At 38.3% G+C, this 72,089-nt stretch overlaps 3 protein-coding genes across 3 annotated transcripts; 1 reads left to right on the top strand and 2 right to left on the bottom strand.

Annotated features, from left to right (window-relative positions):
• Positions 1-29,932: 29,932 nt before the first annotated feature.
• On the top strand, positions 29,933-33,897 carry LOC145097649 (phosphate transporter PHO1 homolog 3-like). Its single transcript, XM_079035263.1, has 11 exons — positions 29,933-30,747; positions 30,830-31,130; positions 31,220-31,268; positions 31,350-31,421; positions 31,501-31,630; positions 32,067-32,446; positions 32,548-32,697; positions 32,784-32,936; positions 33,045-33,338; positions 33,429-33,568; positions 33,654-33,897. The coding sequence occupies exons 1-11, from the start codon at positions 30,204-30,206 to the stop codon at positions 33,748-33,750; spliced, it is 2,310 nt and encodes a 769-aa protein (XP_078891389.1). The 5' UTR covers positions 29,933-30,203; the 3' UTR covers positions 33,751-33,897.
• A 2,515-nt stretch (positions 33,898-36,412) lies between these two features.
• SPX4 (SPX domain-containing protein 4) lies at positions 36,413-38,848 on the bottom strand. The gene is made up of 3 exons (XM_079035262.1): positions 38,365-38,848; positions 37,782-37,947; positions 36,413-37,022 (listed from the first exon to the last, which is right to left on the bottom strand). Exons 1-3 carry the CDS (start codon positions 38,671-38,673, stop codon positions 36,583-36,585), a joined length of 915 nt encoding a protein of 304 aa, XP_078891388.1. The 5' UTR covers positions 38,674-38,848; the 3' UTR covers positions 36,413-36,582.
• Positions 38,849-41,710: 2,862 nt separating this feature from the next.
• Positions 41,711-46,106, bottom strand: MTO1 (Pyridoxal phosphate (PLP)-dependent transferases superfamily protein). The gene is made up of 10 exons (XM_079035261.1): positions 45,515-46,106; positions 45,096-45,199; positions 44,854-44,927; positions 44,595-44,763; positions 44,347-44,406; positions 43,330-43,533; positions 43,157-43,243; positions 42,950-43,057; positions 42,587-42,801; positions 41,711-42,003 (listed from the first exon to the last, which is right to left on the bottom strand). Exons 1-10 carry the CDS (start codon positions 45,990-45,992, stop codon positions 41,880-41,882), a joined length of 1,623 nt encoding a protein of 540 aa, XP_078891387.1. The 5' UTR covers positions 45,993-46,106; the 3' UTR covers positions 41,711-41,879.
• Between the last annotated feature and the right edge of the window lie 25,983 nt (positions 46,107-72,089).

Raw genomic sequence — 72,089 nt, 5'->3', positions numbered from 1 at the left:
ACATCAAGTTCTACTAAGTAAGGAACAAACAGGTTGGATCATATCAGAAGTAGGGTATGTTTGGTAGATAGAGTATACTGTTCGGAAATCCCACTTTAAACACCTCACTAAATCCAGCCTCTACGTCATCCCTGTAAGTAGATCAGTCAGTATAATGACTTGGAATTATTGATAAATCTTATTTATAAGTTCATAATAACAAATTGTGAATATAACTATAAATTACACTAAAATAATGTTGAGTGTAATTTAACTTACAATTATTTCCTAGACAAAAGTCCATAAATTGTGCTAGCAGGATTTCGACCAGATAGTTGATAGTTGTTGGGCTCCTATGGTCCTCAGGGCTTTGCCAAATATTAAAACTACGGGAATTATGGTCATATTATAGAGAATTTTAAGAGAGAGAGAGAGAGAGAGAGAGGTGAACTAAACTTTGAAGGCTGTTTATATGCAAAAAAGCATATGTGCGCTGCACTCCCTTTCTGGGAGCGGTTGTGCAAGTTTTCGGGTGATGATGTGGCCTCATCCTGACTTGACACGTGTCACTATCATGTGGGTTGTCAGAGGTGCATTGTGCCCTCTATTTCTGCGCATGGCTGCATGTAAATTTTATAAAACCTTTAAAAAATCATATCTTCTTCATACAAGGTCCGTTTTTTATGCGTTTTATATTTGCACGTGGCTTTGATAAGATCTACAACTTTCATTTAGACTTCGTTATCTAATTTTGAATTTATTTTTAAAGTTATACTTTTAACGGGCTTAGATTGTTAAAGTCCATTAAAAACTCATAACTCACTCGTCCATCGTCCGTTCTCGAATATGTTTATATTGTTGGGTTGCTATTAACGAGATATTTGATTCCTGTTTAGATTGTTTCGGCTAACAATCAACCAATCTAAAAGATTATACCAGTGTTGAACACTGCTACGCTAAAACTTAGAAAAATTATAACTTCCTCTCACGAAGTCAGATTTGAACATTTTCTGTATGCACGAGTTTGGTTTTTCATTTACTATGAGTTTTGTTTAGATTACCTAGGCTAATAAACGACCTATCTCCGATTCATTATGTACGACATACCGACTGAACACGAAACTTCGGAAGATCATATCTTCTTCACTCAAAGTCGGATTTCATAGTTCTTTATATATACGAGATCCCTATCACATACAATATAACTTTGGTTAAGATTATTTATCCTAAATAATATTCTATCAAAACGTCATTTTATCGCTTATTTGACTAGACTGTATCTATAAGACTTACATTTATCTCCCCCTTAGGATGATTACATCCTGAAATCATCAGCAACATAGGGCTTGTATAATGAATCTACACATTACTTTTCCATCCTAGGTAATAAACGTAACTCTTATTTCCTTTCCAATGAGTTTATACCTCTTGAACTTATCGATTGCTGGTGTTCAACCTTCCATCTACTATTCATTCTAAATTTAATCTAAATATGAGATTCCTTATCCTATAAGAATAAACTTTACCTAAGATGAGGTCTTTACTTTGACTACCGTAACAGACCGAATGGTTGTGCTCTAATGACCTTCCATCTCATAATGGCTAGAACAAGGTCTTCTTGAGTTAGATTCCAGTGTAAAAGATAACTTCCTTCATGTTCTAATGTGATGTGATCAAATTCTAGCATGTAGCACTTCTAGTTACATACTTCTTAATTTTAATGACGACCGCGATACTTCTATGTATCGCTTCTATTTTTCCTTTAATCTAACGTTGGATGTTACATCAAAATTTCTTCATTGATTATTCGGACTTGTGTAACACCCTATTTTGGGTTGTTTCATAATTTGGGGTTGTGGCCCGAGGATCAAGTATCACAAGGATTTGGGCCTTGGGAGAAAGAGAGGTTTAGACCCTCTTGGTAATGGATAATGTAGGTGGTTGGTACTGAGTGTTCAGCTTGTGTTTTGGATCCCAAGGGTATAATGGTAAAGTGATGGTGTGGGACTTTCATGAATTTTGGATCAAATTTTGGAAAGTTGTAAAGGAAAGGAGAGTTCATAGGATTGTAGAGCTTCTCACTACCTTTATGTTGATATATGGATCATTGGAATCGGAGCTAGAACGAAGAAGTTATGGCCTTTGGAAGTTTGGAGGTTTATGGGCTAGGTCTATTATGCTAGGTGTACAAGGAGTACGTCGGGTGTACTAGGTTGGGTGATCGCGGATGCAACATGGAGTACACTGGGTGTACCAGGAGTATGTTGGGCGTACTCCAGTCAGGTGTAAACAATAATTTAGGGTCTTGGACCCTATTTAATGGCTATAACTCATCTTCAAACCCTTTTATCTTCAGCCTCCATCCCATTAAACCCTAAATACGAAACCCTAGCTTGTTCTTGAGTGTTCTTGAGCTTTGGTGGTTAACCTTTGGTGTTTTTGCTCACTTTTAAGAAGTAGGAGCTTGGTGTTCAAGCATTGGTAGGTGTAGAGTTCATAGATCCAGAGTCTTCTTCCAGTTTTCTAGCATTTGAAGGTATAAAGTTTCTAAATTTATGACTCTTTTTGTTAGATTTAGTCTAGGGCCTGATTTTGGTTTATTGTGGTCCCTAGAGTCATCCTTGTGAGTATGAACTACTCCAGTAGCTTAGAATGTTGGATCTTAACATATCCGAAGTTTTTAGTGCATAAAAATGTCATCTTCATGGGTTTGGATGAACCATGTGAGAGTTGGTGCTCATATTATGGACTTAGTTGGATGAAAACGAGTTTAGGGTCCCATTAAGGCATATAAAGGTGTAAAGTCACCAACTTTACGTGTTAAGAACTTAAAATGAAGTTAGATCTGAATTTTGGACGATTGATATTAAGAATTAAGTGCTTAATGAGAGATTTCGGTCACCTGGTGAGTACGTTAAGTGTATATAGGAGTACGCTCAAAGTAATGTCTGATGCATGGCGTACGCTGCATAAACTTTCTTAATTTTGGGCAACTCTTTGGATTCTATGGTTTTGGGATTTTGATGGGCCATAGGTATTGCTGAGTTGGGCCCTTATTGGTACTTAAGTGTCTTGTAGATTTGGGCCATTATTGGGTTTAAGTGCCATTGAGTTTGGGCCTCAATTAATTAGGCCAATTGCGGGGAAGGGTAAAATAGTCTTTTACCATAGGAGCCGAGATTGGTGAGTAAAGTACCGATTATAGTTATGACCTGATTATTGATTATTATGGTATTTGATTAAAGTGTGCGGGATTCTTCGGTCCAATTGCCCAAGAATCGTTCGGGTTGTTAGCTGTCACACCCTGCTAAAGCGGAAACATGGGAGATAGAGTTCGAGTGAGGCATCAACCATAGATTGCGGAACTTTCGAGATGCTTCCTTGCGAAAGCCAACGGAGTTTGTACTGTAACTCAACCTTCTCATCCATGGAAGGATTCCTTATTCGACGATAAATGTCTATCGAGGGCACCCTCATTTCCAGAGAGAGAATCAGGCTGCACAGAAGGGGTTTGATTTAAATAATCGGTTCATTTTACAACGAGTCTCATAACAAAAGTTAAAACACAACAACTATAGTATTAAAAAGAATTACAATTTACAATGACTTTGAACAACTTTTTAAAATAAAGTACAATGTATTTGAAAGACAATGCATGAAAATGTTCCTAAAGCGGAAACATGGGAGATAGAGTTCGAGTGAGGCATCAACCATAGATTGCGGAACTTTCGAGATGCTTCCTTGCGAAATCCAACGGAGTCTGTACTGTAACTCAACCTTCTCATCCATGGAAGGATTCCTTATTCGATGATAAATGTCTATCGAGGGCACTCTCATTTCCAGAGAGAGAATCAGGCTGCACAAAAGGGGGAGCCCAATTTGATTTAAATAATGGGTTCATTTTACAACGAGTCTCATAACAAAAGTTAAAACACAACAACTATAGTATTAAAAAGAATTACAATTTACAATGACTTTGAACAACTTTTTAAAATAAAGTACAATGTATTTGAAAGACAACGCATGAAAATGTTCCTACAAGTGTTGTGTCTCTAGGTGCCTCTTACTAGGTGATTCTTGAAAAAGCATGTAAAATGAGCGCCAACAATAAAAATAGTTGGTGAGTTCAAAGGTTAAAAATAATATTGGTTTCATGAATCGTAATCGAAGTTTTGATAGAAGTTTCTATAAATAAAAGTATATTGCTAAAATGAGTAAATAAGTTTGCATAAACAAGTTCGTTGTCATCAGGAGAAATAAAGTATGTTGCCCAAATGAGATGTAACGTTCATATTCTCATGGGAAATAAATTTTGTTGCTAAAAAGAGTAATCAAGTTTCATAGCTATAATGAGCAAAAAAATTCGTTGCTACAAGGAGTAAACAAGTTCATTTCTAAGACAAGTAAATAAGTTTCCAATAATAAAAGTGTGTTGCTATAATAAGTAAGCTAGTTTGTATGTATATGAGCAAACAATGAGTTCATTTCTAATAATAAAAGTGTGTTGCTATAATAAGTAAGCTAGTTTGTATGTATATGAGCAAACAAGGAGTAAACAAGTTCATTTCTAAGACAAGTAAATAAGTTTCCAATAATAAAAGTGTGTTGCTATAATAAGTAAGCTAGTTTGTATGTATATGAGCAAACAATGAGTTCACAACCAAGCTTATAACTGATGCCCTATCAATATGTATACTTATCTTTCCATAGATTAATATGGTATTATGCACTCAAGCAATCACGCGAGTGAGGAAACCTTGTTTATCATACATGCATTTATGAACAAAATTTTGTTTCTCAGAAACTCTTAACTTGAGTTTGATGTTTTAATCCTTAAATCAATTTTTGCACTAAGTTCATGAACATGAAACCTTGTATATCATACATGCATGGTGTTAAAACACTTCCATGATGTTATAAAAATAATTTTAACCATAGGAAAACAATTTTGAAGAAGATGGAGTAGAAGTCGATTTTTCATGTTATTTGCACATGCATGGCTTAAATCAAGATCTTAACATAGGTTTGATCATGGATTTTCACCATATAAGCAACAAGCAAGATGTTCTTGGTAAAAATATAAAAACATCATCATAAAATCCGAAAATGGTGATGATATTATAAAAAGAAGAGATGAAGATAAACATTTAGCACATAAAATCATAAGAAAATAATAGAAACTTGCATGCATGATTTAGTTAGGTGTTTTTACCTTGATGAGTCCTTATGGATGATGGATATTTTTATGTAGCATGTTGGGTTTTGCTAGAAATTTTTGTGGGTGAATGGAAGAGAAGGAGTGGGGGGTTTTAGAGAGAAAAAAAGAGAGAAAAGAAAGATTTCATCTCTCTGGATACCCAAACTCTCTCGTCGTATCTTTGGGTTTTCTCTCCACCAAAATTGGCCACGAAAATACAGAGATGTATAAAAACTTATGAAAAATCTAATGTAAAAATTTCTCCCAGTTATTCTACTTCTAACATCAAATTTCCTTTAGATAGAAGGAAGAGAGAAAATTTGGAGTGAAGAATAAGCGTGAATGAGTGGTGTGTGACTTTTGAGGGAGAGATGAAGAGAGAGAGAGAGAGAGAGAGAGAGGTCTGACTTTTTATGAATGGAGAGAGGGGCTCCCTCTTTTAAATTTTATAAAATACAAATCTTTTATAAAAATATAAATTTTTTATAAAATATGCTTCTTATCCTAGTTTTTTATTCATAAAACCTTGATTTTTGACTTATAACTTAAGGGTAAATGTTATTGACTTAATTTTTATTTTCCTTGATTATATTTTCCTGAATTTAATTATTTTAATTTGATATTATAAAGTCCATACCAAATTTTATGGATTTTTAGGTGTTAAAGTTTATTAATTTGAATTTGTAGCCTTTTTAGGGTCTTGAGATTTAATAAATCTTTGGATATCGAAATAAATTGAATCTTTGGGACTTCGAATTATTTTTGGGTTTCCTAACTCTTATTAAAGTAAGAAATAATGTTTTTATTTTATTTTTATCGGTTTATTGGCATTTCTATGTAGTGATTCCGAGATTCAAGCGAAATTGAAGAATCAAGCATACTAGTCCTAGTTTCAACTATGACTTAAGTTCCTACAAGACTCGGACTTAATTTCTACAGTTAAGTAGTCGTAAAATTCACATATCAATGTGAAATCTAAGTACACTATCCATTGTTTCTAATTGTTTCCAAGTTTCTAGTAGGTTATAACTTAGCTTCTAGTTACTAAGTCTAGTATTCGTTCCTATACGTGCAACTAAGTTTATCTAAATCTAGAACTGTATCAAATTTTGACGGTTGTCACAGTCTCCCCCAGTTGATAGAATTTCGTCCCAAAATTCAATTCGTGACGTATTCTATAAGAACCTAGCCAAATAAAAGTGTATAGTCGGAGAGTTGGTGACTTGAATAACCTTTGATTAACTTCTCAAGGGAGAGTCAAGTGCTTTATCTATAATCACGTTAGGGTTTCCCTAATTCGAGTTCTACAATCTAGATTGTGAGAAATTAGGATCATGGAAATCATGATCCAACCATGGAGACCTAGTTGAAAAGATTATCTATTTAGATATTATCTAACTTAAGAGTATGTTATATGTTTTTCTAAAGCACCAACTACATTGAGTGCTAAGTACGCATTGATCTTTGAGTCGCATTCTAAATCGGCACTAACTGTAAATTCGTCGCCTAATAAAGAAAAGATTATAGACTATTTAGTTACTTCCGGGTTGGCAACTAGATATGGAAAAGATATATTCTGAAACGGGAAGATGTAGCATGAATGAAAGAGAAACAATCGAGGGTAAGTTCCTAAGGATACGTACTATGGATAGGCAACGATGTTTTAGTACATCTCAAATGTAAAGGCTATTTAAGTGTCGTCTACAAAATAAATTACGAAATGGTTGACGATTTCCGAAGCTATAATTTCTATAACAGGTACTCTTACTATAATAGAACCATAATTAAAGAATATAGTTAGAGAGTCGTTGTTTCTAATGAAGGCGGTGAAAGTTTATGATATTTTAAATCACATTATATAGGTAGCATCTTGAGCGTTTAGAAATGATAAGTAATCTCACTTTTATTAAAATGTGTGGTAATTCCAAGAGAACGAAGATAAACGCGTGGCAATCAAAAGAAGTAGTAAGATAATAAAGATATTAATTAAGGTTAAAGGTTTAAGTCATAAATAAGGGAATTTATACATAAATATTTTGATTACTCTTCTGGAAAAAAATGTCTAATTGTCTAAGTCAAGACAAATACATGTTTAAGAGGAGTCAGGGTATTTATGAAAACAAGTTTGAGAGTTTAGGAATTCACTAGAGATTGCAAAGTAGAATGCTATTTTAGAAAGGAGTAAAAATACCGATCATTGAAAATAGTGCATTCTTAATTTAGTGATTCTACCAAAAACAATCATTTTAAGGATAGATAATTGTAATATTAAAAAAAATTATGTTTAAGAAGAAGAAACATAAGAAAATATATCCTTCACATTTACTTTCTAGTTTTAGAAAAATGATAATCACAAGGGTTTTAGTCTTGTGTATTAATTATAAAAAAATACAATGAAAATTACATTTTAAGTCAAATTTCTAAATTCAGAACAAAAGAACAAATGTAAATAATCATTACTCGTTTACAGTAGATTTTATTAGACAAAAAAGTATGTGATAAAAGGCGTAATGGAATATATCAATGTTAACCAAGTCAAAATTATGCGTGATGACTATACACGTATTAATCACTCATAATGAAAAGGTAGAATTCTAGTCTGTATGGATATGAATATGATACTAAGGGAAGAAAAATAGACAAAACAAATTTAGACTGTGTATTGTTTTATTATTAGGAGTGTGCAAGATCTAAAATCGGATAGAGAGCAATAAATAAAGTGCGAGGAAAGATATGGAAGGTAGCACCAAAAACGATTGCTATTGTTTAAATTTTAAGGACAATATCCATATGTAGATTTAAAACTTAGGTTGAGATATATTTCAAACTTCAATCCTTGATTTATGCTAGTGATTAAATCGACATGTGGAGGTTTTAAAGCGTTTGTTAGATATTCACGAGCTATCTATTAAGTTAAACTCCATTTGTGAATAAGAAGAAACACTACCACTAGTAATTGAAAATATGACAGCTTTGACCTTTTAGACTGGAGTCCAAGTATGGTTAAAATGCATAAGGTAAAGACTCAACATATTTAGATGAATAATTATGCATTGCCAAAAGTGCTTCACTGGAAGTTTAAAAGTGAACACTAAGTTTTGCAATGTTGTAAGTTTTAGAAACTTTACAGTTTATAAACCTAATTTTAAATAAAACAAAAAATGAGGTGCGTAATGCCCGTGTTTCTAGGCTAGGAATTAATATTGAAATAATGGTCTAGGTTAACCTTTGTAACTCATTTAGAAGAAATGAAAAGGAATTATATGAATTTTATGTGAATTATGTGTTTTATGCTTAATTATTAGGGTTTAATTAATTAAAAATAAAAATAACCGTCAAAATTAAAGTGTGATATAAGTCCGATGTCTTTACATAAAGTTGTAATGGTCGAAACAAGGATTTCGGGGATATAAAGAATGTCGAAATCCGAGTTATAACGAAGAAGTTATGACCTGTCGAAGTTTCGCGACAAAACCGACACGGTGCCGAGTGTCGTAAAAAGTGAGTTTTTGATAAGCTACTTTTTATCCTTAGCAATCTAAACGAAATTCGTAGTATTCATTAAACCGAGAAGTTCGATAAAAAGAACGCCCAAATCTGACTTCGTATGAGGAAGTTATGATTTTTCGAAGTTTCAGCTTAGCAGTAGACAGCTAAAAACTCGAATTTTAGATCGAGCGATTTTTAACCGACACAACCTAAATGAGAATTGAAGGTATCCTCATTAGGAGCACAACGGTAAAAAGTCTGACGAAAACGGACGTCGGATGAAGAAGTTATGAATTTTTAACGGATTTCCTGTCCCGGTCTGTTAAAAATAATAATATAAAATTTAAAGTAAAAATTAGCCGACAAAGTCTAAACGGAAGTTGTAGAGCGTAATTTTAGCTACGTGTGCATATAAAGAACGTCAAAATCGGAGCTCGTATGCGAAAGTTATGGATTTTAGAAGTTTTGGCGCGAAAATCGAGAAAATTCGCATAGTCACGAGTTGCCATGTCATCCTCGCTGAAAAAGTGTCACGTGTCCTGCTGAGTCACCCTCGCATAAACAATAGCCACGTGATCCTCGCATGCAACCCACGTGATCCGACCCGCATGTAGGCTTCTGATTCGACCAAGAAGGAGACCCAATCCAAACCGAGCATCTGTCCAAACCAAGGATGCTGACCAATCCGAAGCTCGCACCTAGCTCCAAGCCTCGCACATGTAAGACGACTCCGCAGTCCAATCAGCGAGTGACACCGAGACCCTCGCACATGCTGACCACCTGCGCATCGGACACACGCCTCGGACCAATCACAGACTGCCAGCAGCCCTTCGCACGCGCAGCCCTCGTGCGAGCCTTCGCCTGCGAACCCTCGAATCTGCGAGACGTGGTTCCTTCTCAGCCGTCCGATCAGAAGCTCTTCCCTATAAATAGAAGGGTGCGAGACCTCCCGGGGGTATTTTGAAAACTTGTCATTTTTAGCCCCTTTCTCCATATTTCTTTCATATTATCACCCCCCGAAGCCCCGGTATCGATTATAAGCCGCGGAATACGCCACGAAGTGCCCGTGAAGCCTGGAAAATTTATCTTTTCGGTTTCGAAGCCCGACCTTTCGCAGAGCCTGGTTTCTCAATAAAACTCTCGGTTTTATTAGAAACGATCGTTTTAGGAAACGAATTGCTGCCCGGTTTTCATTAAATCATGTGAGTGTGTAGTTACTTTCAATTTATACATAGATATGAAGTATTTACCTTGAAATACGTGTTATGTGTAAATATATTAATTGTTTAATTGAGGTGACTGTTGAATTGATGTTTTATACTAGTTTTAAACCGTATATGCTTTTTATCTACAAAATATGTTGGGTAGAACATGGGTAGATGAAATAGTTGATGTGTGTCAGAAAGGTGAGAGGCCTCGAAGTTGTTGTTGTTGTTGTTGTTGTAGTCATTCAGCAGAGTATGGATGACAACCATGGACTATTCTAGACAATCTATGGAACACTAGCAGGCCCGCAACCTGTAGGTGTAATGAACTATATGTTCATTTGTTGTACTCTAAAACCCATTGACATGTATTGCAGGAGAGAACACCTATAAATAATATTGTCGATAAATGAGAGCTATGGACTTAGCACATGTTGAATAAACTTTGGCAACGATGGAATTAGTGCCCGTTGTATAAACCCCGGTCACGAGGTGACTTTGTGTCTATTCCTTAGGATGAATCCTTAGGAAGGAGTGATAGTTGATTCTTAGGGTAAACCCTTAAGAAATAAATAAAATAATGGGGTTTGGGGTAATTAGGTTGATTGATTGATGTTTAAACATAATAAATTTATGTATTGTGGGTTGAAAACCCTATATGCTCACCAGGCTTCTAAGCCTGACCCACTCAGCTGTTTATATTACAGGTAGAGGACCCCGAGCATAGTCGGATGATGATGATGAGTGAATTTTGGATTATAGGTCAGTAGTTACAATTAACTGTCGTAAGGCTTATAATGTCTTGTTTATGCTTTTGATCTGTATCGGAACATGACATCCCGAGGTTTTGATATAAAAGGAAATGATATATTTCTTAAAGAAAGGTTTTGACAAACTTTTATCATATTTTGTTTTGGGGACCAATTCCGCAACATCTTTTATAAAGATTTCTTTGATTTGATTTTAAAAAGCATAAATTAAATCGGTCTTTTCTGGCCGAGAAATTAGGGGATGTCACAGTTGGTATCAGAGCATTAGTTTAAGTGAACTAAGAAATTGTAGAATGTCTAGACTTAAACTTAGAATGATAAGTGATGATTGTGAGATGAGTGTCTACCATAATTTAGACACGAGCACTAGTTTATTTTAGGAAGGATGCCTAAAATGCTTTTATGTGCTAAATGTTTTGTGTTATAGCTATAATGATGCTATTATTTGTTCGGATCTATGGTCTGTTGCCGACCGGATCTGGAAACCTTATGTGTGTAGGATTCTAAACGTATGACTACGATATTGGAACTAACATATAAACGTTTCGAAGACTTAACATCTAACGAAAATGAAGATCTAAATTCACCTACGATTGGTGTATAGATCGAAATGGCGAGTACTCAAAGTGGGTTCAGAAGTGATAATCCATAGCCTGAGCCAATCACGATGACTGGAGTGCAGGCAATGGTACGTACGATGTTAGGTGAACAGATGGAAGAAACAAAATGTTTACTTCAACAAAGTAAGGATGAACTTATTGTGCCAATAGGTCAGACATATGTTCTTGAGGCAACTATTAGGGTTGCTAAGTCTATTGAAGAAATGATCAATGACACAACCGCTAACAAAGTTGAAGTTGGCAAGAAGAGGAAATTTGAGGGGTCTTCAAGGCCCAACAAGAGCAACATATCCTCAAAGTCTGGCAAAAGAAGAGATAAAGTAAAATGGTGTGGGAAGTGCAAAAATAAACACTCTGGGAATTGTGACAGGAAGGTGAAGTGCTTTAAGTGTGGAGAAATAGGGCATTACGCCAATAAGTGTACAATTCCCAAGGAGGTGTGCTACGGATGTAAAGAAGAAGGCCATATTTCTAAGAATTGTCAGAAGGACAATGAAGTAACAAGGCCAAGTGCACCATCAACGCCAAAGGAATTTCAGGATATCCTTGACGAAGCGATTAATAACACTAGGAAGTAGAAGTCAAGACTTGATACCCGAAGATCAAGTTACGAAGTAGTAATGTGAATAGTAACAAGTAGTTTAGCCTATGAGAGGCATAGTATAGGGTAAACTTGAACCTTTGTGTAATCGTTTCAAGGAAATAAAATAAACACTGGTTTTGTCGTCTGATGAATAGAATGGCTGGTGTAATTTTTGAAGTTGTCCCAATCATCTGGAATTTCCATCACCAACCAAGTTGAAGTAGAGTTGATCATTGAAGATACGCGTGAAAGAAGTCCTAGTAGAGTCTAGGAAAATTTTATGATTAATTGGACACATTTGTATGTGTTAAATTGTCTTGTGATTTTAGGACTTGGGGACTGCGAGACAGTACTTGGGACGAGTATGATTAGGTGTGAATAGTAGTAGAGATCTATACTACTGGAAGCACAGGACTCGCACTTGGATCAGGGAAAGTCACAAGGTTACCAAGAAGCTATTATTTGATTCCGTCTTGTTCTATTATGTCGTTACCATCGTTTCGGTAATGACTAAGAAGATGATTGTTATTCCGACCCTAGTGGTCATAACGAATTGAGTCCGACTACGATGAGTTTATTATGTGGTTCAGAGAACCAAGTTCGATGTAACATTTGACTTAAGCCAGAAGATTGAAATGAAAGATGATCAAAGCGATCAATAGAAGTATCGCACTCATTGTTAAAGAAGTTGGTAGTTAGAAATGATACATGTTGAATGGTGATTGTATCACATTAGAACATGAAGGAATGTATAATTTGTTATGAAATTTGTCCCTAGGAGATCTGAGTCTAAGTAGTGCAATATACAATGAGAGATCATTAGAACATGACCCATCGGTATGTTACAATAAATGAAGGAAAATACTTATTCCAAGAAGAAGGAGGAGTCCTCAATAAGGATTTATTTTGTAACTCCAAGGTTACAATTGAAAGTCCTATGGAGATCTGAAGCTTTTTAGGACTAGCTGGATATTATTACTGAATTATCCAAGGCTTTTCTTCGATCGCGACTCCATTGACAGCTTTGACCCACAAAGGAGCTGTCTATACTTGGAATGAGAAGCATATGAAGCTTTGAGAAGTCAAAGAAGAAGTTGTGTGAAGCACCAATTCTTTCGTTACCTAAAGGAGTTGATGACTTCACAGTTTATAGTGATGCCTCTGGAGTTGGGTTAGGATGTGTTCTGACCCAAAGGGATAAGGTGATAGCGTATGCATCGAGGCAATTGAAAGAGCATGAAAAGAACTACCCCACTTACGATGTGGAGTTGGCAGCGGTAGTATTCACCCTAAAGATATGGAGGCATTATCCTTATGGCACAAAGTGTAAACTTTTCACTGATCATAAGAGTCTTCAATATCTCTTTAATCAGAAGGAATTAAACATGAGGCAACGACGCGGCTAGAGTTACTCAAGGATTACGACTGCGAGATACTTTACCACCCTAGTAAAGCAAATGTTGTTGTTGATACTCTCAGTCGGAAGGTAACTCTTGAAAAGAAAAGGGCCAAGAGCGTTAAGAATTAAAGTTGTCTTGACAATTGTGAAAAGTATAAAGAAAGCTCAAGAGGAAGCTATAGAGAAAAAAATGACCGAAAGGAGGAACGTTTGAGTAAAACGTTGGTGTTTGATACAAAAAATCAATGACTGGAGGTATTCAAAGATAGGATTTGGGTACCTAGGATGGGAGGAACAAGAGGTCTTCTGATGGAAGAAGCTCACAAGACCATGTACTCGATTCATCCCGGCAGTACAAAAATGTATAGGGATCTAAAACCCTATTACTGGTAGCCGACGATGAAGCTCGAAGTTGCTAAAGTATGTGGCTAAGTGTGTAACTTGTGCCAGGGTTAAGGCACAACATCAGAAAATGTATGGGAGTTAGAACCTTTACCTGTACCCACGGGTAAATGGGAAGATATCACTATGGATTCTGTGACTAAACTGCCCAGAACAAGAAACGGTCACGATATGATTTGGGTGATCATTGATCGCTTCACTAAGAGTGCGCATTTCATAGCAGCCAACGAGAAATGGTCTATGGATAAACTTGCGAATTCTTATGTGAAGGAAAGTGTGAGGCTTCACGGTGTTTCGTTAACGATTGTATCTGATCGTGAAAGCCGTTTTACCTCAAGGTTTTTGGAGGAGTCTATAAGAGGAATTGGGTACTAAGTTGTGTTTGAATACAGCTTACCATCTGCAAACCGATGGTCAGAGCGAATGGACGATTCAAACGTTGGAGGATATGCTGAGAACATGTACCCTAGAATTTCAAGGTAACTTGGATAAACACTTACCTTTAGTAGAATTCACCTATAATAATAGTTTCCACTCAAGTGTCAAGATGGTACCTTATCACGCTTTGCATGGGAAAAAGTGTCGGATGCCATCATGCTGGCTGGAAGCTGAGGAAAAGCAATTTATGGGACTTGAAATAGTCCATTAGATTGCTGAAAAGTTGTAAGTGATTAGGGAAAAAGATGTTAGCTGCTCAAAAGAGCTATGCTGACAAGAAAAGGCAACCGATATCATTCGAAGTTGGAGATTCGGTTTCACTTAAAGTCTCGTCGTGGAAGGGACTTATAAGATTTGGTAGAAGGGGAAAGTTGAGTCCAAAGTTTATTGGACCATTTAAAGTTCTTCAGAGAATTCGGAATCAAGCTTACAAGCTAGAATTACCGGAAGAACTAGAGAGTATTCATAACACCTTTCATGTGTGTTATTTGAAAAAGTTCACGGGAGGTGTGCCCGACATAATTCCCATTTCTGAATTAAGGTTGGACGAGAACAAGAGGTTAATTGGAGAACCTGAGGTAATCGTTAACCGTAAGACTAAGAAGTTGTAACGTAAGATAGTCGATTTAGTGCCTGTACGTTGAAATCTTATAAATGGGCCAGATCCCACCTGGGAAACGGAGAGCGACATAGTGAGTCGCTACCCGTAGTTGTTTGTCGTTGTGTGATTTCGGGGACGGAATCATCCTAAGGGGGAAAGAGTTGTAACGCCCGTGTTTCTAGGCTAGGCATTAATATTGAAATAATGGTCTGGGTTAACCTTTGTAACTCATTTAGAAGAAATGACAAGGAATTATATGAATTTTATGTGAATTATGTGTTTTATGCTTAATTATTAGGGTTTAATTAATTAAAAATAAAAATAACCGTCAAAATTAAAGTGTGATATAAGTCTGATGTCTTTACATAAAGTTGTAATGGTCGAAACAAGGATTTCGGGGATATAAATAATGTTGAAATCCGAGTTATAACGAAGAAGTTATGACCTGTAGAAGTTTCGCGACAAAACCGACACGGTGCCGAGTGTCGTAAAAAGTGAGTTTTTGATAAGCTACTTTTTAGCCTTAGCAATCTAAACGAAAGTCGTAGTATTCATTAAACCGAGAAGTTCGATAAAAAGAACGCCCAAATCTGACTTCGTATGAGGAAGTTATGATTTTTCGAAGTTTCAGCTTAGCAGTAGACAGCTAAAAACTCGAATTTTAGATCGAGCGATTTTTAACTGACACAACCTAAATGAGAATTGAAGGTATCCTCATTAGGAGCACAACGGTAAAAAGTCTGACGAAAACGGACGTCGGATGAAGAAGTTATGAATTTTTAACGGATTTCCTGTCCCGGTCTGTTAAAAATAATAATATAAAATTTAAAGTAAAAATTAGCCGACAAAGTCTAAACGGAAGTTGTAGAGCGTAATTTTAGCTACGTGTGCATATAAAGAACGTCAAAATCGGAGCTCGTATGCGAAAGTTATGGATTTTAGAAGTTTTGGCGCGAAAATCGAGAAAATTCGCATAGTCACGAGTTGCCATGTCATCCTCGCTGAAAAAGTGTCACGTGTCCTGCTGAGTCACTGAAGTCTGCTGAGTCACCCTCGCATGAACAATAGCCACGTGATCCTCGCATGCAACCCACGTGATCCGACCCGCATGTAGGCTTCTGATTCGACCAAGAAGGAGACCCAATCCGAATCGAGCATCTGTCCAAACCGAGGCTGCTGACCAATCTGAAGCTCGCACCTAGCTCCGAGCCTCGCACATGTAAGACGACTTCGCGGTCCAATCAGCGAGTGCCACCGAGACCCTTGCACATGCTGACCACCTGCGCATCGGATACACGCCTCGGACCAATCACAGACTGCCAGCAGCCCTTCGCACGCGTAGCCCTCGTGCGAGCCTTCGCCTGCGAACCCTTGGATCTGCGAGACGTGGTTCCTTCTCAGCCGTCCGATCAGAAGCTCTTCCTTATAAATAGAAGGGTGCGAGACCTCCCGGGGGTATTTTGAAAACTTGTCATTTTTAGCCCCTTTCTCCATACTTCTTTCATATTATCACCCCCCGAAGCCTCGGCATCGATTATAAGCCCCAGAATACGCCACGAAGTGCCCGTGAAGCCCAGAAAATTTATCTTTTCGGTTTCGAAGCCCGACCTTTTGCAGAGCCCGGTTTCTCAATAAAACTCCTGGTTTTATTAGAAACGATCGTTTTAGGAAACGAATTGCTGCCCGGTTTTCATTAAATCATGTGAGTGTGTAGTTACTTTCAATTTACACATAGATATGAAGTATTTACCTTGAAATACATGTTATGTGTAAATATATTAATTGTTTAATTGAGGTGACTGTTGAATTGATGTTTTATACAAGTTTTAAACTGTATATGCTTTTTATCTACAAAATATGTTGGGTAGAACATGGGTAGATGAAATAGTTGATGTGTGTTTGAAAGGTGAGAGGCCTCGAAGTTTTTGTTGTTGTTGTTGTTGTTGTAGTCATTCAGCAGAGTATGGATGACAACCATGGACTATTCTAGACAATCTATGGAACACTAGCAGGCCCGCAACCTGTTGGTGTAATGAACTATATGTTCATTTGTTGTACTCTAAAACCCATTGACATGTATTGCAGGAGAGAACACCTGTAAATAATACTGTCGATAAATGAGAGCTATGGACTTAGCACATGTTGAATAAATTTTGGCAGCTATGGAATTAGTGCTCACCAGGCTTCTAAGCCTGACCCACTCAGCTGTTTATATTACAGGTAAAGGACCCCGAGCATAGTCGGATGATGATGATGCGTGAATTTTGGATTATAGACCAGTAGTTACAATTAACTGTCGTAAGGCTTATAATGTCTTGTTTATGCTTTTGATCTATATCGGAACATGACATCCCGAGGTTTTGATATAAAAGGAAATGATATATTTCTTAAAGAAAGGTTTTGACAAACTTTTATCATATTTTGTTTTGGGGACGAATTCCGCAACATCTTTTATAAAGATTTCTCTGATTTGATTTTAAAAAGCATAAATTAAATCGGTCTTTTCTGGCCCAGAAATTAGGGGATGTCACAAGGTGTGTTGAAAATTAAGGAATTAGAGATATCTTAGAAACATGTGTGAAGTAGAAAGTTGCAGAAATATCATATTGGATTTCAAGAAAACACATTTAAGTAAAGTATAATGCCTAGATGAGAAAGTGGTCAAAAGAGCCAAAACAAAAGTGGTTTGAAAGATCTGGTGAAGCGTTTACACGTAATATGAACTTCAATGTATGTGATATGATTGTTTGGTATGTGGTACGTGGGGGAACTCACTAAGCTTCGTGCTTACAGTTTTCAGTTTTGGTTTCAGGTACCTTTTCAGCGAAGGGGAAGGCGCTGGCGCGGTAGCGGCACATCATACACACACACACACTTTGGTTTTCCGCATTATGATATATTTTGGGATTGTACTGTGACAATATTACTATTTTCATGTTTTGGGTATTTAGACACGGGATATGTTTATTGAAGTAACATGATCGTATGACGTTTTACTAAAAATGTTTTTACAAACTACTTAATTAAAATGAAATTTTTGGGCGTGAAATTTGGGTCGTTACATACTACCTGATATGTTATATGCTGGCATGATATGGTTATATGTGATAGTAGTATAGTTCGGTTGTTAGGACCGAAGGGTAGGTCAGACACCCCAGATATGTCTGATAGTATGTGATGATATGTTTATATGCTGGCATGATATGTTATATGTGATAATGGTAGTAGGAGGGAATAGTCCCCAAGTTCGGTTGTTAGGACCGAAGGGTAGTTCGGACACCCCAGATATTCCTGATAGTTTGTTTATGTTATGATATGTGTGATAACAGCAGTAGGGGTGGATTAGTCCTCGAGGGTCGGTTGTTAGGACCGACGGGTAGGTCAGCACCCCAAAATGGCTTGACATGGGTAGGTCCGCACCCCATAATGGCTTGACACGGGTAGGTCCGCACCCCAGAATGGTCGTACGAGTAGGTCGGCACCCCAGAATGGTCATATCGGGTAGGTCGGGCACCCCAGAATTTCCCGGCAGTATGTATGCTATGTGATTGTATGGTATGTGGTACGATGGGGGAACTCACTAAGCTTCGTGCTTACAGTTTACAATTTTGGTTTCAGGTACCTCTTCAGCAAATGGGAAGGAGCTGGCGCGGTAGCGGCACATCATACACACACTCTTTGTTTTCCGCACTATGAGTTATTCTGGGATTTGTACTCTGACATTATTATGTTTTTACGATTCGGTTTTCAGATACGAGACATGTTTTTATTAAATGATATGATTGGATGATATTTTGTTACAAATGTTTTGCAAATCACTTAATCAAAAATGAAATTTTTGAACGTGAAAATTGAGTCGTTACAAGTTGGTATCAGAGCCCTGGTTTGAGGGATTCGGACACACCTTCGGGGGTGTCTAGACTCAAAACAAGGTATTAAAAGATTTTTACAAGGAAAATGACTTTTTAAAAGCTAATATAAAAGATTTTTGAGAAGGAACAAGTGTGTGATGTGCGCAACCGGCCGAGCTCAAGTAAGTATTCCCCATAGTAACCGTACCAGTTATCTTATGTTTATCAGTTTCAGTAGAACAACATGCTAGAATAGGACTAAGGATCTAGGAATGATGCCTTATGTGCTTCAACTTATGGGAATTGCATGCTAGTATTGAGTAGACAGTAGTAGGATAGCCTGTTTAGGTTATGCCTGGTGGTATGAGCTCAGCATTATATGCTAGTTCATCTTCTCATTATGAGGACAGATTTGCTTGAGTAGTTTTCCTGCGTCCGAATGTCGCTTGCTTTGTGCTTTGTGGGACTCTAAGTGATGGGAGTTAGCCATTAGGTGAATACGTCACGTCACATGTGATCAGGGTTGAATAATCTCAGAGTGCTGGATTTGGCCCTATTGCGCAGCTCTTGTCTAAGTCTAACTGTTGTAGGGACGAGTCTGTTACTCGAAGGATTATCTGAGCCTCTTCACATGTGATGGTATTCACGTAATGGCTAATTGGAATTACAAGGAGGCCTTCAGCAACTGAGGACCGGTTTGGGGTGGAGTTAGAGATTTTCCCTAGGGTAAGCCTAGAATGAGAATAGCAGAGAATCAGCAGTGGTAAAGGGGACTTGGTGGAGTCAAGGCAGTCCTTTAGGAAGGTACACATAGATGTGGAAGGTAATATGGGCTTAAACTACTAAAAGCAGAGGATCCGTACCTAAATTGAGGAAGGCTGAGACAAGACCAGGGAACTTGTAGTGGATGTGATCCCTCGAGATGTATCGGTATCACTAGTGGTTGGTATTATGTTTTGCAGAATGGTGGTACTACGACAGAGGCCAATAGTTGGCAGTTCATGAGAGGGATCAAGTTTGGGATCAGGTTCCGAGCCAGTAGATGAGAGGCTACGCGAGTTCATCACGTCAGAGATCACCAGAGGCATCCTTGAGTCGACCCCCATCATCTTCCGGTCGATCAAGGAAGGGATAGTCGAGCTGATGGAGGAACGCCTTAGGCCGTTCAGGAGTGACATGGCGTCTGGCCAGTCAGGATCCCGCACACTGTCCTTTAAGGAGTTCAGGGGCAGTGGTGCACCAGATTTCCACGGGGCGAAGGACCCCATTGCTGTTAGACGATGGATTGCGGACATTGAGTCCGCGCAGCTGACCAGCTTCTGCCCCAAGGGTTCGAAGGTACGATTTGCAGCAGGGTGTTTGAGGGACCGGGCCAGGGATTGGTGGGAGTCGGTTGGTGACTCTCTGGGAGCCTCGGCTATTGAGGCTATGACATCTTCAGATTTTGTGACCCGGTTCCGAGCAGAGTTTGTGCTAGCTGTAGAGCTTCAGCATCTGGCCAGGGAGTTTTTGGACATGAGACAGACTACGGAGACTATGGCGGACATCACCGCCATGTTCCGGGAGAGGGCATTGCTGGTGCCCCAGTATGCGGGAGATGAGGATATGAGGAGGACCCGCTACCATGACATGCTACAGACCGACATTCGGGAGCATGTTAGTTTTTCAGCGTGCCCTACCCTGGATTCCATGATTGCTAGGGCAAGGGAGAGGGAGATTGATCTGGAGCATGTCAGGAAAAGAAAGATAGAGGAGGGTCAAATGACTGGGGCTTCGGGGAAGAAGCCCAAGGGATCAGAAGGTAGGCCGAAAGGCCAGTCAGGACCAGGCCGCTGCAGGAAATGCGGCAGGCCACATGAGGGGGGTGTGTAGATTGGGATCGTCGGGCTGCTACAAGTGCGGCAAGACGGGGCATTTCAGCAGGAATTATACTGCCCCTGCACCGGTTATTTAGACGTCTGAGTTGCTATGTTCTACTGCAACCAGAGGGGCCACAAGAAGGCCAAATGCCCCCAATTGACAGTAGCATCAGCGCCAGTGAAGGCGCCAGCTCCAGCAACCCTGCGGATCACTGATGGTCGGCAGGGCAAGGCAGAGGCTCCAGTGGTGAGGAGCCGGGCATTCCAGTTGACTATCGAGGAGGCACGCGCTGCGCCCGATGTGGTGACGGGATCGTTCCATGTGAACGGTATCCCAGTTCAGGTACTATTTGATTTGGGGGCTACCCGATCATTTGTCTCTCTTTGCGCTTAGCAAGAAGTTTCCTGAGTCTTCGGGCATGTTGGATTGCCCTTTAGAGGTAGAGATTGTAGATGACCGATCGGTGCGAGCGTCGACGGTATTCCGAGACTGTGTGCTGAGATTATTCGAGGAGCGTTATCTGGTGGACCTGGTTCCTATTCCGTTGAGAGGGAAGAAGGTGATTATAGGCATGGATTGGTTGAGCCCCAATGGGGCAGTGATAGATTGCGTGCAACAGCTGGTTCGGATCAGGACCCTAAGTGGGGGAGAGTTGGTAGTTTAGGGCGAGAGGCCACAGCAAGGACCATCGGTATGTTTAGCAACGAGAGCTAGGAGTTACCTTCAGCATGGTTGCGCAGGATATGTCACTTATGTCATGGACACCCGGGAGGCGGGTAAGGCGACAATGGGCGATGTGCCCGTAGTGCAAGAGTTTATGGATGTATTCCCCGAGTAGTTGCCAGGGATACCTCCGGACAGGCAGGTGAAGTTCAGGATTGACCTAGTCCCTGGTGCGGCTCTGATAGCCAAGGAACCGTATCGGTTGGCTCCTCCTGAGATGCAGGAGTTGTCTACACAGCTGTAGGAGCTGTTAGATAAGGGATTCATTAGATCAAGTAGCTCTCCCTGGGGAGCCCCGATTTTGTTTGTGAGAAAGAAGGACGGGTCGCATCGGATGTGTATAGATTACCAGGAGCTGAACGAGGTAACGGTGAAGAACCGTTACCCACTCCCAAGGATTGATGATCTCTTTGACCAGCTACAGGGAGCATCTTGGTTCTCCAAGATTGATCTGCGTTCAGGATAGCATCAGATGAGGGTCAGAGAGGAGGATGTACAGAAGACTGCGTTTCAGACGCGCTATGGCCACTACGAGTTTGTGGCGATGCCCTTCGGGCTCACCAATGCTACTGCCGCGTTCGTGGACTTCATGAACCGCATGTGTAGACCGATGTTAGACCGGTTTGTGATAATGTTTATTGATGATATCTTGGTTTACTCCAAGACGCAGGAGGAGCACGAGGAGCATCTGCAAGAGGTTTTGGAGACTTTGAGGAGGGAGAACTTGTATGCTAAGTTCTCCAAGTGTGAGTTCTGGTTGCACGAGGTGCAGTTCCTTGGGCATCTCGTCAACCAGAATGGTATCTCAGTAGACCCGGCCAAAATGGAGGTCGTGATGAGATGGGAGGTTCCGAAGTCTCCATCCGAGATTCGGAGTTTCCTAGGATTAGCCGGCTACTATCGGAGATTCATCCAGGATTTCTCCAAGATAGCCGTACCTCTGACTAGGCTAACAAGGAAGGTCGTGGTCTTTCGTTGGGGGCTTGAGCAGCAGGCTGCGTTCAAGACACTGAGACAGAGATTGTGCGATGCGCCAATCTTAGCCCTGCCAGAGGGTATAGAGGATTTTGTTGTGTACTGCGATGCGTCCATCTCAGTTTTGGGCGTGGTATTGATGCAGAGAGGTAATGTCATCGCCTATGAGTCGAGGCAACTAAAGCCTCACGAGGCGAACTACCCGACGCATGATTTGGAGTTGGGGGCTGTTGTTTTCGCCCTCAAGATTTGGCGTCATTACCTCTATGGGGTTCGTTGTACAATTTACACGGACCACAAGAGTTTGAGGTATCTCATGGACCAGCCAAATATGAATATGAGACAGCGTCGGTGGCTTGATGTGGTAAATGATTATGATTTTGAGATCCTTTGCCATCCGGGGAAGGCCAATGTCGTGGCCGATGCGCTTAGCCGCAAGGCAGCGCCGATCAGGGATATATGTCTGAGGATGACAGTGGTGACTCCGCTTCTGGAGCGGATCCGAGAGGCTCAGCAGGAGGCTATGAAGAAGGAACATCGAAAGAGTGAGCGGATTGTGGGGCAGGTTTCCTCTTTCGACTATGATAGCCGAGGGTTATTGACTCTTCACCGTAGGGTGTGGGTCCCTTATCATGGAGGCGTGCGCCAGGTCCTGATGTAGGAGGCGCACAAATCCTGATTCTCCGTTCATCCTGGGGCGACGAAGATGTATAGGGATCTTCGTCTGGACTATTGGTGGCCCTGCATGAAGTGGGATGTGGCATGGTACATGGAGCGGTACTTGACCTGCAGGAAGGTCAAGGCCGAGCATCAGAGACCACACGACAAGATGCATTCGTTGGATATTCCACTGTGGAAATGGGAAGACATCACGATGGATTTTATCACCAAGCTTCCCAGAACCGCGCGGGGAGTGGATTCGATCTGGGTCATTATCGATCGATTGACCAAGAGCGCCCACTTTATCCCGATTCAGGAGAGCATCTCGGCCAAGAAACTGACCGATATCTATATCAGGGAGGTGGTGGTGCGGCATGGAGTGCTAGTTTCGGTGATTTCAGAAGAGATGTGCGGTTTACTTCTAGGTTTTGGAAGAAGTTTCATGATGAGCTGGGTACTCGTCTGCATTTTAGCACCGCTTTTCACCCGCAGACGGATGGCCAGAGTGAGCGGACCATCCAGACTCTGGAGGATATGTTGCAGGCATGTGTTTTAGATTTCAAAGGTAGTTGGGATACCTACCTCCCGTTGGCGGAGTTCTCGTATAATAATAGCTATCATGCGAGTATCGACCGTCCTCCCTTCGAGATGTTGTATGGGAGGAGGTGCAGGACCCCGATATGTTGGGGAAAGGTTGGTCAGAGGGTAATGGGGAGCACCGAAGTAGTTCTCAAGACGACAGAAAACATTCAGCAGGTCCGGAGCAGGCTTCAGACTGCTCAGAGTCAGTAGAAAAGTTATTCCGACAAGTGCCGATCAGACCTGGAATTCCAGTTCGGGGATATGGTTCTCCTGAAGGTGTCGCCATGGAAGGGTGTCATCTGATTCAGGAAGCGGGGCAAGTTGGGCCCCAGGTACATTGGACCCTTCAGGGTTGTAGCCCGGGTGGGCAAGGTGGCGTACCGGCTGGATCTACCAGCCGAACTCAGTCAGATCGACAGCACTTTCCACATCTCTCAGCTGCAGAAGTGCCTGGTGGAGGACTCAGCTGTGGTACCTTTGGAGGACATTCAGGTTGATGACAGCCTGAATTACATCGAGCGGCCTGTAGCGATCCTCGACCGGAAGTCGAAGGATCTGGGGAACAAGAAAGTGGAACTCGTGAAGGTGCAATGGCAGCACCGTAAGAGTTCTGAGTAGACTTGGGAGCCGGTGGACGAGATGATGGAGCATTAACCCGAGCTATTTCAGGATCGAGCAGCAGACTTCGAGGACGAAGTCTAAAATAAGTTGAGGATATTTGAAGCACCTGGTTCTTGGTACGTATTCTTTTACTTAATTCTTTGTGCCTTTTGCATCTTGGCCTTGGACTCGGCGAGTCAAAGGATCGACTCGCCGAGTAGAAGCGGGAAGGGGCACGGGGTTTAAGTTGTGGACTCGCCGAGTCGGGTCCCGGACTCGGCAACTAAGCTGCTGTGTGGACAAAAACCCTAATCCAGGAGTGCGCACCCTATTTAAACACTCTAACTCGGCCTCCCTTGCCCCTAACACTTCCAGAAGAGCTGTAAAGCGAAACCCTAGCCCCCATATTGTTCTTGTGAGTGATTTTGGCTTTGTGAATGAAGTTTGGAGCTTAGAAGAAGAAGGAGAAGGTTGAAGGGTGCAAGGAGGGGAAGTAGATCCGAAATCTACTATGTGAAAGGCTTCCATTCAAGTAGAGAAGTTCCTACCTTGATCTCTAGTTCTTTAGATCCCCTTTTGTCCCTAATTTGTGGTTTTTAAGCCCTAAAACCTCAAACTCTATGTGTTTATGCTCTATGTTCTGAAAGGGCTTCATATCTGGACCTTATGGACACCTTAGAAGTGTAAAGTTTATGTGGTTGAAGTGATTGAGGTCCCTATTAAGTGTTTGACCTCATAAAGAGGTTGGAATTGCCTTTTGGAGCTCATAGGGCCATGCATGCATGTAAAGTTTGCAACTTTACGTGATAAGAATGACCTAGGAGCTTAGATCTATGGTTTGGAACCATTGCATGTCTCAGATTTGGTCTGAATGGGAGGAGAGTTGAATGGACTTGGCGAGTGCCAAAGTGCACTCGGCGAGTTCTATGAAGATGGTCTTAGACTCGACGAGTTAGACGAACCACTCGGAGAGTCCTATGAAGATTGCCTGGAACTCGACGAGTTGTTCTTCAAACTCGGCGAGTCATATGAACACTTACTGAGTTAAGAGGGGTTTAAGGGTAGAAGGTCCAACCCTTCGTTACTGCTCGTGGAATTAGCAATTTATCGAGTAGCGAAGCCCCAGAAACCCAAATCCTCAAGATGGATGCTCTGGTGAGGATTTGGAAGCGAGTAGGGGATCTGCTCGTAGGACTCGGCGAGTTGTTCTCGGACTCGGCGAATCGGATGGGTTTCCTTGTGGCTTTCGAATGGGAGAAGAACTCGTCGAGTTTTCGGCCCAACTCGACGAGTAGGGTCGCAGATGGGGACGAGTAGAGAGTGAGGGACTCGGCGAGTTGATGGCCCAACTCGGTGAGTCGGGTCAACTGGAAGTTGAATTTGACTTTTACTTGACTTGGTTGAGGGTAAAATGGTCATTTTACCCTAAGTATAGAGATCAGCTTCTAACTGATTGTTTGTGGGGTTTGTAGCCGGAGGATTTCCGGAACAGCAGTGGACGGAGGTTTCCCGCACTGATTATCAGCAGCTACTTGTATGAGGTGAGTTACCTTCCAGTAGGTAGGGGTGTAAGTGAGACAAGCCAACTCGCGAAAAACTCGAGACCTATTCGGAAAATACTCGAAATCGACTCGAGCTTAATCGAGTCGAGCTCGAGCTCGAGCTACTCGAGTACCTTATCGAGCCGAGCTCGAGTACAAAAATACTCAGCTCATAAGGCTCGCGAGCTTAGTCAATCTTAGTGTAATTTACATATATTCCATTTCTTTGTAATTGTTCATTTATAACAAATATATCATTTCTTTATAATTATTCATTTATGACATATATGGTTGATGTTATATTGATATTAGGTGCTTAATAGTGGGTTTTTTTGGTAGTTTGGACATTTACATGTGGAATGCTTAATATTTCTTACTCAAATTAATGATTTTGATTTTTTTTAAATATTAGTCAAGCCGAGCCGAGCTGAGCTCGAGACTGTCAAGTATTTCACGAGCTCGAGCTCGAGCTTAAAATCAAGGCTCGAGTCGAGTTCGAGCCGAGTTTCGAGCTCGAGTATTTTAGTCGAGCCGAGCTTCGAGCTTGGTAGTATTCGGCTCGACTCGGCTCGTTTACACCCCTACCAGTAAGGGTGGGTCTAAGTCCACAATGCCGACCCACCAATGAGGAGTATCTAGAAGATAATTGTCTTTGTGAAAATTTATCTTGGTCTGGTATGCGTTTGGTTATGAGTTATATCTGTATGATATGTTACATGATAGGGATAGTTTCCCTGATAGTGGTCCTTAGGACCTAGGGGTAGGTCAGTACCCGGATATGCCTGACTGTGTGCTTATATATTGCTATTGTATGCTAGTGGTAGGGATGGAATAATCCCCGGTTACCAGTTGAAAGATACCGACGACGACTACCGATTGAAAGATACCGATGGTATTATATGGTATGTGGTATGATGGGGGAACTCACTAAGCTTTGTGCTTACGGTTTTAGTTTTTGGTTTCAGGTACCTCTTCATCTAAGGGGAAGGAGTCGGCGGCGTAGCATGGCATCACACACACATTTGATTTTCCGCACGGTGTTTCTGGGATTGTACTCTGATATGTTAATTGCTTATGTTGTGGGTTTGAAACATGATACTTGATTTTATGAGATGACGTGTTAATTCAATATTTTCTAGTGAATGTTTTATGAACAATTTAATTAAAAATGAAATTTTTGGACTTAAATTTTGGGACGTTACAATATATATATATATATATATATATATATATATATATATATATATATATATATATATATATATATTTATACTTGAGATCTATGTTGTATGAAAGATTTAAACTTCGTTTTCATATCTGAACTGTATATGTATTTTATATCTACTAATATGTTGGGTAAAACATGGGTAGATGAAATAGTTGGTGTGTGATGAAATAAAATGATGAGAGGCCTCGGTGTTGACGATGATCCAGTCATCTAGCGGAGTATGGATGAAGTCCACAGACTTTTCTAGGAAGTCTAGTGGAACGCTAGCAGGATCGCAACCTGAAGGTGTTTGTGAACGATGTGTCCATCATTGTACTCCACCCCCCCCCCCCCATGGTTTCCTTACGGACCTATATGGCTGAGGAATCCCCTTAGCAGTAGTGTCCATCCCGATGAAATTCTTTAGGATAAGTCCCTTATAATAGATGCTTTAGGGACGTACAATGAGGATAACGGGAACAGGTAATCGGGTTGAATAATTGTTGAAAATAATAAACTTATTTATTATTGGTTGAAAACCTTATATGCTCACCAGGCTCTCTAGCCTGACCCACTCAGTTTCTGTATTATAGGTAATCGCAAGAGCATAGTTGGATGATCTGACAAGAGATTATGGATTTTAGGGCAGTAGAAAATAAATAGAATGTTGGAAGGCCTATATTGTTTTTTAGGCCAATTTTGTGGCCTAGGATGTTTTTGGGTTATGCTTTTGATCTGTATCGATGTTGACATCCCGAGTTTGTAATACAATGAAAATACATTTCTTTAAGGAAATGATTTGATAAATCTTTATCATATCTTGTTTTGGGAACAAATTCTGCAACACTTTTCTTTGAAAGATTACTCTGATTTTATTATAAAAGAATAAACGAAATCGGTCTTTTCTGGACGTGAAATTGGGGATGTCACATCAACACACCACATACATATAATATTTTGGAAGTAGATGTTATGGACTTCACTGAATCTATGAATCTAACTAGAAACCAAAACCTGGATTCTTAAAGGATTTGATACACAAAAATGAGCCAAAAACTAGATACCAAACATCTTATGCGATTTCATGTACAAAAAGATGACAAAATTAGATTGGGATGAAGGAGAAAGTGGAAAAGTGAATACCAAAAACCTAATTTTATGTGATTTGTTGCACAAACATCTCCATTGCTTCCTATTACTTGTATCGGATTCAAGAAAAATAGACAATTCCCAATTGATTCAACTTGTATATGTCTCAAAGCATCAACATACAAAAGAAAAATAGATAATGTCTCAAAGCATCAACCAAAAAGAAACTTAATCAACTGCAATCTCCATTAATGGTGCAAAAACTTGCAAGATATGTTCGACATGTATTTCTCAATGAGGCATTAATCTAGATAATTTAACTTTCACACAGGTTCAATCAAATTATTTCAACAAAATAACGAGCCATGAGGATAGAGAGACAACATAAGTAGGGACATTGGGGGAGAATTGTCTATGACATCAGAAGGAGGTGGTGAAGAGATATAGAAGATTGTTTACCACCATCGTCGGAAAGGACAACAGCCATCAGACGATGGAGGTGGTGGGATGAGTGAGGCAGAAAGTGGTGTCATCAACATGGATTTCATCAAACCCTTTGTTGTCTCACTCACTGATCTGCGTCTGGGATTCAACTCTGATAAAAAGCAGTGAAGGGTGGGATGTAGTTGCAAGTGAAGGTGCGACGAAGATGGATGGAGGAGGATGCGATAATGATGGTAAGGTGGGGGGCGTCATCGATAATGGAGGATGAGGGAAGGAACACAAGGATGGAGGTGGGTAGGTAACCAGTAGTAAGGGAAGAAGAACTTAGGTTAGAGCTTTTACTGATTATGTCCCTATATTTAGGTAGTGTTTGTTTTTTGTCTGCAGATCTATGTGGCCACTTTTGTCTGCGACACGCAGACCACGCGCAGACATTAGCCTTCGCAAACAATTTGTTTTCTTTAAGACTGCTAACCTAAAAATGTCCGCGCGCCCTCTTCTTGGCGCAGATGTGGACCAGAGTCTTCTAACATCTTCAGACATCTTCTAGCCTAAAATATATATATATATATATATATATATATATATATATATATATATATATATATATATATATATATATATATATATATATATATATTTTTTTTCAAGTTTTTTTAATTTATATTTTTTTCCAACTTTATTAATGATAAACAATTTGAAAAAAAAATTACAAAACTTCAAAAAAACGTTCGACGATACAAACATGATATTTTTGACAAATTTATAAATAAAAATTTATTACAATAATAGTCGTTGAAGTTGTTTATATAAATATGAAAAAAATTATAATACATTCTTATATTTTTTTGCTAAATTTTGTAAAACATTATTTAATACAGTATCGTCAAGTTCTCGAGAAAATATTTATGGTACGTTTATAATGGACTTAATTGAAAAAAATTCGAAGTTTATTTTCATCCATTTATGTATCAAATTCTTTGATCACTAATTATAATGTTTAGTTATAACTTTGCAACCAAATTGGTTGTTGTTTTTTTATCAAGTATATATGTTAATTCATATCATTTTTGTTTTTATTTTTATACAATAATACATAAAAGTTGATCTAGATTCGTTAATTATTTATAACAAAGTCATAAAAATATTAAAAAAACCACTTTGAAGTTTAAAAAAAATCAGTTTATTTAGATTTCAGTTTATTTTAATAGTCCGCAAATGTTAAAAAAAAAAAATACAGTCTTTTTTTTTTCAGACTACGGACGTTTGGTCCACCTCTTTTACTGCAGAGCTCTTTTACTGCAGAGGTCTACAGATGTGGTCCGCAGACTGCAGACATTTTGCCTCAGAAAAAACATTAGTGTTTTTATTGTTTTTGTCCCTATAGTTAGAGTGTTAACTGATTTATATTAAGGGTAAAATGGTCAATATATTCAAATATTACAGCTGTTAGATTTAATGGTGGAGGGACCAATAGTGTAATTTTTAGAAACCATGGGGATGAAGCCTGTCCATTTTTCAATGGTTGGACCAAAGCTGCGAATTTAAACAATCCACAGGGACCATTTCTGTAATTTACTTTTATAAAATTATTACCTTTCGAGATATTATTCCAATAATATAAAAATGATCGTATAAAATGATAAAATATAAACTAGAATCTCATAAAATCTGTTTTATAAAACAAGTTATGACTATCCCTTTTTAAAATTAACCAAAAAAGAAACTTGACCTAGCCACCAACTCTAATTGATTCATTCTAAAAACAAGACCTGCTCTAATTGATCCATTCTTTGAAACACGCCATAAAAAGCTGGAAGTGGGTTGGTTCCTTCCGATTTCTTTTGGACAGAATGTGAGGAAAAAGGAAAACACAACGAAATCATCAACAACAAGGACGTGTGTTCATTCACCCCTATTTCAACACTTCACAGATTTTGGGATTTTCCATAATTTTCAGATTTCAAAAATCTCACCAGTCATCAACAATGAAGTTCGGGAAAGAATTTGCTTCACAGATGATTCCAGAATGGCGAGAAGCATACATGAATTACAGCTACCTCAAAACTCTCCTAAAAGAGATCTTAATTTTCCGGCAGCGGCAGATCATGTATCCTTCGCCGGCAAAGGCGCCGGTGAAGGCGACGTCGTTGAAGAGAAAGGTGTCGCTTTTCAGAGCCTTCAGCGGATTAACTAGTCGTTATGGTAACATTAGTCCTCGAAAAGACGAAGAAGATGAAGTGATTCTAGTTAGTGCAATGCAAGTAGCAGACGAAGAACAAGGGGAAGAGTTCCGGAGTTACCAGACTACTTTTCTCCGGTCGGCGGAGGAAGGCGGCGAGTTTGAGCTGGTGTTTTTCCGACAACTTGATCTCGAATTCAATAGAGTGATTCAGTTTTATCGAGGGAAAGTCGAAGAGGTCGTGAAACAAGCTGAAGAGTTGAATATACAAATGGATGCTCTCATTGCTCTTCGAATCAAAGTCAATGATCCTCACGCCATCCCCCCCTTCATCAATGAAAAAACTACAGGTAGCTACCTTTTTTTCACCAATTTACGGAGGGTAAAATAGTAAATGTGTAAAGCTTCAATAACATTCGATGATTTTTTAAGGTGCGTATCCATTGGAGGTGATTCAAGAGATCAACACTAGTGGTGATGGGAATGAAGAAGAAGAAGAGGAAAAGAATAGATTGGATGATCGGAAGGGATACAAGATGGCTTCGTTGGAGGTTTTGAATCACATAAAAATCAACGCCACCGCAGAAACGCCGCGATCCACCGTAAGAAGTGTCTTTCACTTTGGGAGATCGGAGTTGCATTACAACAAAAAGGAACTTAAAGATGCACAAGAGAAGTTGAAGCTGGCTTTTATTGAGTTCCATGAAAAGCTTCGGTTTTTGAAGAGCTATTCGTAAGCACTAAGCACTTTAATTTTACTCAAAAATTGAATATACAGTCAATTGAAATTGAACTGAATTTTGATCTTGCTTTATAAACCAGCTTCCTGAATCAATTGGCTTTCTCGAAGATAATGAAGAAGTATGATAAGGTTAGGGATTCTTTCTCCTTATTTACGTCTTTTACACTAGATAAACAAAGTTTCAAATGGTAACATAAATCGTTGGTGCAGATTACATCAAGAAACGCATCGGATGCTTATTTAAAGATGGTTGATGAATCTTACTTAGGCCAATCTGATGAGGTATATATATGATGATATTACGATGTTTAAAAAATATTACGTTTTTTTTTTTCCAATATTTAACTGAAAATCACTTCAGGTTGTTAAGCTGATAGAGAGAGTGGAAGCCGCTTTCATAAAGCATTTCTGTAACGGGAATCGACATCAAGGAATGGACACGTTAAGGCCCAAAGCTAAACGAGAGAGGCATCGGATCACATTTTTTGTCGGTGAGTATCCCCGTTAGTTACACAGGCAGGCTGTGTGTACTGTGTCTGACATGCATTGGACTAGAACTGAGACTGACATCCACAGGACAAAACTTGCATTTTTTTTGTCCCACTCAAACAGGTGGGACAGGACTCGCTATCGATCTCTCATCTATGAAAAGACGTGAATGCCCTCTTCATCCTTAAAAACTAGCCTTAGAAAGATTTCTAGGGCTATTTTCAATGTTGCGGATCTTTTCATAGACGAGAGATCGATAGCGAGTCTTGTTCCGCCTGTTTGAGTAAGACAAAAAAAAAAAAAAAAAAAAAAAAAACAAGTTTTGTCCTGTTGACATCAGTATCAGTCCAATGCATGCTAAACGCAATACATTTCATTGTCATATGTAAAATTAATGATTTTTTCATTACATCTCATCTGAATATTTTTGTTGTGTAGGTTGTTTTTTTGGATGTTCATTAGCACTTGTTGTTGCGATCATTGCTCTTGTACATGCTAGAGATCTTCTTCAGCATAGAAGTCGAACTGCTTACATGAATACAATTTTTCCACTATACAGTTTGTTTGGATTTGTAGTTTTACATATATTGATGTATGCTGCGAATGTATACTATTGGACTCGTTATCGAGTAAATTACTCCTTCATATTCGGATTTAAGCAAGGGACAGAATTGGGATTTAAAGAAGTTCTGCTCTTAGGTTCTGGTCTCTCAGTAGTCACTCTTGCAGGAATATTATCAAATCTTGAAATGGATTTGGATGACAGAACTCAAAGTTACAAAGCTCTCACTGAATTACTTCCTCTTGGTTTAGTCATTGTAAGCAATTCCTCTTTTGCCCTTACTAATCTCTTAAGTAATTCCATTTTACCATAATCTATATTTAAATTTCAATCTTATTGTAAACGCTTTTTTTGCAGGTTTTCCTTTTGATAACAATCTGTCCATTTAATATCTTTTATCGTGCAAATCGTTTCTTCCTTTTAGTCTGTTTATGGCACTGCGTTTGTGCTCCTTTTTACGTGGTCACTCTCCCTGATTTCTTCTTGGCTGATCAGTTTACTAGTCAGGTAATAAGAGTAAATATAAATAATATTATACAATCAAGGAACTCAAAATTAATTGGATTTTTTTTTTTTTTTTTTTATGGTTTCAGGTTCAACTATTGAGGAGTTTGGAGTTCTACGTATGCTACTACGGTTGGGGAGATTACAAGAAGAGGGATGCATCTAAGTGCATTGACAGTGATATTTATAAAACTATCTATATAGTTGTTGCTGTTGTCCCATATTGGCTTCGTGTCCTACAGGTACATTGTCAAATTCAATCAGATCTGACTCAATCAGCAGCTATCAAACAAACGACACCTAATGATTCAATGTTAATAATCTTAACTATTGTTTGTATGAATGTGTAGTGTCTTAGAAGATTGTGTGAAGGGAAAGATTCGACACAAGCTTTGAATGCACTCAAATACTTCTCTATCATTGTAGCTGTTGTTGCAAGGACAATTCAAACTCAAATGATAGATACAGATGCAAGATATATGACAATAAAATATATTGCTTTAGCTACCTCGATATTTGCAACGATTTTTGCTACGTATTGGGATCTGGTGATGGATTGGGGTTTGCTATGTAGGAATTCTGAGAATCCATGGTTAAGAGATAAGCTTATTTTGCCTAAAAGATCTATCTACTTCATAGCAATGGTAATTAGTGATCTTCAACAAATAATACCCAATTTGTAGTTATCCTTTTAGAAACTGTTGGATCTTATCTTAATAAAAGCTAATTTTCAGGTATTAAATGTGTTATTGAGACTTGCTTGGATGCAAACTGTACTAGGGTTTCGTGAAGCTCCTTTCCTCCATAGAAATGCGCTAGTTGCAATAGTTGCAAGTTTGGAGATCATTCGTCGTGGTTTATGGAATTTCTTTAGGTTTGATTTCATTCATCATTTTCAATACGTTAAAATCAAAATCAGGAAAAAACACAATCTAACGTTGTATTTGTATTTGATTTAGGTTGGAGAATGAGCATTTGAACAATGTTGGGAAATTCCGAGCTGTCAAATCAGTGCCACTACCTTTTAGCCATGAGGACAGACAGAAGGATTTATAATTCGTTTTTGAACTACAATAGTGTGTTGTAAAGTATTACAAATTTTGTTTCTTCGTGTGCATATATACAAATTACACATTGTATTTTGATTTATCTTTTTACAAACCCTACAGAATAGGAATACTAAAACGAACACAACTTAATATACTTGTGTAAATTTTTATTTCTTATTCGAAACTCTACAATTTTGAATTGGAAAATCGAAAGTGGATATGAGGACTATGGCACATATACGATCAATGCTTATAATTGTTTCATTATTCGCAATTGTTATTTTTCGCTAATTTGAAGACATTAAATGAGACCGTGTGGTTCTCATATGGGGCACAATGGTATTTCAATTTACCTTCTGGTTCATTGAACACTTGATCACGATTACATAAAATTTATTCTCTTAAAAGCTAATCAAACTATTTATCTACTTCTTCATTGTGATACATATGATCAAGGTGTTAGAAATAAAGTATCGGTTGGTAGCAGAACATAGGTAAGATGTGTTCATCTTCTTCTACATTGTGTACTATCCCCATGATTTGAGAACACCAAGAAAGATATCTTTCTAACTAATAATAAACGATGTGTGTGTAGAAAAACAATAAAGTTGATAGAAATGGTGTTTGTTCTTGCACGCATAATGGTTCTTGATCCTCCTATGATTTTGATTAGCGACATACACAAACTATTTGAATTCCCACATAGGCAGACAATAATAATCGTTTCTTAGTCATGAACTCCTTGGAGTTTCTTACACATATTCATGAAATTGTCACAAGAAAAGTATGGGATGCATTTATTGTATTGTATTCCTAACGGCTCAATGTAGGAAAGGTTGAGGCAAATACTCTTTGTTGTACACTATACAACAAAATTGGGACGAAACTAAAATTCGAATTCATGTTCGTTTCAAATATAAAAAACACGATGTCGTATAGTTTTCTTTTTCAAAATTCGACACAATCTACCATTTGTTTGCCGTGTTTTTTGTGTTTGTCGTGTAATGTATGATTAATTAAATAAACTAATTGTTATTTTATGTTATCTTTGTCGTGTCGTGTCGTGTTTGTCATTTTTTTAATTGATTTGTTGTTATGTTATTTAAAAAACATGACATCGTGTTTGTGTTACATAAAACTTTGTTGTGTCGTTTCAGACAAAAACACGGCATGATTGTCTCTTTTTGTCACCCTTAAGAAAACACAAGAAAACACGGTGGAGAGGAAGATGTGAAATAAAATAATCATTTTTAGAAAATGCATTATTAAGAGGTGAGAGATGACTTTTATCCCCTTATGATTGTCTGTTTTGAGTTATAGAATAAAATCATTTGGTAGAAAATCTTTCATTCTAATAAATAAATAGTTTTAATCTGAAACGGCCATGTGTCACATTCTTGCCTAATGAACTTCCAAGATGTGTATAAAGAAGTTTTAAGAAATTTGTAAATAGTTTGTAAAATATTATTTTTTATTATTATTTGTAATAAACTTTATTGTTAATTTTTAATTGCAATTTGTTATATCTTTTCATATATATTTATTTTAACAACTTAATTTTTTGATTTGCCATATACCATTTTTAAATTACTTTATTTATTGTGGTTGTTTTATTTTTATTATCAGTTTAACATTTCATTATATAATATCATTATTTTTTTCGTTAATTCACAAATAAAAATTCTCTTGTATATCTTGAAAAAATAATTTCATATATTTATTTGACAACGATTATAATTTTACTTAAATAAAAAAAAAAACATAAATTTCTTAATTAATAAAGTTTTTAAAAATAATTGATTAATAGTTATGACATTTTACTATAAAAATTTATTTATTTTTGTAACCGTGGTTCTTACGGTTATAACCAAGTGTTACATACAACCTTGCATTAAGAGGTGAGAGAAATGATTTTTATCCCCTCATGTGTGAGGCACTGAGGCACGTCTTTATGACTAACTCCTTAAAACTAACGAAAACTGACGGAAGAACCATTGATACAACAAAATACAACCACTCTGACTTGGAGTGTAGGTTTGGAACTGATCATTTCTATAATAGTCTCTTTATTATTTTATATAAAATATAAAATTTAACCTTTCTTTCTGTAACATTTTAAGTTTTAACAATTTTTTTATTGTTATGCCCTCAAAAAATAATCATTTACCTTTTATGTTTTAACATATACTATTTATCAGTAACATATTTACATTACACAATAATATTGACATCATTTTCATTAAATTGTTATTGAAGTAAATAAATTAAAAGGTTTTTAGGGTTTAATGCATGTTTATTGTTTATGCAATAAGATTTTACTTTTTTATAAACTTTTTCTACAAAATGATTTCTAAGAGAAATATGTAACATTGTTTTATTCTATAACCAAAAATACACAACATTGTGACCAAAACCATTATCTCATAGCATGACACCAGTCTATTTTCATTCTTTTACCAATTTAAGCAACATTGCTTCTCCCCTTTCACCTATTTATAGAACAAAGTATAACTTCATTTCCCAATATATGTAGCTGTCACAAATTATAAAATCAAATTTCAATCACTTAAACATGTTACAAATAATGCATCCCATTTTTTGGTTCTAAAGTAGAACATAGTTACATATTTTTTTTCTAAAAAAAATCGTGTTACATAAATTAGAAAAAATGTAAAAGATCATTGCATTAACAAACATTTTTTACTTTTTTTTCTTATTTACCAAATCAAAACAAAACAACTAACACAAAAAAAGTACTATTTAAAAACTTAAAACTCCCTAACAAAAAAGAGACATACAAACACAAAAAAATATAGACATGTCCAAAATGTCATCACTCTTATTCAGCCGAATGGCCATCATCATAATCTTGTTCAATATTATCACAACCCGAAGAGTCAGAACGTGAATCTTCAGCAGTCACAGCACCCGTATCAATATCTTGGTTACCAAAAATAGAAGCAAACGATAGCGGATTTGAAGTTGAACTTTCCTTTTTAAGACCCTTTATTGTCTTAATAGCATCGACTGTACGTCTATAGACATCTGAAGTTTCTTCACCAAGTGCTAATGGTGTTGTGGTGGTGGTTGTTCTGCTTGTGGATTCGATTACTTCTGCTTCTAAAGGGAAGAGGAGTTCGAGATTTTCTTCACACTCGTGCACCAACCTTGTGAGAGGTTCTGTGGTGAAAAAGGGTTGGCGAAGAGCAAGTTGTGTAAAATGTACACGAAGTAGTCCACCCGTTCTTTTGTCGTATTTTTTTAGTATCTTGATAATACCTAAAAAATAAAAAGAAATAGAAATCTTATCGATATTTTGTAACGAGTTATTCTTCCAACAACCGCTGTCCTAGGAGTATTATGTGAGATGTAAATCAGGTACACAACAGTCTGTCTGGCAGATGCCCACAAGGAGTCCAATCCATACATGGGACGGATTGGACAAGTTTTCTAGGGCTATTTTTTATGATGAAGATGAGAAGGGCATTTACGTCTTTTGCATAGACGAGAGATCAATAGTAAGTCCTTGTCCCACCTTTTTGGGTTGGACAAAAAACTGCAGCTTTTGTCCAATTTACATCAGTCTTAGACCGAGTCTTAGTCCAATGTATGCCAAAAGCAGTACACTGTAAAAGGCCATCATGTTTTGTCCTGTGTAACAAGCAAACAGGCCGTCGGCCTGTTTGTTAGTCATGACAGGACAAAACAAAACAAGTTGTACTGTGTTTGGCTTGCATTGGACTAGGACTAGGATTTTGACTGATAAAAATGGGACAAAAGTTGCGGTCTTTTGTCCAATCCAAAAAAGTGGGACAAGGACTCGCTATTGATCTCTCATCTATGCAAAAGACGCAAATGCCCTTCTCATCCTCATTGAAAGAAAAATAAAAGCTCTAGTAAACTTGTTAAGTGTGGCAAACATAGTTAATATGTGTTGCTTACATTACAAGCAAGCACGAATCTCCAGATTAATTGGGAAAAATCTCTTGTAAATTTCTAGATTAAATAATAAGTTAAACGATGAGCAAGGTGTCATACCTGCAAAGTTTAAGGAGCTGTAGTTCTTGAGAAGCACCATTTCCCCATGAATCGTGACAAAGTCTTTACGTATTTCCATCATCTCATCACTGAATTCGCTTTCTGATGTAAACACTCCATCTTTGCAGCTTTTCTCCTTTACTAGCTCGATTCTTTGTTTTAACTCCTGATTGAATCACAAGTAAATTCAGCGATGCATTCCATACATGATAAGTATACAGATTCAAATTGCAATGGGGTTCTTCATAATTCAATCTATAATCTGAATTAACAAGTTAGTAGTGTGCAATGACAATCTCCTACCCAATATTTAACCTATTCGACAACTCTATACTCATTCAAACAGATCGTTCATGAAGATAATGATGTTGAATGTTAGTCAAAATAAAACAGAATTCAAAGAAATGGTCAATTGCCAGATGTAATCTGAAAGTCGGATAATAGGTATTGATTGAACATTGAAACTTGGAAGGATCAATTTCTACGTATGTTTGAACTGATATAGAAAAGTCAAAGGCCTAGCAATAGCAATAACTCGTGGAGACAAATATCACAATCTATCATAACTAACAAAACGAATAACCTGAAATCGGATGACGAATTCTTCCTCTTTATCAACATAGAAATCGTTGAACTTATCGAGTTCTTCATTGAGAATCCTGACAAACCAGTGTTGGATTTCCGCTAAGTGATGCGGCAGAGGTGGTAGATTGCGGTCGGCGTTAACTCCGGTAGGGTTTCGATATGGTTGAGGGTGGTCGTTGGCGTCATCGGCGGTGGGATTAGGAAGGTTTTTGAGAAGCTTTTTAAGGGGTTTGTAACACAAGTACTTGTCTTTCCATTCAGGTAGGGTTTGTTCGAGATGGATTCCGAATTCTTTACCGAATTTCATCGCCACATGAAGACGAAGATCGATTGTCTATCTGGGGTTTTGTTGAACAGGATTGAAATGGAATAGGGACGAGAATATTGAATATTCTATTGTTCTTGATTTTGGAAGATAAGAAGAGCATATAGAAGAAGATGACACTCTTTTGCGTTTTCTTTTGTCTTTTCACTTTTGCACCTTTATAATTCTTTATACCTCTTTTGCTTTGTTTTCACGTATGACTTTTTATTCTCTAGTCGCATAATAGGTTTAGATTGTTAATAGGTTAAAATCCATTTTGAAGAACCTATTCAATCTAATTATTTATTTGAGTTCGGATTTTTTCAATCGATTCAATCCAATTTAATATAAGCGATCAAACCGAACCAAACTGATTCAATTGAATGGATTGAATCCGTTTTATTGATTTGATATATTTAATTGGTTATCAAATGTCTAACTAATTTGTATTCCATTTCTATCCGATCTTCCTTAATAAATAAAAGTTTTTTTGTCATATGTCAATCTTTCATGAGTTTTGACACTTGTCATTTTATGTTATTTTTGAAGTAAATATTATCCATTTGTCAATTTTTTGTTTTTACAGTTTTTAAAATTAAAGTCATATACTTATATATATAAAGTATTAAATATCATATATATGATATTAAATTGCAATAAATACATTTATTCCATTCTTATTTTAAAAGTGTACATTAAAAAATATTTTCTATTTACACTTTAATTTAATGTTTAATTTTTTTTTAAATCAGCCCGTGTAATACACGGGTCTCACACCTAGTTAAACAACAAAAAATAGATACATAATTAAATTAGATAATAAGATTGGATGGATTAGATTGTTTTTTTAATTAAATAAATTGGATGATGATATTGGATATCAAATTGGATAATATTGGATCAATTTGGTTCGTTTATCTATTGAATATTTAGAATCATCAAATAAATAACCGATCCATTTCAACTGCATTTTGAAATTTCGAAACCGATCCAATTTAATTATGATTGGATATCTAGTATAGCCGGTGGTTTTGAATTAAATCGGTTAATTTATGCACACCCTTATAGGTTCTTATTTCTAAGGAATTTATTATAGTATTCTAGATCTAGATTTAGAATGAACACTTACTATTATTTCACTAGGTGTAACACCCGTGTGTTACACGGGTTTTGATCAAGGTTTAAACATTAAATATTTTTAAAGTATAATTTCAAATTAAATACAACTTAAATGATGAATACATAAGTATTTCAATCTATATACTAATAAAGATAACTATTGAAAGAAATGAATGTAAAATATTACAATGAACAATTCAATAAACGTACGTACAAACTCACTTATTTAGAAATATAAATTGTCAAAAGGGTAAATAGTAAAATTTTAATGCACATATATGACATATATAAAAAAGCAAAAAATGAAATTACGTGCCTTGGTTATGATATTAATTAATTGCTTTGAACTTATATTCATTTAAAATTGCGCAAATCATTCCTCCAAATCAATTCCCCAAAATTAATCCTCATAAATTAGGAATCAATTTTTTTAACTCTTAAAAAATTTCCTTATTTAAAAAATCCAGTGTGTAATTTTTCTAGACTATGTAAAAAGAAAACCTAAATTATAAAAAAATAACATGTGAACAAATGTCTAAAAAGATAACAAGTGACAAAAAGTTCTTTATTTATTAAGAAGGATTTGTATATATTTGTATATATGAAATTCAGTAAAAACATAATTGTTTAGGGAGCTTGATGACAGGTATAGATGTATCCACCGTAGAAAAAAAAATATTACTATATTTTGGGGAGCATGATGACAACTATAGGTGTATCCATAGTAAAATAAAACTTCTTTTACTAAGGTTTTTAATGGTGTATCAGTATCGAGTCAACAAACCAAAATGCTGATAATATATCTACTATCGTAAAGTTTTTATGCAAAACTTATTAATGAATCTTACAAAGCAAAGTTGCTAAGATTGAGATGTTTACATACGATAGTTTTTCAATTAGCTAGATTTTATATCGTAATATGGAATGGTGAATTAGGGATCGAAAGCACATGCCAAATTGAAATAGTTATTAAGTTATATAAGATTTATAACATTTGTGATAAACTTAAAAGTTAATACATAAACTTCAAATCTAACTATCCGATATAATCTTATATGACAAATGATGCATTGATATCATTTCCCCTTCTATAGTACAATCATTTATTTCTCATATAGCTCTTTTACCATAATGAAAGCAAAACACACTGCATAAATTTTTTTATCTTTATCAACAATAATAAAATCAGAGTGAAGGAATGAAAAACATCAAGATGTTGGGCTTTATGTGGCTTTGTTTGATAGGCGATGCCAAATTTCGAGCTCAATTGATGAATTTTTTATGCTTAATTACAAGCTACATGGCCAAATTATTAATTGGCAATATGTGAATTCATAATATGATGTGTGATTAGTTTTCATGTGCTAGAAGAGTTTATAGTTTTAAACACACGTAGGTTCTGTGTAGGACGTCTAATTTTAGATTATTTTGTTGGTTGCTGATTGATTTACTTGATGAAATATGAGTTTGTTTGCTAAATATGATTTTTATGTGATTATTTGCTAAAAGAGTTGCTTGTTTGTTGAAATCAGATTTTTAGGTGATGTTTTGCTAAAATCCAAGTTGTTTAAACGATGAATTATTTATCTTCAAAAGGACCATGCGTGTGATGATGGCGACAAGATGCGTTCAAGCACATGGTAGTACAATGGCTTACAATTAATAACATATTTATAAAATCAAATTGTTGAGCAATTAATATAAAATATAAAAAATCGTTTTCAAAAAAATCTGTTCCTGTGGTTATTATATTAATTAAATTTCTATGTAGTAAAATTGGTAGTTGTAGAAAAAATCTTTTTTTTCATAGTCCAAGACTGCTTATGTTTTACCTCTTCAAAAACCAAAACACTTTAATTTATAGTTTTAGGTTTGATTTCTGTTTTTCTAGCTTCACGTAAATTTAGTGGGACATAACACATTCATCGATCTAGCTAACTGATAAATAAAATAGGAGCACTCAACTCAAGAGTGTTCAACTACAAAAGTCTTCTACAACACACAATCATCATCAATATTCAAAAACAACATTTTAAAACAACAAAGATTTTCATAAAAAAAAAACAAACAATCACGCAGGTGAAACATGCCTATATGGCCTCCAAAGCTTGCAGGACATCCGCTTTCAGATCCTCAAAATCTTCAACCCCAAAACTGAAGCGAACCAAATTGTCCATTATTCCATATTTGGCCCTTTCTGCTTGACTCAGATCCCTGTTTCCAATCATTACACAACAAAACATCTTATAATGTGTTTCACATATACTACACTACAACCATGAAATAAGAGTCTATGATGTTCATTTGTGCAAAAAGACGTAAATGCCCTCCTCGTCCTCCTATATAAAATAGCCCTAGAAAACTTAACATTATGCCTAATAGGACAAAAAATTCACCTGAAAAGTCGTAAATACCCTTTTCATCCTCTATTATCTAAACATTTGTCTAGTAGTGGAACAATCATGGCCTAATAGGACAAAAAATCAATAATTTTTCCCACCCAAAAAAGTAGGTTGCTAAAAAGCTTGCTAGTCCCATGTAACACTCATGGCTTAAGAGAACAAAAAACTCTATTCATTTTCCCACCAAAAAAAGTGAAAAAGTGGGATCTTTCATCTGTGCAAAAGACATAAATACCCTCCACCTTCCCTATCATCGAAAATAGTCATAAAAAGCTTGATAGTAACACTCATGGTTTAAAAGAAGAAAAAAAACTCAATTTATTTTCATCAGTGCAAAAAGACGTAAATGCCCTCTATCATCGAAAATAGCCCTAGAATGGAAAGAGGAAAGTTACCAGTAGGACATAATGGCTGGTTGATCGACAATGCTTTCACAGCCACCAAAAGAGGGTGCAATGTATGGGATGTTTAAAGCATCAACAAACTTAATGGTGGTTGTGATATCTCCATCCACCTCAAAACTAACAACACCACCAAAACCAATCATCTGTTTTTTGGCAGTATCATGCTCCGGATGACTTTTCAACCCTGGATAATACACATGTTTCACCTGTAAAATTTTCACCATAACTTTTCTCAGTGTCACATTCTTAAAAATCACACATACAGTTCATCAAATACTTTTAAGCATCATTTATCCAAACAGCACTTCATCAATAAAATAATTTTTTTTAAAAAAAAAAAAAAAAAAAAGGTACCTTAGGATGTGCCTCTAAAATTTCGGCCATCCTTTGCGCAGTGGAATTCTGTTGCTTTATACGTAGATGCAGCGTTTTCATGCCTCGAATGATTAAGTATGCAGCATTCTGCCATTAAAATAAATATTTAATTATTAAAATAAAAAAACTATGACACCCTTGTTATATATATCAAGCATGTTAAAAAACAGCTCATAAGCTACTTACAGGATTCAGAGCACCACCTAAAACATGATGCAAGTTACGAACTTGAGAAATTATTTCAGTAGTACCACTAATACAACCAGCAAGAACCTAAAAAAAAGTCAAAGATAGTCAATATCTGTTTAAAAAAAAAGATTATTAGCAAAAAAAAAAGAGATTCTTGGTTTTTTGCTTACATCATTGTGTCCACCAATGTATTTGGTTGCAGAGTGTAGAACAATATCTGCACCAAGGGCAAGAGCCTTTTGATTGAGAGGTGTTGCAAATGTTCCATCAATGCAAACAATTGCTCCTTTTGCATGACACATCTTTGAAACTAACTCAATGTCAACACATCTTAGGAATGGATTTGTGGGTGATTCTGTGAAGTAAAGACTAACCTGTGGTATAAATTATAAATTAGTTTATATATAAATTCTCTTTTATAACTCTGTTGTTGAAATAAAAAGGATCTATGGATAATAGATGGCAAAATCGACAAGTTTTAGGGTCAATTCTTCTGGATCAGATCACAGAAGGAATCTTTTTTTTGCAAATTTAGTTCTTTTTAAAGGATTTTGTAACATGTTTGGTGCTTTCCATAGGTAAAAATGACTACTTTTCACCTTAAGGTTTTTTAACTTAACATATTTTTATCACAACTAGGGAGCAAAGTAGTCATTTTACATGAGATATGGACCAAAAGTGTTGTGAAAACCTTGAGTATGGACCAAATTTGTAAAAAAGATTCTATTTTGGAAAAGATTCGAAAAATAAAAATAAACAGAGGGATAAAAAATGTTATGAAAACCTTGAGTAAGGACCAAATTTGCAAAAAATATTCTTTTTTGGAAAAGATTTGAAAAATAATAATAAACACAGGGATCAAAAGTGTTATGAAAGCCTTGAGTAAGGACCAAATTTGCAAAAAGATTCTATTTTGGAAAAGATTCGAAAAATAATAAACACAGGGATCAAAAGTGTTATGAAAACCTTGAGTAAGGACCAAATTTGCAAAAAAGATTATTTTTTGGAAAAGATCCCAAAAATAAAAATAAACACAGGGACCAAAAATGTAATATAGTCTTTTATAGTTAACCCATTTGACCTGTTACTCTGTTAGAGATCACATATACCCAAACCGACCAATTTCATAGTAAATAGATTAAAAATACAGGGACCAAAAATGTAATTTAGATTTCTATACTACTCACTTTGTGGTTGTCTAATGCAGCTTCAAGGCCTGCATAATCTGCAGGATCAAGAACTGTTGCCTACATAATGAAACAACAAGAGCATTCATATCAAATATAATAATTCTCCACCATGTGGGTTAGAAGGGCATTTACGTCTTTTGTAAAAATGGGATGATAAAAAGTTGCAAACTTTCTCCCATCCACATAAATCTCAGTCTTTTTTTCAGTATAAATAAAAGAGAAAAAACATGTATCAAAAACAATACCGTGATTCCCATTTTGGGAAGAAATGTCTCAATGAAAATCCTTGTTTTCCTGTAGCAATCAGTGGTGGTGATTATGTGTCCACCAGCTGGAACTAGGGCTAACATCATCACAGTGCTAGCACACATCCCGGAGGCAAGTATCAGAGTTGACTCAGCTCCCTCAAGCGCACTGTTTTTTTTTTCAAAATACATGTGCTTTTATTGAGTTATACTATACAAGACGCAAATGGAAAAGTAAGTAGAAAGCAGAGGACATTACCTTATCTTTTCTTCAGCAACCACAGTAGTAGGATTTCCATATCTCCCATACTCAAAGCTAACGTGTCTTTTTTCCTGTTTCATGATTGAAGATTCAGAAGATTTAAGTTACAGAAATGATCTAAAGATGGAAGATTTAAAAGATTCAGAAACTGAATATTGCAACTTATTAATAATCCAAAGATTGAACTCAAAAAAACTTGTTTGAGATGTACCCGATGCAAAGAAAAGAATGATTGATACCTTGAAATCAATGAGTTCAGCAGTTTTTTTAAAGAAGTAGGCAGATGTATTGACCACAGGTGTAGTTATTGCATCAGTAACAATGCCGCGACCCAATCTTTCACCTAGCAAAAGCATTAGCATATTAAATGCAAAATTGACAACTTTTCATCATTTACACAAACATCAAATTCGAGAAGCTAATAGGGTAAACGCAGACTGCAGTTGAATTAGAAAGTAAATGTTGGAGATTTGGAATACTGATCATAGCACATTCTTCCAGATCTTGAACAAATGGATATTTGGAAACCAAGATCCAATCATTGGTGTTCAGAATCCAGGAAAATATGCAACTTTATCGAATCATGGTAATGAACAAATCTATGTGTAACACTCCAGGAATATTAGAGTATCGAGAGAGAGAGAGAGAGAGAGAATACCAGCATGAATTGCAACGCTATCATCGGATTTCAAAAACGAAGGCTTATGAAAACTTTCCAAAGCCTGAAACTGTACAAAAGGGCTACCATTACAAGAACCTATATCCATATCATTATTATCAACAACATCTTCACCCACGACGAATGGAGTGGAGACGGCGGAGGAGGCGGCGGCGTCGACGGCCTTAGCCCCCGCCGCCGAAGAAGGAGGCTGGTTGTTAGACCATGAAGCGGCAACAATCTGAGCAACGCCGATGTTGCTACAGTTCCTCCGAGCCTTATTGCTGAGCTGCCTAACAAAGTTGGGTGGGAACCTCAGAATCAATGAAGACATACCAAACGTTCCTTTACCGGACGCCCCACCTAGCTTGGAAGAGAACCGTGCGCCATCGATGCGAGGGATACCGCCGGAGAAACTGGCATCCGTTCGGCATTCAAAAGAAAGGGAAACCCTAGAAGCAGAGGTTGACATAGCCATTTTTGAGCAAAATCGTAAGGTCAAAATAGAATCAGCCGTCTTGTTTGAACAAGAGAGCAAGAAAGAGAGATTTGAAATCAAATCTCAGGCGACGATCTGAAATTTTGCGGAGGCTTCGGTGGTTGTTACTTTATAGGCCAACAAGGACAGATTCGATGGATCGACAACGAAAGGGGCTTTTCTCGGTGACAAGGCTGTGAGGCTGTTGGGGGTATTTTTGTCCTTTTAAAAAAACAGTAGCCGCATAAATTATAAACATGATATTGTTTTGTATACCAACCATTCCCTTTTTTTTAAAATGATTAATCTTAACAAAGCGAAATCGAATGATTACGGTGTGTTAGTCGGCACTACCCATCGGCATTGCCTAGGTGGCTCGGCACATAGGTATGTCGAGCTCAACAAACGAATTTGGCATCAGTTCAAAATTTAATCATTTTTCGAACCTTTAATATTGATCTTACTTATCTTAAATCTTTAACATTTAATTTATTTTACCAATTTACCTCTCTCGGTTTTATCTTGCAAAATGTCTTCCTCAAACGTTACAACCGTATTTGTCAAGATGGTGTTTCGGTGTTCATGTAAACACTCCTTATTTAAAAAAAATGTTTTGATACATAATAAGGATTATTAAAACTCCTTTTTGTTTATCCTTTCAAAAAGAGTTTTCAAGAAGTAACAAATTGTGATTTTTTTAAATGTCTTATAATTTATTAGGATTAAAAAAAAATTTAAAAATAATTAAGTCAAACATATTTTTAACTTAGTGACTTTTGCCATTAAAAAACTAATCCAAACAGTTTTTTAAAAACTCATTTTCTCACCTTTATAAGTCAATAAGTTTTCTTTGACAAAAGTTATTTTCAACTTCAAAATAAACAACCAAACACCTTCTTTGGGAGAATGATAGAAGAGGTGGCTTGGTCCATGCATGGATTGATGTATCGGAGGACCTGATGGTCGCCATCAATGAAAGTGAGTTATCTTTTTGGAGTAAAATCATCGAACGTTTCATCAATGAAATGAATCAATATCACTACCGAACGAAATATCAAATCTACACAAATCGGAGGAACGTGAATAAAGTGGTAATAGAGTTTAACTCTCTGTTTAATAAAGTGAAACACAATTAACCAAATGGTGAAAACGATGCAATGGTTTTAAATACTACTCTTTGAATTTTCTATCAAGAAAACAAGAAAGTTTTCCTCTATGTAGACTTTTAGAGAATTCACATAGGATGGGTTGATTTATATATGGTCGCTTGTCCTTTGTATCTTTAATCTTGGTTTGTTGTAACGACCAAAAATTTCAACCAATTTAAAATTTTCGAAAACAACTTGATTCCGTTAAAGTTATTACAAAAAGGTTTTCATTACAGATTATTTTAAGTATTCCCAGAATCTCATCACATCATAAACACGAGGAGCGGTACGATCACGTCTTCGCCTTGCCACGGTCTCCTGAAGAACCTGAAAAACATAAAACCACAACTGTAAGCCCGAAAGCTTAGTGAGATATCCCCAAAATACCAACCACATATACCATACACGCATAACATGCCATAACATATCCGATCACAGAACAGCCATGCACTTCGGGTCTACTGTGGGACTGGTCCGCCGCACCGGCCAACAGTCCACCTGGTCCACCCTCTGAGTCTAGCCATAAACCTCGAGTCTGCAGTGTGATTGGTCCGCCCTCACCGGGCCTTCAATCCACCTGGTCCACTCTCCGAATCTATCTACATACAACGAGTCTGCAGTGTGATTGGTCCGCCCGTACCGGGCCTTCAATCCACCTGGTCCACTTTCTGAGTCTACAGTATGACTGGTCCGCCCGCACCGGGCCTTCAGTCGGCCTGGTCCACTCTTCGAGCCTCGGCACGTCTGGACCGCCCTCTTGGGGCCTACAGCCTATCCGGACCGCTCGCTGGGCCTTCGGGACAACCGGTCCGCCCTGGGTATCTTGGCCTACAGCACAAAGCAGGACCCGCCTTAACCCAACTCCAGTCCAAACAACCATGTGCACATAAACATACAAACATATAATAATTCACAGTCAACAAGCCGATCAAACAGATCACATAGCATATCACCATCCTAACCAGGATACCGACCTAACCGGTCACTAGCATAGCATCACCCTACATCTCAGGATACCGATCTCAACCAAGTCTCTAACATATATCATCCTAGCTACCAGGATGCAACATATCAAAGCAATAACATACAACAAATACCTGGATCTCAATCTGATAAAGGGCCGGCCTTGGTGCCTTAGACCCTGTTGATATAGTGAGGATAACTCACCTCGAAACTGCCGGCTGAAAGGATAAGATCCCGCTACTCCAAACTCCGACACGAACTCCTCCACTGAACAACAACAAAGCACTGAACTCATTTAAATACCCACAATTACCAAAATACCCCTGGAAGACAACTGGTCAACCCTCGGTCAAAGTCAACCCCTGACTGAATCTACTCGCCGAGTCAACCCGATGACTCGCCGAGTCCCCATGCTCAGAACTTCCCTCAATCCGCGACCTAACTCGCCGAGTCACTCCGAGACTCGCCGAGTCCAACAACTCTGAGTCCACTCGCCCACAACTCACCGAGTCATCCCTTGACTCGCCGATTCTCGACTCAACCAGAAAATATTGGGACTCTTCGACAAGACTTGCCGAGTCCAAGAACAAACTCGCCGAGTCTAAGGCTATCTTCAACCTACTCGCCGAGTCGTTCATACAACTCGCCGAGTTCCAAGCCATCTTCATCCAACTCGCCGAGTTGTTCTTCCAACTCGTCGAGTTCCAGCTCATCTTCAAGCAACTCGTCGAGTCTACCCATGTGATTCGCCGAGTACCACCGGTCTGAATCCATACAGAAGCACTCCAGGCCATGCAATTGATCCAAAACATAGATCTAGCCTCCTACAACCCATCCATCACGTAAAGTGGCAAACTTTACGTGAATCCAAAGAGATCTATGCATTTTCACTCTAGGGTTTGGGTTTGGGACAAGATGGCTCCATCAACCACTCACAAACAGGGACTTTCCAGCACTCTAGACCTTCTCCCTTCCAGATCTGAGGTAGCAACCTCAGATCTAACCTCCAAATCCCAAAACATCCCAAGATAAGCTCCCCACAAACCCCAAAATGATGAATCCATAAGAGTAACAGCCCAAGGACGAGATATTACCTCAAAAGAACGCCCCAACTGTAATGGAACTCGAATCCAAGCAAAGCCCCTTGCTCCAAGCCTCCTACCCTTCAAGATTTCCTCAACAATTACTTCTCCAAGCTTCCAAATGCAATATGATCACTCACACACGAAGGCTAAGAGTTTCTGGACTTGAGGATGAGTAAAGAGGCTGAGGGATGGATGTTATGTTCTTTATATAGGGCTCAACCCCGAGAATTAGGGTTTTCTCCACTCAGCGCCTACTCGTCGAGTCTATCCTCGGACACGCCGAGTCGGCCACTTAACACGCGACCAAATCGCGACTCTACTCGCCGAGTACCACCCATGGACTTGCCGAGTTCCCTTGATCATTTACTCTTTTAGCCCTTCAACTCTACCCTTGATATTTCGGGATGTTACATTTGTATTGCCAAAAATATTGTTTTTTAGTGGAATACTAGAAGTATCCCATGTACATATGTGATCTTAGTTACCCATATGTGGTCTAGTATGATGGTGGCTAGTATATCTAGTTTTGAATACAGCCAAAAATTATGTAGTTGTGTTATGTGCTAACTATGCATAAACCCAAAGTCCATGTAATTTATAGGAGTTTGGAAATGAAACTAACTTGGTTTTGGGAGTAGTTTCATGGGCATTGTATACTTCTTTGTTTAAAACTTATGATATTGTTTTATGGCATAAATTTGAAAGTTATTCTTAAAATATTTTAAATATATATAAGTTTGTTTCATGTTTAAACTACTTTTGGGGGGTTTGACTTTGGAACTAGATGATCACAACCATCTATTTCCTTAAAAGAGTTGAGCGAGGATGTACCGACTAGGCTTCTCCAAGCCTAAATTTTTTAATTTTGATATGTACTCAAATTAGGCATTGAAAAGGAAGGTAGAAAAGAAAGAGCGTCGAATTCAAGAAAAGCATGACAATTATAGTAAAATACTTTAACTTTTGTTTTATTACTAAATGTTACTTCTTCTCGTATCGCTAACTTTTGATAACGTTTAGACTTTTAGGACCAAATTATTTCTGCAACTAACTATCAAACTATAAACCTTTTTGGTCTTTGAAAATGGATATATAAACTTATTTTAAAAGTACTCATGCAATGGATGTTTCAATTGGCATCAAAGAACTTGTTTAAATGAACTAGGTGCTTAGTTAGTATGTACACTAAAACTGTAGTGTTGTAGGAAAGATTAATATTTTTATAGTAAATAATAAAAAGTATCAATTATATTTAATACTAATGTGTAGAATGTAACATTCATGAAAATTTTAAACTTGTTAAACAACCCCAAAAACCATCATTGTTTTCAAAATAAGTTTCACATCAGAGAAATTCCAAAATCGTAAAACAAAAACATGAGGAGGTGCACGATCACGCCTTCGCCTTCCCGCGATCCTCTAAGATACCTGAAATATAACCCAAATTGTAAGACCACAACTTAGTGAGTTTCCTCCAAAATACTACCACAATACATAATCATAAATATCACAGCAACAACACGCAAACAAAACCTTCAGCATGTCTGGACCGCATCACCGGACCTTCAGCCTGTCTAGAGCGTTCTCCGGGCCTTCGACCTAACTGGTCCGCCTCGCAGGCCTTCAGTCTATCTGGGCCGCCCTGGGTCTGTTGGCCTTTAGCACAAAGCAGGACCGCCTTAACCCAACCACACACACACATGTCGATATATACATAACTCATAAACATATAATCAATCAATAGTCAAGCACAAATCATACAGATTAATAAGCATAACATCATCCTATCTACCAGGGTTCAGATCTAACAGATCACTACAGTACTCAATCATATGATAATCAGGATAACAATCCAAAGGGTCGGCCTTGGTGCCTTCGACCCGTAAATACAGCGAGGAAAACTCACCTCTCAAATGTCACGCTACACTGAAATCATTGACTGTTGACTCACGGAAAATCCCGAACTATAACAATAAACAAACACCCAATTAACAATTGGGATACCATTCTTGAATAAGGGCCCAAACATAGGGTAATTGTCCATTTTACCCTTTTCCTAATTGGGCCAAGACCCAAGTCCAAATCTTTGATCCAAAAGGCCCAACTTACTTTAAGGCCAATGATTGGCCCAATTTTCCAAATTGGGCCCAAACCCCTTATTGGGCCTCATCTAAAGGTCTAATCCTCTGATTAGCCCAAAACACACTTATCCAGATGGTCCATTAGGGCCTAAGTATAAAAGCCCAAAAGATGGCCCAATACCCGAAGCCCAAAGTCCGAAACCCACATAGAAGGCATACGTGGGGCGTACCCCTTCGGTACGCTAGGCGTACTTCGCCTTGTATTGACCACCATCGGGGTGGTTGACTAAGTATGTGGGGCATACATAACTTACACGAGGCGTACCCTTGCAAGTCTTAAAATCCTTATAAGTGCTTAATAGATTAAGCACCTAAGCTCAAACTTCAGATCCATGACTCAAAAGTACTCTAGAACCATAAAGTTTCAAACTTTAAGACTTTGTTCGTCCAAAAAGGGCTTAATGCATGGTCCTAATCCATTAAGACCTCCTACAAAGAACAAGGGACCAAACTATCTCAAGGGACCTCATTTTATGCCTTAGGACCCATCCTAGGGTCTGAAAGGACAACCCAACACGACCAAAATAAAGTATGCACAATATTGGGACTCTTGGGACAAAAAGGATACCAAAAAGCAACCAAAGCAAGATCTAAACAATCTAAGCATAAAGGTAGAAGCTTTATACCTTTTGAAGCTTCCCAAGAAGACATATCTACAAGCTTGCTTCCTCCTGTGGCTCCTTTGATGCACTATCTTCTCCTTTTGGCACACAAAAATCACACTATAAAGCTCAAGATGCTTACTATGGGGGGGTTAGGGTTCTCTCCAAACGGATAAGGGACTTGGAGACTGAAAGAGTGAGTTAAAATGACCCACAATGGTGCTTAAATACTCCACAAACCCTAAAAATTAGGGTTTCAACCGAACACACATACACCCGACGTACATATGTGTACGCCCAGTGTACTAGGGCGTGCCCTAGTATGCTTAGCGTACCCACATGTACGCCTAACATACAACTCAAGCTCCCAAGAGTTACCAATTTGCCACTAGGGCTTCTTAGGGCTAAATCCATCCAACATCAAGGACCAAAAAGGACATATTAAAATGCCAAGGGAAGGATTTGAAGATACCTGAACACCCGGGATGTTACAACTCTCCCCCACTTGATCTGGACTTCATCCTTGAATTCTGTTGCACCAAACAGATCCGGGTAATGCTCCCGCATCTCAGCCTCTAGCTCCCAGGTCCACTCGGAGCCTCTCCGATGTTGCCATTGTACCTTCACTAAAGGTACTTCCTTTGTAACACCGTAATTTTTCAAACAATTTTTTCATTTTAAAATCACATAATTCTCATTGACACAATTCAAAAAAACCCCAATTATCAAGTTATCAAAAACACATGTCCATAATTGTTTGAATAAAAATCCAGGATCCTCTAAAACATAACTCCGCCTCGTGTGTACAATCAAGTCGACACCTTCCCGCGATCTTGAGAAGTACCTGAAACACATATCACATAACACGGTAAGCACAAAGCTTAGTGAGTTCCCTAAAATACCAAGTACACAAATAATAAGCCTCTAATGGTTATAGCTCGGCATGAACCCTCCGGGCATTGCGTCTCAATGAGGACCCTCCGGTCTCACGGCTCAACGTAGACGCTCCGGTCATGTGTCTCAATGAGGACCCTCAGGTCTCATAGATCGGGTTGGACCCTCCATTCATGTATCTCAGTGAGGACCCTCCGGTCTCACAGCTCGGGTTGGACCCTCCGGACCGATCTCAAAATACACAGAATAATATAGCATATATCACAAAGAAAAATGCATAATAACACATAACTCAAATAAGACCCTCCGGTCACTCAGTAGTACCACTCAGGTATGTATAGTGAGAAGACTTACTTCGTAAGCCAACAAATAAACCTCGTGCTCAAATCACCGGTCTAGCCTCCGCCTAACACATACAATAATTATCCCTAATTAGTAAGTGACCCTCAAGAAGCTAGGCTAAACCCTCTATAAACTCACAGAAGGATAAAAGACCATTTCACCCTTTCATGGTCTCTATAGTCCATAATTTGACCAAACCCTAAAAGTTAACAAAAGTCAACCGTAGCGCGTACGCTGGGTGTCAGCCCTCTACGTTGGGCGTACTATCTTGCCATGCATCGAGGATCCTCGACCCTATGCTATGCGTACTGGGATTACGCTTGGCGTACGTCCCAGACTTGTTCTTCCCACTCTCTTGGTCTTAATCCGTTAAGACATAACTCTACTCTCAGATCTGGACTCCTTAAAGGCTCATACTCCATAAAGTTCGTGACTTTAAGCCTTTGCATGGCTGAGAAAGTCCCAAACCCGAAAACTCTCACTCTTTTCTCCAAAAAATGCTCATATCTCATGCATGGGGTGGTTTTGACGTCCAAGACTCCATTTTTATGAATCCACTCCATTAAAAACACTCAAAGGGACATATATTAGGCTCTGGAGTTCAACAACTCATAAAGCTTCATGCTTTTGGACCAAAAACCCTAAAATGGACCATATAATGCACAAATAAAAAAGGATGAGAAAGCTTTGAGCTTTATACCTTCAACTGATGCTCCAACCAAAGAAAAGCTTAGATCCAAAGCCTGGTCTCCAACTCTATTCTCTTCAATGCTCCTTCTTCACTCCAAGGATACCACAAGAACACTAAGAAGCTTACAAATGGACACTCAAGCTCAAGGGGCGAAAATTAGGGTTTTGAGAGGGTTGAGGGCTGGAATGGTGGCCATAAATAAGGCCATCATGTTCCTTAAATAGGGACACACCCTACAATTAGGGTTTTCACTCTGAGCCTAGTACGCCCAACGTACTAGATGGCTTCGGCGTCCAAATCACACACATAAGTACGCTGAGTGTACACACGCGTACTCAGCTGCCACCTTTTCTCAAATGAAGGGCTAAACTTGTCAATTACAATAAAATAGGGGTTTATAAGCTATACCTGGTCTTGGGATGTTACAATTCTCCCCCGCTAGAATCAGAATTTGCCCTCGAAGTCATCTTCTGGAAATAACTTTGGGTATTGCTCGCACATCTCAGACTCCGGCTCCCAAGTCCACTCGGACCCCTTCTGATGTTGCCACTGGACCTGAACCAAGAGCACCTCTTTGTTCCTCAACACCTTCACCTTCCTATCTAAGATCACTATCGGCCTCTCGATGTAATTCAGGCTCGCATCAACCTGAATGTCCTCTAATGGTACTAATGTTGTCTCATCGGCTACACATTTCCTCAGATGGGACACGTGGAAGGTGTTATGAATCTAGATCAACTCTGCATGTAGCTCCAACCGGTAAGCTACCTTACCCACAAGGGCGATCACCCTGAACGGACCAATGTATCTCGGGCCCAACTTGCCCCTTTTCCTAAATCGGATCACCCTTTGCCACGGGGATACCTTTAGGAGGACAAAATCTTCGACCTGGAACTCTATCTCGGATCATCATCGGTCTGCGTAACTCTTTTGGTGACTTTGGGCTGTCAATAGCCTTTGCTCTACCTCTCCCCAACAGATGGGAGTCCGACACCTCCTCCCATATAAGAGCTCAAAGGGAGGCATACCAATACTGGAATGGTAGTTGTTGTTATAAGAAAACTCAGCTAAGGGCAAATAGGTGTCCCAACTTCCTCCGAAGTCCATAACACATGCTCGTAGCATGTCCTCAAGCGTCTGAATTGTCCGCTCACTCTACATGTCTGTCTGTCGGTGGTATGCGGTACTAAAGTGCAACCGAGTACCCAACTCCTCATGAAACTTCTTCTAGAACCTGGAAGTAAAGCACACATCTCGATCCGACACTATCGATGTCGGCACTCCATGTTGTGCTACCACCTCTCTCACATAAATCTCGGCTAATTTCTCTACAGAAGAGTTCTCACTGATAGCCAAAAAGTGAGCACTCTTCGTCAGCCGGTCCACAATCACCTATATCGCGTCGACACCTCATGCGGTTCTCGGTAATTTGGTGATAAAATCCATGGAAATCTTGATGGGTTCTGAGCACTACATCAACCCTATGGTGTACATGCAAACCCTAATAGCTTTGGATCTAGTTTGTCTAATGAACATACAAATGATAATCCAAAGCCATAAACCCTAGATCTAATAAACTATGATTTGGAATTAGGGTTTAGATCTTACCTTTGATTGTTATATAGCAATAACAATCAATCCTTGGCTTCAGAAAGCTTAGTGCCTCAAGTGTTGCACCTCTAATGGAGTCACAAAAACCACTAAGCAACTAGGATGAAGAGGGAGGAGAGAGGAGGCACAAAAAACGAATAGAAACCCTAAATGAAGTATTCACCACGTTTTTGGGGCCATAAGGCTTCCTTATATATGTTGGCTATTAGGGTTTACAACTAGGAAACCCTAATCTGACTGCTTAAGCCCTAAGCAGCCCATGGACTCCCTCTTTAGAAGCCTTCGACGATTTCTAATGGGTTTCCCCATAGAATTCGTCCACTCCAACTTCTATGGAGTCCATTAGCCCATCTATGTAATTATCTTATAATTACACAATAATTCCCTTAAGTTTAATTAATCTCTTTTAGCCACAAAATTAATTCTTAATTAATTCTTGATTAATATTAATTAAACAATATGATTTCTCCTTTAATATATTATTCTCATAATATATTAATAAATCATAATTAAACCTTTCTCTCCTTAATTCATCCTACATATTGTTATGGTGAAGGTAACCCAAAAGGACCATGCTCACAATCGGGTCAAGTACGTACCAAAATAGTTATGGACTTAGACACTAATCCAACAGTCTCCCACTTGGATAAGTCTAATAACTATTTTGCATAACTTCAGAACCTGATTAGCAATCGTAGCTTTCAAAAGCCACTGTCAACTCTGATCTTATCAGATATGCGTGTCCTTTAGATAAGGGATCATATATTCCTCCATTCTTAAGATATCGTATAGACACAAGACATGAATTTCGATCATTCTCTCTCTATATTGTTTCTCGACTTCCGATTTACGACGACTAACAACAGACTATAATTGAACATATCAACTTAGTCCCGGCTTGGCCAAGCACTTAGGGTGTCATCACTAAATCATCGAGGGGCCCACATATATCGTTTTTATCCCACTTTGGGTAAAAGGAATGGATAAACTTTGACTCAAATTCCTGCTTGCACCTAATGATCGAATCACACACAATAATAAGTTTTATAACACCAAGTTACTGGTGCGTTTACTTATCATCAATGTGCAACCGCCCAACAAATAACAACTCACACATCTCAGTTTCAAGAATATACAATATTATCGTCTCACAATCACTCGTGATAAAATCCATGAAGTGATTCAGGTGAGCATGGGTTTAATCCAATACTCTAATCTTATTAAAGCATTCATGAACTCTGCAACAAACTTATGATATGTCTTAACACTTAGAAAATCTACAGACAAATTCATGACAGTCTTCCTTCATACCTACTCACAACGTATGACCAACTGTGGATGTTTGAATAACCTAGTTATTCTGGAAGTAAAAACATGCAGAGTGAAACACAATAATAATATTAATCCTATATGGCCCCAAAACCTTTGAGCGTAAATAAAACACTTTTATTTAAACACCATATTGATTACTCATTATTCATTGCCTATTGTTTTAGAAAATCAACTTATTACTTGAATTACAACAATAGTTGTCCCATGCTCCAAGCATGCACACTATGTTTCCTATGGTTCATGCTTTGTGAAATAGATCCATTGAAAACTTTTCCAATGATGCTCATTTCACAATTCCTAATCCTCAACGATAGTGTAAGAATACAAGATTCTTGCCACTACTATTATATGTTAGATTCTAACATTTTATGCAATAATCCTTTCGTAAAGTCATAGCACAAAAGTCACCAAGTCTTGGCCAATGAAAAATACAAGGTTCTCTTTCAGAATTTGTTATAAAACAATTCTATAGATGTGATGTCTCTCACTCAAAGTACATTCCTTTGAACATCCTTTTTGCATAAAATTTTCTAATCTAGACATAAATTCTTAATTTCCAACTCCCAATATGGAAACATTTCCATATTTGCCATACGACAACTCATTCTTAATAGAATCTTATCTATTCATACTAATGTCGATATGGTCCATCCACTATACTTCCAACTACTCGCAAGCAACAAATCCTTGGTGAACCTTAGATCGTCCTTTGATAGTTGTTTAATTATTTTAGTCAAAACCGTTCTAGTCTCTTTCCCTCTTAATGCGCTAAGCATTTGGAAAATTTTAGAACGATCAAACATTATAGCATATGCAATCGATCCTATACCCGAAGCGTATGGGACATGATTCATAATGTCTTACATAAAGACGTGATACTTTACCAGTCTTTTGCTATAATATTTCTAATTGCCATGTTCTCACGATTTTGATTATGAAAAGGGATGCTGTAATCATAACCAAATTTTGAGGATGTAATTATTCTTTCCATATATAGAATTTCCTCATGTTGAACCATTCCAACACAACATTCATATATATTTGACTAAATTTGATTAAAAATTCCACAATCTAAGCCTTTATATTTGAAATGAAGTATAATATTCTCTACCTTAATTATAGCAAAAAAAACTTTTCAACCCCTACAACTCTGCCAAGTGAATCTTTGTTTTCTATAATTAATATTGCTAACTTGCAATACTTGAAATAATAATCATGCTCCTACTAACACGATGATTATTACCATACAAACATAACACTTATGCTCCCACTAGCTTTGACATATATCTAGAAAAACATCTGAACTTCCGGAAAACAATGCTTATTGAATTCCTTAAGTTCATATTTCTAAATAATTGATGCTTTGATAAGCCTTTAGCTAAGCTTCTTAAACTCATACACCGTTGTCTTAGAAAGCTCACATGTGTGTCTAAACAACTTCAGAGCTTATGTTACTAGGTCCCAAATGTTCAGACTAATTGCCAAATCTCACAATTCGAACTATAAAGAGGGATGCCGTAATCATAATCGAATTTGAGAATACAATTTTCACAATTGCAATCTTCTTAAAATCTCTCTTAGTGAAAGCATTTCCTTACAATCATTTTCATGAAGGAGGGAAACCTTATGACACTTAGATTTTAAAGTGTATGTGTTCCTATCCATGTGAATCTGTCATAACAACAATCATAAGACAATGTTTGTGACAAATCCAACTCATATGAATTGAACTTGTTCAATCTTGATTTCTCGCCTTATGGCAGCATGAATGCCTACCATTGCTTCCAGGTTGTTAACAAGCTCAACCTTACCTTATCAATGTACTTTCCATTGATCAGGGTGCCTTGCCTTTATGCAATCCAATTGAGAACTCATAGAACTCATATTGCATAGTTGACTTAATCTGGAATGGAACAAAAACAAAATTATGTCAACACGATAGGTCGCCAACCTCAAGTCGTGTGCTAGTGATTTACTTATCGGTTTATTCTTGATTTGTTCTTGAACTTTTCAAGACAATTGAGACTCCCACTGACTTCTTGACATATATGATTCTCTTTGTCAAGGAACTTTTCTTGACAAAACAAATATTCAAGAGTTAGTGCGAAATCCTATCAAGACTAACACCTCGCTCAATTGGTTCTCGTTGGTCTGTGTCTTGTGCAAGACATCACAACTTACCAATTTCAAATGTGCAGGAATAAGAAGACTTTTTTCCAATTCCACATTTATTGAGTGTTATAAACCTACTAAAGACATGTCACTCAATTCGCAATCTTGGAGTATGACTCTAAGATTCGATATTGGAACGAAGTATGATTGACTTCTTGATTTAACCATTTCCACAATTCATGATTCCTCTTTTTAGACATACAAATGTACTAAGACTCACTTAGAGGATTAATTGAGATATGGTTCTTAATCATTATGACTTATCATAAAACACAATAAAAGGTACTCTCCCTTCTTCTTAGAATAGAGAAACTTTTATCTTTCTGCCAAATTGATTTTTATTAGTCGTTTTGCCTTTCATTGAGACTTTTCCAATGATGCAAAATTATACTTAAACTTGTAAGCATAATCATATTTACTAAACTTTAGTAAATCATGACGAATACTCTATCTCTCTTTGTGGCGGACTTGACCAGCGCACAACCAAGTGTACCTGATCCCTAGCCCTTCACATGACTCTTTGTCAAGGAATTAGTCTAATTTCCAAATATGAAAATTTTTCATTCATCACACAATGCAGGTTACATGATTCCAAGTTTCTGTCCAATTGAAACTTGGGCGATGAGAAACTCTCCCTATTTGGTAAATTCTCGACATATCCACAAATAACACAATTAAGAATCAAATCCATTATTGCTAATAGTAGAAACAATTAAACATCAATTTTTCAAAATTTATTTTATTGCGGAAAAATTTATCCTTACAATGTAGTTCAACTGAAAACTATGCTATTACATATTTCTTAGCAATCTATCATAACTCTAAAGTAGTAGCTCAAAAATTCGATCTTCAAGCAATGCGATCGAAATCCATTTCTTCACGATCAGATTCAACTTACTTCTTCCCTTAAGCTTCCTCTCTTTTCTTCGATCCTACAAAATATCAAAATGTAATCTTATCACATCATGTAATGAAAATCAAAGAATATGAACTTATAGAGTTGGATTTTACCTGAAGTAGAGCCATACGTCTTGACTCTCCCATCTCTTAGATCTCTCAGGTAGTTTGGGCAGCTTCGTCTCCAATGCCCCTTCTCTTGGCAATAAAAGAAAATGGACTCCTTTGGCACAACACATGGGACAATCTCATACTTAGTCCTTTCTGGACTTCCAGTGTTTCCAGTGTCCATTGAAGTTTGGGAGTTTGATTCACCAGACAAATTTGCTTGACCAGCACGCCAAATCATTGTTGATTCAGCAGCTATAAGCAAATAGGTGAGATCAATGAGGGTCACGCCGTGGTCCATCATATATTACTCTTTAACAAACTCACTATATGATTCGGGAAGCGACTGAAGAACCCAATCAATAACCAACATCTCTGAGATATCGACACCCATCATCCTTAACCTATCAATGTGTGACTTCATCTCTAAGATGTGTGCACACACATGTTTCCCATCTTTGTGTTTACTTGACAAAAGGGCTTGAGTTAGCTTGAACTTTTCAAGCCTTTGAACTTGTGGTTCACGGAGAATAATTGGAGGAGGTGGAGGAAGTGAATCATGATCTCTGGTTCCTCGATCATATCGTGGAATATCATCTCCATTTGGAAAACTTGTTCCATGGGATTTGGGAAGACCATTGTTAGATTCAGACATCTACAAAAATTGGAGAAATTCAAGTCAAGTTGATGTAACACCCAAATGAAACATCAAGGCTAGGATCCAACACAATACTCTACAACCTAGAAGAGGGATGCCGTAATCTAGTTGCAAAATATTTGAAGGTAGGTAAATGACGATTTACCAATTTTCACCATGAAAAACGAAAAAGAAATTTAAGTTTTAAATGAATTGAAAATCCTAGATCTTTTGAGATTCATTGAACTTTTCAATGACATGTTTAATATCGATTATGCCCTACTATTTACGACTGGTATGCCGAGGATCACAAACAAGGTGTGAATAACCATGCGAATCACATGGTGCACTAAATGCTATTATTACCTAATCAATGTGTCGGTTAGCTACACACGCTCCATTGATCTATAATGAACATCGAGTCACCCTTCGCTACCAATGCCAAACCCAAATTAGTGTGTCGGTTAACCACACATGCTCCACTAACGTCTCGTCAAGGGTACAAAGTGTCATTCCATGGATTAGCATACAATTTCACATTTTGCCTAAAGTAACTATGATTTGAGAATTTGAAAAAACATTTAGTTACTTTGTACTTCATTATACTTATAATGGAAGGTTTCTATCCTATCTTACCCGTTCGGCTAACGACCCTCCACTAGTCAAAAGTGCGGTGGGTAAGAGTGGATACCCATTCAATTGCCATTTGATAGGCAATTTCCTTAAACACCCCTTATAGACCAGCTTCGTGAATGAGGCCTACTAACGGTAAGACTGACTCTTTACTCATATATATATATATATATATATATATATATATATATATATATATATATATATAATATTAGACTTTTAATGTTACATATATATATATATATATATATATATATATATATATATATATATATATATATAGTATAGGGTGTATTTTACACTTTTAAAATACTAGGTGGTTTTATTAACTACCTCTTTTAATTAAACTTTTAACTAACTTAACAAAACCATGTGGGTGTAGTTTGAACTTTTCAAAATACTAGGGTTTTAGAATTTAAATATTACACAATTAAACTATTAATCAAAATTTTAAATTCCAAAACTTGAGGGCAAGTTTTGAAACATTTCAAAACATTAGGGTTTAACTATTTAAATTTCAAAAACAAAACTTTTAAGTTCAAATTTAAACTATAAAACTTACAGGGAGTAATTTGAAACTATTCAAACTTTGTCAAGAACATTCTAGATCAACAATTCAAATAAGGCAATTATCTAATTTTGACCTAGTCCAATTTCTTGCAAGATAATTCACCAAATAATTCAAATTATTAAATTTTATCATATAAGGAAGTAATTATTCAATTGATATGAAAATATATTTTATTTTGGCAAGGATAATTACCCAATATCATAAAAATCCGAATTTTATCAATAAAAAACGTTTTGGTAATTATCCCACAACAAAACAGGCACAAAATCCCGAAATCTGCTCCATCTGACCCTCTGAATCGTCGAGTCTGGCTTGGACTCGTCGAGTTCACTATGGACTCGGCGAGTTACCTAGTTGACTCGGCGAGTCAAGTCGAAAAACCTCAAAAATTTCGATTTTCAACCAAAATTCGATCAAATAAGCATCAAATTCACTAACAAACAGCCCTAGGCTCTGATACCACTGATAGGTTCTGAGCACTACATCAACCCTATGGTGTACATGCAAACACTAATAGCTTTGGATCTAGTTTGTCTAATGAACATGCAATTGATAATCCAAAGCAATAAACCCTAGATCTAATAAACTATGATTTGGAATTAGGGTTTAGATCTTACCTTTGATTGTTATATAGCAATAACAATCAATCCTTGGCTTCAGAAAGCTTAGTGCCTTAAGTGTTGCACCTCTAATGGAGTCACAAACACCACTAAGCAACTAGGATGAAGAGGGAGGAGAGAGGAGGCACCAAAAACGGCTAGAAACCCTAAAGGAAGTATTTACCACGTTTTTGGGGCCATAAGGGTTCCTTATATATGATGGCTATTAGGGTTTACAGCTAGGAAACCTTAATCTGACTGCTTAAGCCCTAAGTAGCCCATTGACTCCCTCTTTAGAAGCCTTGGACGATTTCTAATGGGTTTCCAGATAGAATTCGTCCACTCCTACTTCTATGGAGTCCATTAGCCCATCTATGTAATTATCTTATAATTAGACAATAAGTCCCTTAAGTTTAATTAGTCTCTTTTACCCACAAAATTAATTCTTAATTAATTATTGATTAATATTAATTAAACAATATGATTTCTCCTTTAATATATTATTCTCATAATTTATTAATAAATCATAATTAAACCCTTCTCTCCTTAATTCATCCTATATATTGCTATGGTGAAGGCAACCCAAAAGGACCATGCTCATAATCGGGTCAAGTACATACCAAAATAGTTATGGACTTAGACACTAATCCAACAAATATGCTCCCTCTTCCACTGGAGAATCTCTAGAGTATGTAACGGGCCATGTAGACGCTGGTGCGCCGCCTTAACCCGACGACAGGTCAAGCACCTATTAATTACCCATGGCACATCCCTCTTCATAGAGGGCCACCTGTAATCTCTCTTCAGATCAAATACATCTTAGTGGCTCCTGGATGGATCGATAATCTCGATCTATGTGCCTCCTCCATCAGTATGCACCGAGCTCCGCCTGTATAGGGCACCCAAATCCGCCCACGAAAAGTTATAAGCCCCCGAATATCCGTCTCAAACTCGGAAACCTGCCCGATCACTCGATCCCTCTTGAGGTTCTCTGGCCTCACAGCCTCCACCTGAGGCTCTTGGATGGTATCTATGACTGGAGTCATCACTGTCATCCTCATACACACATCTCGAATCAGAGCACTCTCTGCTCTATGGCTCAAGGCATCGACTACCACATTAGCCTTCCCTGGGTGATATAAGATCTCGCAGTCGTAGTCTTTCACTACATCCAACCACCTCCTCTATCTCATATCCAGATTGGGCTAATCCATGAGGTACTTCAAACTCTTTTGGTCTGTGTATATGGTGCACCAGACTCCATACAGATAGTGGCGCCAGATCTTGAGGGTGAACACCACCGCCCACAGCTCCAAATCGTGGGTGGGATACCTCATCTCATGAGGCTTCAACTGCCTCGATGTGTATGCTATCACGTGCCCCCTCTACATCAACACAACACCCAACCCTGAAATTGATGCATCACAGTAAACTACAAAGTCCTCCACTCCCGTGGGAAGGGCTAACACTGGAGCTTCGCACAATCTCTTGCAAAGAGTCTCAAATGAGGCCTGCTGCTCGGGCCCCTAGGCAAAACTAACACCCTTCTGGGTCAATCTGGTAAGAGGAACAACAATCTTGGAGAAATCTCTGATAAATCTCTGATAGTAGCCGGCCAAACTAGAAAACTCCTGATCTCGGACGGGGATCTCAGCACCTCCCATCTCATAACTGCCTCAATCTTGGCCGGGTTGACTAATATCCCATTCTGATTAACGAGATGTCCTAGGAACTGGACCTCTCGTAACCAAAAATCACACTTGGAGAATTTGGTATAAAGCCTCTCAGCCCTCAATACTCCAAGAATCTCTCGCATTTGATGCTCTCTGGACCTCGAGTACACCAGAATATCGTCGATGAAAACGATCACCGATCGATCCAACATGGGCCTGCACACCCGGTTCATGAGATCCATGAACGTTGTCGGTGCGTTGGTGAGCCCGAAAGGCATCACTACAAACTCATAATGCCCATAACGAGTTTTGAAGGCCGTCTTCTTGATATTATCCTCACAAACTCTCATTTGATGATATCCAGATCTCAAATCAATCTTAGAGAACCAATATGCTCCCTGTAATTGATCGAATAAATCGTCAGTCCTCGGTAGCGGATAACGGTTCTTGACCTTCAGCTTGTTCAACTCCCGATAATCGATGCACATCCGGTGTGAACCATCCTTCTTCTTAACAAAAAGGATAGGTGCTCCCTACGGCGAGCTACTCGGTCTGATAAAACCCTTCCCCAACAGCTCTTGGAGCTGTGAGGATAAATCCTGCATCTCTGGTGGCGCAAGGCGATAAGGTGCCTTGGCAATAGGCGCTGCACCCGGAACCAAATCAATCTGGAACTCCACCTGCCTCTCGGGAGGCACACCCGACAACACCTCGGGAAAAACATCCAGAAACTCGCACAATATCAGAACATCGAAGATAGAAATTGGCCTCTCTGTAGCAACCCGCATATCCATCACGTATGTTAAAAATCCCATACAACCCAGTTGTAGACTCTGTCTCGCTCTGGTAGCAGAGCAGAAGGTTGATCCAGATCTGGTACCCTCGCCATACACCGTAAGCACTCCCCCACTAGGGTCTCGTATAGTCACCATCTGATGTTCACAGTTGATCACAGCTCCAAACCAACTCAACCAATCCATGCCCACTATGACACAAACATCACCCATCGCGATCGATATTAGGTCTATTGGGAAATCAACACCTAAGATCTCTATTATACATCCCCAAAATACATCAGTAGCAAAAACCGCATGCTCGTCGCCTATGGAAACCCTTAGAGGTCGACTCAACGCCTCACGTCGGATACTGATGTGACGACTAAAAGCTAAAGACATGAAGGATCGACTCGCACCCGAGTCAAATAACACCAAAGTAGGTACAAAACTCACAAGGAAAGTACCTATACATAGCACAATATAAGCGTAAACAAATCTCAAAAAAACATAAAATAAGGATATACGTACCATCAACAATATTAGGCGCGGCGCGGACCTCCTCCGCTGTCAGCTGAAATGCTCTCTTACGAGCCCTTGGAGGCTCGGCCTTCCCTGGCCGACCATCAGTAACATGTAAAGCAGCAGGAGTAGCAGTATGGGATGATTGTTGGGTGAGCTGAGGACACTCGACCTTCCTATGGCCTGTCTGGTTGCAGTGAAAGCAAACAGAAAATCCATTGGGGAAGTCCCTCACCATATGCGCCTCTTTGCCACATTTGTAGCAAATCCCTGCCCGGCAAGGTCCCTCATGGGCCTTTCCGCACTTGCTACAAGTGCGGCCCTTCTGGCCCCCAACTCTCGAATCAACGGGCTTAGCCCGCTTATCCGTCGACTGCGACTGTGTCGGTCTCCTATCTCTCCCCGACTGCCCTCCCCCTGGCCTGAATCTACAGCTAAATCTCTCTCCTCCTAGCATTGGTTTGCAACTCAGCCAATGACCGATAAGACGAGTTTGCCATGAACTCTCGAATGTCTCTCCTTAAGATGCTCAAATACCGACTCACACGTGTCTGCTCAATGGACACGTGCTCAGGGCAGAACAATGCCCTCTCATGGAACATCCGTGTAATCTCAGTCACTAACTCTGTTTTCTGCTTGAGAGGCAAAAACTTCTGTTCCAAATGTTCTCTCTCCACTTGGGGAACATAGTCATCTCGAAAAAACTTGGTGAACCTCTCCCAAGTCACTGCAGCATGCTCTACAGGGGTAAAATCAGTCGTCACGAACTTCCAACAGTCATTCGCTCCCAAGCGAAGCTGGTTCAGTGCGAACCGGACTCTCAGATGCTCTAGACATGTACACGTATAAAAAGACCCCTCAATGTCGGAGATCCATCTCATGGCAGCTATCGAATCCCGCGTCCCATCGAACTCTGGTGACTTCGTGTTGCTGAACTCACGAAACAACAATGAGTCACCTCCCTGTGGCCTACCTGCAGCTATGACCGCGGTGGCTGCAACAACATCAACCTCCGTAATAGCAGCGTATCGCTCATCGAATGTCTCAATCAACGTGGTATTAATAGGCCCAAACATCTTCGGTATGACCTCTCGAATAGCTGTAGCCACCTCCTCATGAATGATCATGCGAATCTCCTCGTCACTAGCACCACTGTCCCCGGGGTTGTTGCGGGTAATGACCATAGTGTCTCTGAAACACAAACACAAAATCATCAGAGACTAGCTCAAAACACATACTCACTCGATTCCCCACCCCTATACGTTCCTTAGCATCCTAAGATTCTTACTTGGGTCGCATACAGATCTGGTGTTTTCAGTAGTATGGGCCCAATACTACCTTCTACACCAACCTGTAGTCGTCTCAAGTCCTCCTCTCAGGATCCTAATACACAATACTCTATCCCTCATGGATTTCAGCTACTCTCTCGGTAGATTCCTCAATGCTCATCTAGGTATCTCTCCTATATTACTCAAACTCTCTCTAAAGATTCCTGCTATGTTTCTATCTAGTCAGTACACATACAGAGCAAATAGCAGATAAAATCATTCAATATCATCTCCTAAGCTAAGGCATCACAAATTACGCAACTCTAGCCCTAAGATATGAAATACCTAGCCTATCCTCTAGCATGTATCCGTAGTATCTCATGAATATCTCATAACACAAATAAGTAAGGGTATTTTGGGAAATCACCGTTCGGCTATGGCTGATTGTACACACTCCTCCAACTTATTTTTCTCTTAAAACTCTTTCTCATTTTGAAAAATCATTTCTTTTGAAATTTTTTCTCAAATCCTCAGTTTGAGTCCAGACAAACCTGAAGATACATCCGAATCCCTCAAACCAAGGCTCTGATACCAACTTGTAACACCATAAATTTTCAAAAAAAGTTTCATTTTAAAATCACATAATTCTCATCGACACAATTCATAAAAACCCCAATTATCAAGTTATCAAAAACACATGTCCATAATTGTTTGAATAAAAATCCAGGATCCCCTAAAACATAACTCTGCCTCGTGTGTATAATCAAGCCGGCGCCTTCCCGTGATCCTGAGAAGTACCTGAAACACATATCACATAACACGGTAAGCACAAAGCTTAGTGAGTTCCCCAAAATGCCACATACACAAATAATAAGCCTCTCATGGCGATAGCTCGGCATGAACTCTCCGTTCATGCGTCTCAGTGAGGACCCTCCGGTCTCACGGCTCGGTGTAGACCCTCCGGTCATGTGTCTCAGTGAGGACCCTCCGGTCTCACAGCTCGGGTTAGACCCTCCAGTCCTATATATCAGTGAGGACCCTCCGGTCTCATAGCTCGGGTTGGACCCTCCGGTCCGATCTCAAAATGCACAGAATAATATAGCATATATCACAAAGAAAAATGCATAATAACACATAACTCAAATAAGACCCTCCGGTCACTCAGTAGTACCACTCAGGTATGTATAGTGAGAAGACTCGCTTCGTAAGCCAACAAATAAACCTTGTGCACAAATCATCGGTCTAGCCTCCGCCTAAAACATACGATAATTATCCCTAATTAGTAAGTGACCCTCAAGAAGCTAGGCTAAACCCTTTATAAACTCACAGAAGGATAAAAGACCATTTCACCCTTTCATGGTCTCTATAGTCCATAATTTGACCAAACCCTAAAAGTCAACAAAAGTAAACCGTAGCGCGTACGCTGGGTGTCAGCCCTCTACGTTGGGCGTACTGTCTTGCCATGCATCAAGGATCCTCGACCCTATGCTATGTGTACTGGGATTACGCTTGGCGTACGTCCCAGACTTGTTCTTCCCACTCTCTTGGTCTTAATCCGTTAAGACCATAGCTCTACTCTCAGATCTGGACTCCTTAAAGGCCCATACTCCATAAAGTTCGTGACTTTAAGCCTTTGCATGGCTGAGAAAGTCCCAAACCCGAAAACTCTCACTCTTTTCTCCCAAAAATGCTCATATCTCATGCATGGGGTGGTTTTGACGTCCAAGACTCCATTTTTATGAATCCACTCCATTAAAAACACTCAAAGGGACATATATTAGGCTCTGGAGTTCAACAACTCATAAAGCTTCATGCTTTTGGACCAAAAACCCTAAAATGGACCATATAATGCACAAATCAAAAAGGATGAGAAAGCTTTGAGCTTTATACCTTCAACTCATGCTCCAACCACAGAAAAGCTCAGATCCAAATCCTGGTCTCCAACTCTATTCTCTTCAATGCTCCTTCTTCACTCCAGGGATACCACAAGAACAATAAGAAGCTCACAAGTGGACACTCAAGCTCAAGGGATGAAAATTTGGGTTTTGTGAGGGGTGAGGGCTGGAAATGGTGGCTAGAAATGAGGCCATCGTGTCCTTAAATAGGGACACACCCCACAATTAGGGTTTTCACTCTGAGCCTAGTACGCCAAGCGTACCCTCTGGTACGCCCAACGTACTAGGTGGCTTCTGCGTCCAAATCATGCACATGAGTACGCTGAGCGTACATACGCGTATGCCCCGCGTACTCAACTGCCACCTTTTCTCAAATGAAGGGGCAAACTTGTGAATTACAATAAAACAAGGGTTTATAAGCTATACCTGGTCTTGGGATGTTACATCCTTGCTCCTCAGGAACTTGATTTTTCTTTCTAAAATAGCCACATGCCTCCTAACATATTTCAGGCACTCATCAACCTGAATGTCATCTAGCTACACAACCACATCCTCATCCAATATGCACTTTCATAGCTGCGAAACATGTAAAGTGATATCGATCTGACTGAGCTCCTTGGGAAGGTATAATCTGTAGGCAACCTTGCCAACCCTGGCAATAATTTGGAATGGTCCAATATATCGGGGACCCAATTTCTATGACATCTCAAAATTCGCGGTCATTTTAAAATTTTTATTTATGCTTATTTGAAAATCAGAGTATTCATTTTAAAGAATAATATTGCAGAATTTGTTCTCAGAAAAACATGATAAATATAGTATCTAAGAATTTCCGAAGTAATGTATTTTGTTTATATTAAAGCATTGGGATGTCATCGTGAATATAGAAACATAAGCATAATGTAACATCCCAATCTTCAGGTATGAATTTAAAAGCTTATTATTTATATTTTTAGGGTAACTCGACGAGTTGGAAGGCTCCAACTCGTTATGTAGAAGTATATTTAGCCGTGTATCTTTCAAGTTCTACTCGACAAGTTGGAAGACCCAACCCGACGAGTTGATAGCTGTTTATGAAACCCTAATTTTCAGGGTTTTGCACCCTATTTAAAGAGCTTCTGACTCATTTGTGGCCTCCCTCATTGCCCCCTCAGTCTAGAGAAAACCCTAATCGCGCCTCTTTCCCCATTTTGAGTGTTTGTGTGCTTAAAGAGTGTTCTTTGGTGCTTTTTGATGGGTTTTATACATAGTAAACAATCCTATGCATGCATGCAACCATAATTTGAGGATCTATGTTTTCACTATTAAACATACTAGCATTGAACACAAAAACTAGATACCCTAAAAGGCACATGTAATTTTCGAAATTAACATATAACTAGGGTTAGGATACATACCTTGATTGTTATATTGTAATAACAATCAAATCCTTGAAGATCTTGAACTTTGGTAGCAAGCGCCACAAGTGTCGCTGTGACATCCCCATCTTTTCTCGGCCAAAATCAGAGAAATCTTTTTATAAGATATTGCGGAATTGGTCCCCAAACAATATATGATAAAAGTTTATCAAAATCCTTCATTAAGAAGGTATATATTTTCCATATATATATATATATATATATATATATATATATATATATATATATATATATATATATATATATATCAAAACCTCGGGATGTCATGTTCCGATACAGATCAAAAGCATGAACAAGACATTATAAGCCTTTCAACAGTTATTTACAACTACTGGCCTATAATCCAAAAAACTCTCGTCATCCTCCGACTATGCTCGGGGTCCAGTACCTGTAATCATAAAACTGAGTGGGTCAGGCTTGGGAGCCTGGTGAGCATATAGGGTTTTTCAACCCATAATAATAATATACTTATTAAGTTCACCAATCAACAATAACCCTGATTACCCATTCCCGTTGTCCTCACTTTACGTTCCTAAACACCTATCACAAGGGACCTAGCCTAAGGATTATCATCGGGATGGACACTACTGCTAAGGGGATTCCTCAACAATAAATGTCCTAAAGGCAACCATGTGGGGGATGGCTCGGACATGGCTCGCACTTGGTCTGCGCATGCGAGGGCTCGCTGGCATCTTCCGATTGGACCGCGACTTACTGGTGCACCTGCGAGGTTCGGAGTTGGGTGCGAGACTTGGAGCTAGGCTATGCGAGGCTCGGACACACGCAGCAGCAGGGTGAAGCTTCGGTTGGGGAGCTGGCTGCTTCGGATTGGGCCTCCTCCTCGGTCGAATCAGAAGAGGGCACGTGGCTTCGCATGACTCAGCAGCCTCGGTGACTCAGCAGCCTGATGACTCAGCAGCCAGTGACTCAGCAGCCAGGTGACTCAGCAGGACACGTTTCACATTCTAAGCGAGGGTGACGTGGCAATTGTGACTATGTGAAATTTCTTGGTTTTCGTGCCAAAACTTCTAAAATTCATAACTTTCGCATACGAGCTCCGTTTTTGACGTTATTTATATGCACGCGTAGCTAAAATTACGATCTACAACTTCCATTTAGACTTCGTCGGCTAATTTTGACTTTAAATTTTATATTATTATTTTTAACAGACCGGGACAGGAAATCCGTTAAAAATTCATAACTTCTTCATCCGACGTCCGTTTTCGTCAGACTTTTTACCGTTGTGCTCCTAATGATGAGACCTTCAATTCTCGTTTAGGTTGTGTCGGCTAAAAATCGCTCAATCTAAAATTCGAGTTTTTAGCTGTCTACTGCTACGCTGAAACTTCGAAAAATCATAATTTCCTCATACGAAGTCAGATTTGGGCGTTCTTTTTATCGAACTTCTCGGTTTAACGAATACTACGACTTTCGTTTAGATTACTAAGGCTAAAAAGTAGTTTATCGAAAACTCACTTTTTACGACATTCAACACCGTGCCGGTTTTGTTGCGAAACTTCGACAGGTCATAACTTCTTCGTTATAACTCGGATTTTGGTATTCTTTATATCCCCGAAATCCTTGTTTCGACCACTACAACTTTATGTAAATATATCAGGCTTATCTCACACTTTAATTTTGATGCTTATTTTTATTCTTAATTAATTAAGCCCTAATAATTAAGCATAAAACACATAATTCACATAATATTCACATAATTCCTTTTCATTTTTTCAAAATGAGTTACAAAGGTTAACCTGTACTATCAACTCAATATAAATTCCTAGGCTAGAAACACGAGTGTTACAATTCTCTCCCCCTTAGGATGATTCCGTCCCCGGAATCACATATCACCAAACAACTGCGGGTAGCGACTTATCATGTCACTCTCCGTTTCCCAAGTGAGATTTGGTCCATTCGTATGTTTCCAATGCACAAGCACTAAATCGACCATCTTGCGTCGTAAATTCATAGTCTTACGGTCAACAATTGCCTCAGGTTCCTCGATCAACCTCTTGTTTTCATCCAACCTTAACTCAGAAATCGGAATTATGTCGGGCACATCTCCTGTGAACTTTCTCAAGTAACATACATGAAAGGTGTTATGAATACCTTCCAGTTC

This window comes from Lactuca serriola, chromosome 4 (assembly GCF_051521515.1).
Source record: "Lactuca serriola cultivar US96UC23 chromosome 4, Lser_US96UC23_V15, whole genome shotgun sequence".
NCBI lineage: Eukaryota > Viridiplantae > Streptophyta > Magnoliopsida > Asterales > Asteraceae > Lactuca > Lactuca serriola.
Note: the sequence above shows the minus strand (reverse complement) of the source record. Positions and strands in the feature narration are given on the sequence as shown.

What these genes read in the sequence shown, in the direction of transcription:
- SPX4 (XM_079035262.1), bottom strand. Translation starts at nt 38,673, where the DNA reads ATGAAATTCGGTAAAGAATTCGGAATCCATCTCGAACAAACCCTACCT. An exon ending in AATTCGTCATCCGATTTCAG is followed by an intron (nt 37,948 to 38,364) that starts GTTATTCGTTTT and finishes TGATTCAATCAG; the next exon opens with GAGTTAAAACAAAGAATCGA. An exon ending in CAGCTCCTTAAACTTTGCAG is followed by an intron (nt 37,023 to 37,781) that starts GTATGACACCTT and finishes TTTATTTTTTAG; the next exon opens with GTATTATCAAGATACTAAAA.
- MTO1 (XM_079035261.1), bottom strand. Translation starts at nt 45,992, where the DNA reads ATGGCTATGTCAACCTCTGCTTCTAGGGTTTCCCTTTCTTTTGAATGC. An exon ending in GTTGCTGAAGAAAAGATAAG is followed by an intron (nt 44,764 to 44,853) that starts GTAATGTCCTCT and finishes AAAAAAAAACAG; the next exon opens with TGCGCTTGAGGGAGCTGAGT. An exon ending in CCAGCCATTATGTCCTACTG is followed by an intron (nt 42,004 to 42,586) that starts GTAACTTTCCTC and finishes GATTGGAAACAG; the next exon opens with GGATCTGAGTCAAGCAGAAA.
- LOC145097649 (XM_079035263.1), top strand. Translation starts at nt 30,204, where the DNA reads ATGAAGTTCGGGAAAGAATTTGCTTCACAGATGATTCCAGAATGGCGA. An exon ending in CATCAATGAAAAAACTACAG is followed by an intron (nt 30,748 to 30,829) that starts GTAGCTACCTTT and finishes TGATTTTTTAAG; the next exon opens with GTGCGTATCCATTGGAGGTG. An exon ending in GGTTTATGGAATTTCTTTAG is followed by an intron (nt 33,569 to 33,653) that starts GTTTGATTTCAT and finishes TATTTGATTTAG; the next exon opens with GTTGGAGAATGAGCATTTGA.